The 58,620-nt window shown below is 39.2% G+C and overlaps 1 pseudogene; it reads left to right on the forward strand.

Annotated features, from left to right (window-relative positions):
- Positions 1-26,525: 26,525 nt before the first annotated feature.
- Positions 26,526-54,610, forward strand: LOC142157979 (mycocerosic acid synthase-like polyketide synthase; annotated as a pseudogene).
- Positions 54,611-58,620: the final 4,010 nt, after the last annotated feature.

Raw genomic sequence — 58,620 nt, forward strand, 5'->3', positions numbered from 1 at the left:
CAACAATGGAGTCGTGAGTTCGATTAATAACTTACGTCCTTTTATCTATGTGGAGGTTGTATATACTCTACTATGTATAGATTATGGAAGTGCACACTACGCATTTGGCAACGTGAGTGGTTTTTTTTTTAAATACACTAATTATTAAATTTATTATGCATGTTTATGCTAGCAAATTATTATGAGATGAATTTCCATCCTCATTCTCAGTTCTAAATCAAATATATTATACGATCTTTCATGTAGGTGAATAAGAAGGTGTGTTGATTTAGCTTTTGATTAACACTTTAAAGTCATTTGTCCAGGATATATAAGCATGTAATTGTTAAAATAAATAATTAGGTTACAACAGTCCTGCATAATACACTCCGATTGTGTTTTTATATTTTCAAGCAAACCCTTTGCACCTCCCACATTTGCCGTTACGTAACACCTTCTTATCTGTAAATAAAAAGCGGATCATAAGATGTGGATTTTAAGATGAATTGACTGCTTAAGTTTCGTTGCATCTTATTTTCCGTTGAGTAAATGGCTTAAGATGGGCGTGTTTCTGAACATTCTTTTGTTGTTGAATCGCGACTTCTTATCTCCCCGTTTGTTCTTAAAATACTCATCGCAAGTTCTGCACAAGTTAAGGTCAGTAATGAATCAGTCCCACAGACAATAAGACAAACAAGGGCAGGAAATAAGACACAAAAAAATCCACAAATCTCACTTTCCACACTCCTTACTACAAACTCCTTAACGTCTTTCTCCTGTACTTTCACCTGCTCGCTCTATACTCCTGAAACCCCTATCAACTCAAATAAGGAAGTAGTCTGCTTTTCTATTGTTAGTGAGATCAAAATCATTGCACTAATTTTGCATGCACAACTTACAACCAATCAGAAAAGAGTATTGGTTTCAAAATGGCGATATTACAACTAAACATGGGCGGTTTGAGAGTCTCAAAAATCTATGCAAATCACTTGAGATGGATAACAATTTCTTATTTGAGACTACAAGTTGTTTATAAATATATATTTTGACTTGGTGGCTCAAATCGAAATCAATATTCTTAGCTACTAAAAAATGTTTTGTTGTTGTTTGGCTGTGTTATTTACATTGCATATTTATATACACGAGTCTTCGGTGATTGTGCAAGGTGAGCATTCCAGTCCCACCACGACTGCATTTTCAGGTACAGGTGCCCTGGAGGTGCAGGCACCTCAGGGTCCAAACACCACAGCTTTTTGGCATCAGACCAAGGAGAGGCACCCATTCAGACGTCCTGAACCAACCGTACTAGGTCAGATAATACACTTGAGCTTAGCCAAAAGTAGGAATCGAGATTGACATTTTGATCTCAAACTGAACATGGTAACTGGCAAATATATCAGAGTTTCCTTGTTTGATTAACAAGGGCAGCATTACGGCACAGATCTAACTTACTCGTAGCATATAAGTAAAACAAGGTATTTGAGAGCTCCACTCTTGGCTACCGATGAATGCTCTGCCCATCGAGAATTAGATAGTAATAGTCTTTAAAGTTTTTAGTATGGGTGCAGGTCACCTTTGTCTATTTACTTTTATAAATGTCTAACTCTATTCATTCATACCACTGTCCATCAATGACCTCTGCTTGTTACTGTAACTTCACTGTCTATGATGGATGTCTTGTAAAGTTAATACTGTGCTGTTTTATGCTGGAAATAAAACAGCTACTGATTAATAAGCCTAGAGCAAGGAGTCTTTATTTGGTGATTTCTACAAAGTGGTGTCATTGTGGGATTTGAAAGGCCAGCCAAAAACACAGCTATCCATCCAGCCATCCAGACAACAAAGCTAAGTGTGATTTAAAAAAACAAAAACAAAAAAACAACTCTTTTGTGTGTGTGTGTTTTTTTTCCTCTGTTGTATTTGATTGCTTCTCATTGGGAGGTAAAATGTAGCAGTGGCTGCTAGTTAAGACAATACTGCTTGAGAAAATGCTGACATTTAAAAAAATGTTTTTTGTGTGTGTGTGTGTTTTTTTTCCAATTTGCTTGTCAGTGTATGCTAAGGGCGGCACATTTTAGCTATCCCGCCACATCAGAAAGCAAGATGGAGGAAATCCTCTAAGCTCTAACTAATGTGGCTGCCACACAGTAGTCTCAGCAGGACTAAATACTAGCTGTCGCCAAGGCTCAGATGGAAAGTAACAGACTATTGCGGGCGGAGCTCAGTCAGCTCAGACAAAGCGAGCATGAACCCGCAGTCTTGCAAAAGATGACCTCCTCGGAAGACGTTGAGGCATTTTTATTATTGGAAATAATAGCACTGGGGAAAATAGTTTATCGTCCAGAAACACATAAAAAAAAGTAAAAGAGATTGGTTGAATCCCACATATAAATTTGAATACATAACACAATAAAAATATACATATAAATACAAAAACAATACTAGTAATAAAATGCAAAATTTATATTAATAGCAAAAATAAATCAATAGTCCATCCACTAGATATGGCTCTTTGTGACTATCAAATATCCAAATCAATCTAGTAAGTTCATAAAATCTCTTTTATGACTTTCCAGAGGCAATTAGAGAATCACGTAAAAACCTCAAAAAATGTTGAATATGTAGAAAAACGTTTTACCACACACAATAGGGATTAAACTCCTATGAAAGATAAATTAGTATTCAAATAAAAGCTCACCCAAGCAGCACAGTATATATCCACAAATAGTTCTCGGCAGGGGGAATATGGAAACTTCTCACCAGTATAGACAATACTCTGAAGATCCTCCAGAGGGAATTATAACCAGGATCTATGGTGGTGTGAGTTTTCGCGGACTTCACCGCTATATAGTAATCCAGGTACTCACTATTATTAGCCGTGCGTTCTCCTGGTTAAACATGCATTCCAATATGTGCACCTTCTTTTTCCTGTTGTCCAGAAACTAGATAGGGTAAATAATAGTTCTTCTGCAAAAGGTTCCTAGTTTCACGAAAAGAAACAAAAGTACTGCTGTCGGGAGAAATAGCTGCTCCTGACGCGTTTCGTTCCATCAATGGGACTTTCTCAAAGCTTTTATTATTGTTTGAAAGGACAGCGACACGTCATAAGTAGCCAACAGGTGAATGGGTAGAGAGACTGGCTCCTTATTTGACGGGTGAAACCCAGCGGACCTATATGGATGTTCCCGAGGACCAGGCAGCAGACTTTTAACAATTAAAGGCTATAATTTTGGCATGGATAGGGGTGACAGGGCCCAAGCAACTATTTTATGACTGGCAGTATAGACCAGGATCTGCAACGCGTCCCCACCTGGCAGATCTGATAAAGGTAACAAAAAGTTGGTTGGAGCCTGACCGTAATATACCGGTCAGAATGTTAGAAATCCTGGCTATCGACCATTGCGAGTGAAACCTAAGTTGGGAGTTATAGAGATGGGATCTACAGACCGCCCATCAGTCATTTGAGGAGCTTGCGACAGCTATTGTTCGGTATTATGCTGTCGAAAATATGGCCTGGACAGTTGGAAAAGTTGTCAAGCCAGACATCAGCCCGAAACCAACACCAAAGGTGAGAGCAGACCGCAGGGTTATCCCCCGGACAGCCAAGAAAGTTGCCAGGCCAGACTTCATACCGAAACCAACACCAGATGTTGGGACAGACCACAAAGTGACCCCAGCAAAGTGTTTTGCGTGTGGCAAGCAGGGGCACTTCCGGAGGCATTGTCCAAATTGTCCAGAACCAATAGATTGTTCAGTGGTTCGACTAGACCACATGTTTCATGTTTGGTTCACCATATCCTTGTCCACGGGGAATCCACTGCTGTTCCTGGTGACCGTCCTGATACGGCAATAAACAGTGTTAGCGTTGGTGGACTTAGGTAGTGAAATCAATTGGCAAATGACACTGTGGTTCCAAAAGGCCAGTCGAAAGCCCTGTGCATGTACGGGGTCACCCGAGAAATATAGTCGTGTCAATCTTCCCATTACTGTGAAAGGACGAATAATGCTAGTGGTAGCAGTGATAGCTCCAAGGCTGACATATTCCCTTATTCTGGGTCAAGACTGTCCCTTGTTCTGGGAAATTATAGTCAACCAGTATTTGATCAACCAGTTATTGATCCTGTGTTTCATAACCCAAACTGGAGATAGAGGCCAGGGAAGCCGCAATATCTGGAGCCTGAATACCAAGCTTTGGCGGCAACCAGGTCAACGTTGCGTTCCAGAAGACGGGAGAGAAAAGCCCTAGCCGGAGAAAGTCAGGAGGCAACAGAAGCCATGCCAGAGGGTGAAGATTAGTCCCAATATCCAGGACTGTGTCACTCGAGGACTTTGCAAGGGACCAACTTAATGACAGTGCTTTGGAAAATGCTCATAAATATGTGGTGGAAGTGAATGGAGTATTGAAGGCTGAGACCGGCCAGCAGAGAACTTTAATTTATAATAAAAGGGGATCTGCTATATAGGGTGACGGTGGTATAGAAGAAAACAGTTCATCATCTCTTGGTGCCACAGGTACACGTTCCTTTGGTGTTAACAACAAGCCATAGACACCTTTTGGGAGGGCATCTGGGAAAGGAGAAGACTCTAAATCGAGTGCTCTTTAAGTTTTACTGGCTGGGAATCTGTATGGCAGTCAAGAGATACTGTCAAGCTTGTCCAGTGTGCCAGCGGATGCCCCCTAAACCAGACTATCGTGCTCCCCTGGTACCTCTTCCTATAATTCCAGTTCCATTCGAGTGAATTGCCATGGACTTAGTGGGTTCCTTGGAGCAGTCCGCTAAGGAATATTAAATCAAGCTCTATTGCAAAAGTGTTGCTATTAATGTACACTTGACTGGGAATCCTGAAAGAGATCCTAACGGATCAGGGAATTCCCTCATGTCAGGATTACTTAAAGAGTTATAGAAATTATTCAGGATACAGACTACATACCTTGGTTTATCACGCACAAACTGACAGGTTGGTTGAGCGGTTTAATAAGTTAAACAAATGATTAGACAAGCTGTGGCTCAGGATAAAAGAGATTGGGACACCCTGTTACCCTATCTCATGTTTGTGTTAAAGGAGTTGCCTCAGGCATCAACAGAGTTTAGTCCCTTTGAGCTTCTGTTTGGGAGACAGCTCCACGAAGTGCTGGTGGGAACAGCAGGGACCCAAGGAGCCAAATTTAGTACAATTTGTGACCCAATTATACGATGGTCTACAACAGAGCGGCCCGGCGTAAAACAACATCTGACAGAAGCACAGGTCAAAATTTTTGCCTATATATATATATATATATATATATATACTGGTTATTGGTATTATATGGTATAAATCCCACTATTCGATATAGGTGTGATTATTTTAAAATTCTATTGATCAGTGTTCACAAATATGACTTATAGAGTTAAACAAAAATATTATGGATCTGGTATTGGTTTTCAGTCTGGTAGATACTATATATATTGTACACTTTAGGTCTTCACTGCATATTGTAGGTCAATATAAATATATGCTGTTCTAGGATCATTAGCATGTATACATTTATATATTTTTTGGGTATTTCTTCAGTATATAGTATTATGACTCATGGTGGTGTGAAATTCTAATTATTATTATTATTAATATTATTATTTTTACTATGAGTTATATCCTGTTCACCCTCAAAAACCCGGGGACATTGCCGCGGCAAGCCCAGACAACTTGGGTTGAGACTCAGTGTGAATGGGTCCTCTGCTAATTCCCGGTTTTCAAATGACGCAGGAATTAGACACCTGGGTCTTTTGGAGGGTTATTCCTGGGTCCGACCTGGGTAGCCTCCAGTCTAAACAGTGAGACCCGGGTTGAAAACCTATTGTAAAGTTAAAAAAACAAACAAACAGAGGACAAAATCAAAGCTTCTCTTGTGATGTTGCCATGGAGACCCGGGCCAACCCGTGTTCAGTGTAAACACGGTCTACCCGGGTATTTGCCTGGGTGTCCTGCACTGTCACCCGGCAATATCCTGGGTTCATAAACCCGGGATATTGCCAGGGCGGCAGTGTGAAAGTGGTATTAATGATGAATGACTTCTCTTAATGTTTGGTTTTTTGTTTTTCCTTTTGTTTAGGGTCTCTTAATGGTTTGTAATATATATGTTAAAAAAAACAGAGGTGTCCTGCGGATAAGGAGTGGTTAAGCACTCCAGGTGTTAATGATCTAAATGTGTTGCTGTTAGGTAATTAATAAGGCAAAGTAAGCCTCTAGTTGTATCTCTGAGAAAATTTCCCTTGGGTGATGAAATGTGTAAGCAGCGCTGAGTAAGTTTGGAAGCATCTACCTCCATTGAAAGACTTATGATATCGTTTTGAAGCCTCTTTTTGTTGCTATGATTGCCCTGCACATTCCTATTAACTGATTGCAGCCCTGTGCAAGGAGATACAGAGGGGGAATTACCCTGAACTTCCAAGGTCTAGGGGAAGTAGGAGCAGTAACATTGCTGAAGACAACAGGTGGTGTATTCCTGTCAACAGAGACCAGTGTACATGGAGCAGTATGGATACTTTTCATCAATTCAGTTACCTTGGCATATTTTGCAAGCTCCAGAGTTTAAGTGGATCCCACTTTACCCCCATTAATACATAAATAACTCCAGCTATTAACACCAGGGTTAAATGTATCAAGGTGCGATTTTCTCGGGGTAGTTGACACTCGCAGATTTATGAACCTGAGGTTTCATGTAAAATCGCCAGAGATGTGTTTCTGTCAAAAGCGCCATTTCCAAAATCGATAGAGATCAAACTCGTGACTGTTTGCCACTCTAGCTATGCAAGTCTGAAATGCATGAAGCTGCGATTAAGCAAACTCTCCTGAGTTTGCTTTCAAACACACCAGATACAACACGCTGCATTTTAGCAGCATGTTCTGTAAACCCATCACTGTTACACTGCCCTGCTATACAGCCGGAGATACGGCAGCTGTCAAAAGTGTAAAAAATAGTTAAAAGTTAAAAAAAAGTAACAGTGTAAAGGACAGTGTAACAGTGATGTATTTACTAATCTCGCAGCTAGATAAAGACAACACAGGAGAGATAGCTAAACATGGGAGTGTTTGACATCGATTTTAACATGCGGAAAAAATCGGACCTTCATACATGTACCCCCAGGTATGTTGTTTCACTAACAACTTTAGCGATTTATACTGTGCATCTATAGCAACAACAAGTGTGACATTTGTCTTTCGAATTATTCCAAATTCAAAGCATGGCTTGCCTTTCTGGATATAGGAGAATTTAATCTTTGGTTGTAATTTCTTTTTTTCTCTCACAAAGTACTTTCCTTGCAGCATTATTTTGAATAAAGAGTCACAAGAAAAGGATAAATCTTTCGACATTATATGCCTCCTGCTTCTGGGATGGGACTGGGGGCAGAATTGTCCCAGAGCCCAGAGGGTGAAGGGTGAGGAGAGACGGGTTCTTTTTCTGAGCCGTAAACTCCTCCCAAGGGAAATTAAGTATGCTACGGTCGAACAGGAGTGTTTGGTCATTAAGTGGGCAGTGGTGGCACTCCAGTACTATCTACTGGGTAGAGCGTTCAACCTGGTCACTGATCACACTCCATTACCATGGATGCATACCAAGAAGGTGGTGAATGCCAGAGTCACACGGTGGCTCCAGGTGTTACAACCTTTTGTGGTAGAACATATTCCTGGGGCTCTGCATAATAATGTTGATGCCCTGTCATGGACCAATGCGCTTCCCAGGGTGGCCGATTCGCCTAATTCGGCGAGGCTAGAGAAGGGGAAGGTGGGAAAAGGGAAGTTTTTGACAAGAAAAGAATCCGCTTCGCCAAGTATAGCAAAGCTAAGGAGAAGGGTTTGTGACAAAGAGGATTTACTCGCCACACCTTCCCTGCATAGGGATAGGTAAAATCCCAGAGAGTTTGCAGGTACAGGCTGCAAACAGGGTTAAATTACCACTTAGTCTTTCCAAAAGCACACAGACACACAGGTGCATGACATGTGATTGCTGTGGTGTGTGTGTGTGTGTGTGTATGTGAATGTTTGTTATTATCTGTTGGATTTATGTATAACACTGTGAATATTTTATGTAACCTATCAAAGTGTTTTTTGTTAACTGTCCTGTGTCTGACCTAGGCGAGTGTCAATGGTCTTGTGAAAGTAGCCAGGCCCAGAGACAGATAAAATCTATGAGTAGTTTGTGTATGCAGAGGAGTTAGACTTAGGCAGGCCGAACGAGCAGAGGTGAAAACTCAAGTCTTGTGAAATGCCAGGTCTCAGGACAACCATAATTTACTTTGAAAGTCCTGTGTCATTTTGGGCATCCATCTAACTTAGGTGAAAATAAAATTCCTAAGGTGGGGGGTGAAGAGCCAACAAAAAAAAAGGTTTAAAAATCCCTTGTATCAGTAGAACAGTGTTCATTTTCATGAGGGAGTCTATCAAGACTGAAATGTCTCATTTTCCTCAATTAGACCAGTCATGACCAGCTGTTCAGATTTCTGTATCTGAGAAAGGTTTGGGTGTTAGTGACAGTGTATAAAAGGATTGTGGGATCTGGTGGGCTTCCAATGCTGATTAGTGGCCGGACAATAGTGAGGGATTGTAGGCTAAGCTAATTTGTCAGGACGCTGTGAAATCTTTGTTTATGCTGTGCTGTTGTATGCTGAAAATAAAACAACTACTGATTAATAATAATATTTGCTTATCTGTATTTAGTCCTTTTGACCATGTTACTGGGTCCATTTACTCCACGGTGATGAAACCACTCCTCTTCATTCCCAAACAGAAGTAAAAAGATGGGGATGCCATATAACATAGTATATTTTAAAAAACAAGTTTATTGCACATAATCATATATATTTCACACTCACACAAGATAGAAAGGTTTAAGGCTTATCTGAACTTCAGAGTAGGATACCAATAGGTGTCTCCAGTCCCTCTTTCTTGGTGGATTGATGTACAGGACCTTTTCATAAGTCGGTAATCCAAACAGAGCTCAAAACAATTTATAGGAACACAAATGTTACAGAATCTTAACTCTATTGCAACACAACGCGTTTTGACACCATGTGACTTTATCAGGAGAAGTTTTTGTAACTTTCTGTTCGACACTCATTTATAGTGAATGGCGATCATTATTTTGCGCATGCGCAATCGAGAATGTGTACAGCGCAGGCTTGAGCAGCATATATGCTGATAATTATAAATCATGTACAACATCTGTGACTAGTATATAGTAAGCGATTTCCACATTGTTTAGTTGAGGTGGTAACTATTTACCCCACAGTTAGGATGTTACAAAGAAATCTTTATTTTCCACTACGTTTACTTTCACTATGGCCATATTGGATGTGGGCACAGCTACCCATACCATATATTGAGTAACTTGTATTGTGGCCATATTGGATAAGGGATGTGATACACCTAAAGGTTATTATTACTCAATGTATAACTAAGGAAGGTGTTAGCTCTATGGGGTATTACTGTATGTTTAAAAAACAATAATAGATTAAACACACATATAAAAACTTCTAAGATCCTTGTTTGTTTGGACTTACCAGCCGGCACATTGAAGGAAGGCAGCCGCCCTTCAAGACAGCAATATTTTATGGTGTGAATGGACTTCTGTACATTGATTATTTTCCATATTGTATTGAGTGCCATTTTTATTGTGTACACATTTGTAATACATATATATATATATATATATATATATATATATATATATATATATATATATATATATATATAAAGAGCCACACAACACATCCAGTAGTAGTGGGTGCCGGGTTCAATAAATTGAACATAAATTCCTAAACCAGCACTTCGTATATGCATACTTGCCAACCTTTTAAAAGTTAATTCCAGGAGATCCAGGGCAGGGGGGGGCGTGGTTGAAGGGCGGGATGCGGACAATTGCGTCATTTCTGCCGCGCCCCGCATCAAAATGCCGGTCTGTTGCGGGGAGCAGGGCCAAAATGACGCGATTCACCACAAATCGCGTCATGTGGAGTCCGGGAGACCTACCTGAATTTCGGGAGTCTCCCGGACATTCGGGGAGGGTTGGCAAGTATGCGTTTATGGTTTGATCATTTAACTAATGATACACTAGGTATGTGGAGACTGGCCCTGTGTAGTTACACTGCAGAGGGATCTTATTTTCTCTGCTTCCTGTAGTTTGGCTGTATCTGTGTTCTCCTTCTGCCTCTGGTTGGTCGTGTGCAGGGCTGCCAAGAGGAATTCAGGGCCCCGGTACAACAAATTCATGGGGCCCCCCTCATAGTTGAGTATGGTAAAAAAAAAATCGGAGGTGTGGTCATGCATTTGGAGGCATGGCAAATGCGCCATTGGGGCGTGGCTAACACATCAAAATCACTAGGCTCTCAGTTCGCCCGAGCGTCACATATGTCCAAGTACTCCTGACTTTCAGGACATCTAGCACCAAAGTGTAGTATAGAAAAAAATGCAGTGTGTACACAAAGAGTTCAGTCTTGGCCTCCACCTTACATTGGGCACAACACTCACCAAAAATGTACATTGTTCCTACTAGAATCACAACATTTCACATACTGTCCTGCTCTCTCCTACCTGTTCTTCTCACTTTCACCACCTGTTGCTGCATGTTTCTTTAGTTGCGGCTTGTCTGGATCCTGGAATGCTGGGGGCCCTATTTGGAAAAAAATAGCTACATTTAGATAATTCCAAACAACCCTGGCGTTAAATCAATACCATCCACGATTAATAATTAGGCCTTCCTCCAGCTCCAATACCAGCTCCAATATTACAATAATGTGCCCCTTCATCATCGCCATGCCTTATGATCACACTGCGCCCTCCATGCTGCTTTTGCCCCTTCATCTGGCTCCCCTTCATCACACTATACTATGCTGCTTTTTCAATCCCACTGTGCCATGCCTCCACCCCTTTTTAACCCCACTGTGCCATGCTGCCCACCATTTTTTAACCCCACTGTGCCATGCTGACCCCTGTTTTTTAACCCCACTGTGCCATGCTGCCCCGTTTTTTAACCCCTCTGTGCCCACCCTAATTATTTAACCCCTCTGTCATGCCGCCTCCCCGTTTTTTAACCCCTCTGTGCCCCCCTCATTTTTTAACCCCTCTGTCATCCTGCTCCCCTGTTTTTTAACCCCTTTGTGCCCCACTCATTTTTTAACCCCTCTGTCATGCTACCCCCCTGTTCTTTAACCCCTTTGTGCCCCCCCTCATTTTTTAACCCCTCTGTCATGCTGCCCCCACATTTTTTAACCCCTCTGTGCCCCCCCTCATTTTTTAACCCCTCTGTGCCCCCCTCATTTTTTAACCCCTCTGTCATGCTGTCCCCCCCCCCGTTTTTTAACCTCTCTGTGCACCCCCTCATTTTTTAACCCCTCTGCCATGCTGCCCCCCCCCCGTTTTTAACCCCTCTGCGCCCCCCCTCGTTTTCCTCCCTTCATTTACCTTTTCTCCTTTCTTGGTCTTCTCTGCTGCTCTGTGCTCCATTGCTCCAGACTGACTGAATGCTGGGCATGACATGATGACATGTATTGTTTGTGTAGCTCAGTGCAGTTAGATCATGTGTTTGCTTTAGAGTTTTCACATAAGATTAGCTGCTGCTCTGACATTCACAGGAGTTGTCTGTAAACTTTTATGTTTGGCTGAACTCTGATACGAGAACCACACTGCTTCACAGGCTTTTCAGGTTTAAGAGGCTTTTTTATTCTCTGTTATATGATCTGCTATAGATAGGTATTCATTATATATGATTGATTGTGTTATACCATTTTATACACAGGCTTATATACAGTTAACTGATGTGCATATTATGTGAAAATATATAGTTTGACATGGATTACATTTTGGTACAACTATATAAGTTGGATAAATATTATTAGTGTATGATATGTGTGCAGATAGAATATATACTGTCTGTATTTCTTGCATTTCGTGTATAGAGGGTCTTATGTTACAGGATGTTCCAATTGATGCCAGATATTTTAAGTGTACATAAGACTTAGGAATGTAAAGGTCACACATGCTCTTTGAACTGGTCATATAGGATATCTTTTTGTTGAAATGTCTGTCAAAAATATTTGTTTGATTTCTTGTCATCTGTTTTATATTATTTTAAAGGATGTAATATGGATAGTGATGTATGTTAGAGGGGTGGGTTAGTCTTGTTCTATACAGAACCAAAGCTCTATGCAATGCATATTTCGGAAATAAAAGAAACTTTTGCTTTTCACACTGCTTCAAGAGTGCTCCAACAATTTTAGAAGTCAGCACCGACATAATCTATAAATAGCGATCAGCCAACACATCCAGAGACCGGAGACTTGAAATATATATTCAACTGTGACCACAAAGGTAATATTTTATCATTTTTGATTATATACTTCTGTCTCCTAATCTAGCTTTATATAGCTGTATATTTTCAAAGAATTGGTACCAGTTAGAATTTCCATTTGCTGTTTATTTATCAAAGAGACTGATTAATCTTATTAACCATAGAATGAAAGTTTGCATGTATATGTGTGTGATTGGGCTTCCTTCACGGATTCAGCGTCTGGTTAAGATTCTGAATTCAAGTACTACTTATGATTAACGCTTGAAGGAGGAATAGATAGTCCCAAGTCACATGAAAGTACTGTAAAAACATATAGCAAAAAGTATACTATAAGGCCTTAAATAGCAGTGTGTGTAACGTGTGTTTGAAACACCAGGAATATCTTATGAGATAGCGTTGTTCTCTATTGAAACCCGGGAGTTGCTGCCAATAAATGGGTAATACATTCTAATAGTGATTGTAGCCCTATTACCATCGTGGTGATACTGAATAAGTCGGACTATAAAAGAAAAGATTAAGCTGCACCATGGTACAGAATGTAGCCACGCAGGAGAAGCCTAAATGGTTGGACATCTCCCCTGTGAGTCTGGCAGCAGTATTGTTCCATAAATATGGAAAGAAATTTGTTTAGTACATGCATAAATGGTTAACCAGGTGTCCTGAATTTACTCTTAATGTTTTAGGGGAAATAGGAAAAGGTGTTTCTAAAAGCAAAGAAATACAAATTTTACAATATGGTTAAATGAGGTTACGGTCCCACCTTCTTATATTGATCAGTATATGGCAATTAAAATTCCTAGTGCACCAGGAGAGCAAGAAGTCCCAATATCTAATTTATTACTGATTGTAATAGATGCACAGAGAAGGTTATATCCGCAGTTGCCTCTCCAAATGGATCATCAGATAGATATGCAACTGGGAGACAGAATTGTGGAAGAAACAAAAAGGATGAGAAAACTCCTGTAACTTCTGATGAATCACACATTTCTCATGAGGACAGTAAGAATGTGTTAAAAGGAGCAGTGGGGGTAAAGATTATGCAAATATATCTGCAAGTAATATTACAAGTGCTCCAAAACTACATGAAAAATCCCCTGATGTTTCCCTGAATTCTTTAAGAACTATTACTACAGAACAAGGTGCACAGTGGATAGCACGTGTACCATGGACAAGAACTGAATTCAATTTAATTGTTGCTGAATGTAAAAATTATAGAACTATACATGCAGAGGTAATGATTAAATTGCAAAGATTGTACAAAACACATAGTCCCAGATTTTCAGATATCCTTCAATTGTTTCATGCTATATTAACTTCAGATGAACTTACTGCCTTAAATATTCAGTGTAAGTGGAATGAGGCTACTTTTCATGCCCCTAAAAATTATACGAGGGCTAAAGTTGATACACAATGGGAACTTGCAATGTCAAAGTTTAAAGAAATATTTCCACTTAAAGTCGATTGGTCCAAAGAATTTCAGATTAAACAGAGTGCGACTGAAGGAGTCAGAGAATACAATGCTAGATTCAGAAGAGAAGTTGTAAATTATTCAGGCATTTCTGATGTGTTTGCTAAGGATGATTTTAAAAGTATTCTAACTAACTTTTGTTGAGGTATTAAAACAAAGTTTAGAAACAAGAATTCAGATTCACAACCCGTTTATGGGCTTCAAAGGACATACAGTAGCTGCACATCATGAAGATAATATGGTAATTAAAAAAGCTCATGCACAAACAAAATTAATGTGCTTGCAAATGGAAGCTGTAAAAGCAACCATACAGGGTGTTAGACCCAAGACGAGGGGATATGTAAATCCTGACAGAAGTAACAGATTACATGTGATTTGTTATAACTGCCAGGAAAGGGGGCATTTTGCAAAATATTGCAGGAAACCTAGGAGACGGAGGGATAGAGTGAGGCCAGATCAAATAAGAACTTACCCAGATAATATTGATTGAGGGTCTCCAGCAGCTCCTGTACCCATATGTCCAATATTGAGAGCAGATGTAAAAGACCCCAAATGTAATAAATGACAATTGATAATTTTTAATAAGCACACATTTTTGATTGATACAGCAACTACAAGATCAGTATTAAAAAATGAAGTTGTATTACCAACTACTAACAAAATTGTTAATGTAGTAGGAGTAGCTTGACAAATTATTTCCTTAAAAGAAACAGAACCAGTTACAGTCACTTTAGGTCCTATTACTGATAAGAATTATTTTTTATTGGGTAGAGATTTGTTGTGTAAATTAGGATGCTCAATATTTTGTACTCCTGATGGAGAATTTCTAGATATTCCTGAGAAAAATAGTCATGAAGTGCAGCTAGCTTTTGTCATGAATGATAATACACCTTATCATGAGACAAATTAAATTCAGCCCCTATGGTGCTACCAACCAGTGCTAGACAAAATGGTAGATTACATGTTCGGACGTATACCTAGTAAATTGTGGACTACTGAAGCAAACAAAACTGGAAAAATGACGGTTAGACCAATATTAGTTAAATTAAAACCAAATGTAAGACTTCATTCACTACCTCAGTATCCTTTGAGACCAAAAGCAGAGCAAGGGATTTTCCCTGCAATAAAATCATTATTACAGCAAGAAGTTTTGCTTAAAACCCAAGTTCATGTAATTCGCCCATATATCCTATTAAAAAAAGTGGTGAGCATGGATTTAGGCTAATTAAAGATCTAAGGTCTATTAATGCAGTAGTTGAAGTCTTACATTCAGTTGTTCCCAATCCTGTAACGATTCTTATGCAAATACCACCAGAAGCCCAGATTTTCTTAGTCTTTGATTTATGTTCTGCTTATTTTTCTCTTCCTATACAGGAGGATAGTCAATATTTGTTTGATTTTACCTATCAGGGTGAGCAGTACACCTGGAATAGGGCTCCCCAGGGCTTTGTAAACAGCGGTACACTATTTAGCCAAGCCCTAGCAGCTGAACTAAAAAAATATAGTTTTTCACAGGGAAGCACACTCATCCTATACGTGGATGTTTTGTTGTTATGCTCTAATTCTTTTGAGCACCACTTTTAGATACTGGCAAGTTATTAACTCATTTGGCATATTCAGGACAGAAAGTGTCAAAGGATAAAACTCAGTTATGCAGTCCACAGGTCCTATATATAGGACACTAACTAAAGGAAAAAGACAATTATCCCCAGATCGAATACAAGCCATACATTATTTAACTTTGCCAATGAATAAAAGAAAACGTAGAGGTTTCTTTGGTATTATAGGATTCTGTTGAAATTTTATACCAAACTTTTCAAGTTTAACTGCCCCTTTGTATGGACTTACAGCTGATGCTGTTAAAGTACCTTTCATTCATTCTGATATTACCAAAAGTTGTTTTGAACGGCTTAAACATGAACTCTTGATGGCACCTGCATAAGGTATACCAAATTATGAGTTATCATTTACTTTGGTATACCATGAACATTCAGGTCATGCTGCTGATGATTTAATACAACTTCATGGGAACACCCCCCAGGCCCGTTGCATATTACAGTAAACAACTTGATCCAGTGGCTAGAGGGCTTCCTGGTTGCTTAAAAGCTGTGGCAGCCACTGCTTTGTTGGCAAATAAATGTACTGATATAGTTTTGGGGAACCCACTTATAGTACAGGTCCCACATACAGTACCTGCACTTTTAAATTGCCAGATGACTAGACATGTTACAAATGCCAGACTAACAAAATGGGAATTAACTCTTCCTATGGCCCCAAATATTACATTTGTCAGATGTTTTAAACCCTGCAACCTTGTTACCCATTGCTTCTGATATTGAACCTTGTAAAAGCATTAAATAAAGCTTGTCAATTGGCAGAGGACAAAACAGTAAATATTTACACAGATAGTAAATACGGATTTGGGGTCATCCATGATTATACCGAAATATGGCAACAGAGAAATTTTGTCACAGCTAATGGTATATCTGTTGCCCATCGTAAAATTGTACATGAATTACTACATGCTATTCAGTTACTAATACAGGTAGAGGTTATTAAATGCCAAGCCCATATGACAGTACATGATAATGTAACAAAAGGATATCATAGAGCTGACTTAGCTGCTAAGAGAACAGCACACACAGACACTGCACAGATTTTTGAAAGTGCTGAAATACTAAATGTTATAATTCCTGATCAAACTGAACTAATTAAGATGCAAAAAGGTTGTTCTTCGGAGGAAAAGGCTAGATGGGAAGTGGCAGGATGCCAAATTGATAAAGATGGACTTTGGCGTGGGAAGGGAGGTAAGCCTGGAGCTCCAAAAGCACTCTTGCCAGCATTGGCACAAATGAGTCATGGATTGACCCATGCATGTAAGACTGGAATGCAGAATATAGTTCAAATGTATTGGTATGCACCTAGATTTTCAGCCATAGCTGCCAGATGCTGTGCTTCATGTATTATCTGTCTACAGAGCAATGCAAGGAAGGCAGTAAAGACAGTACCTAATCACCTGCCACCCACTGACATCCTGTTTCAAATAATTCAAATTGATTTCATTCAACTTCCTAAGTGTAAGATGTTAAAATATGTATTGGTGTGTATTGATCAATTTTCTGGTTGGGTTAAAGGTTATGCAGTTACGAGAGCCACTGCTAATGTTACAGCTAAAAAGATTGCACAAGAATTATATGTAGTTATAACATACCACAGGCACTTTACTCTGATTGATGTACTCATTTTACTGGACTTGTTTTTAAGCAAATGTGTGAATTGTTGGGTATAAAGCAACAGTTACATATGCCGTACAGTCCACAATCTAGTGAAAAAGTTGAACGATACAATGGAATTATTAAGAATAAACTGTCTAAATTAAACTAAAGAAACAGGAATGCAATAGCCTGAGGCATTACCATTAGTTTTACATGCTATCAGATTAACCCCTTGAGGGCCTCTCAAATAATCACCATATGAAATTCTGTATGGATAAATTCCTAATTTGACTCTGAATTGCAATAGCAGCCAAAGCCAAGTTAATGATGTGACTGTTAACTGTTTAGTAAATGATAGAATGTAGTTAAGACAGATAGGCACACAATCAATTCCAATTGATGAAGCCTGTCATATCCTTCATCCTGGAGATTGGGTGATGATAAGAAATTTGTTGAGATCTAGCTCGCTGACTGATCGGTAGGAAGGTCCATATCTCAAGTTATTGACAACGCCAACTGCGATAAAAGTCAGGGAGAAAAGCACTAAAAGGAAACAGATCCTGATCAAGTAAGAAGATAATTATCACCTGTGTTACTCTACAAGTAAGGAATATTTCTGAGACCATAATAATATCTTCTGCATAAAACAATTAAATAAATATAAATTAGAATCAACAGGTGCAAGAAAAGAGATGCAGCCCTTCCTTTTCAATGTGTTACCTCCTAAACACAAACCTACAAATCACGAACTAAAAAGAGAAAAGGAAACTCATTAAATAAACATTAAAGCACATAGGGCATATTTGAAGAGAAAATACTGTTTTCAGTCTCAATTTCAGTAAAGAAAATAATGTTTTCAATTTCAATAAAGAAAAGACTAAAATGTTGATGGATCTTGGGAGTAGTTTTATCGTCTATACATTTCCGATGTTACTCACAGTACCGTGGGTATACTCTTCTTAATCCAAATCGATAAAGAGGTTCTTCCAAGAATTTAAGAATCCGTCTGAAAATAGAAAAAAATCCGCTATCTAGGTGTATATGTATACTCCTGGTGAAGCTTGTGTCCAAATGGCCCTTAGCTGCAGGTGTATAATTAGATATACTCCACCCAATATATAGGGAAAGAGAAAGAAGAAAAAACACACATAGTGTAATGCTGTAGATAAAAGTTAAAACAATGTGCATTTATTACACTCATGTTAAAAAACATATTAAAATGTACAGATAATGACTACTCCAAGCACAGGTTTACAGAGATCCTTACCAGATGTAAAAAGGTGTAAGGCATCCACAATATAAACAGCTCTCGTCCAGAAAATCGCTAAACCTGGAGCACATAAGATTCTCTGTAACTCTGATAAAGAACATATATCTACCCCATCCACGCACCAATGCATTACAACAAGTATTTTTCAAGATAGTGGGGGAAGGGGAAAGTGAAGATATTTAAAGGTATTCTCAGCCAGTCATATTGGGAATGCGAAATATCCAATATAAATATGTAAAAAATCTTCCAATGTACAGTAAAATACAAATGGGGTATAGTATAGCAAATATAAATGACATTCATGCTTTTTGCCTTAATAACAGTTATAAAACACAAGAAACATACTGCCGATATATATATATATATATATATATATATATATATATATATATATATATATATATATATATAGATGTTCTCAACCATCACTGTCAGATGATGGGGCATAAACAATACAAATGTACAGAAATCAAAAATACAAATATACAAAACACATATGCAGAATATATTTCCAGTGTAAAAATATGTATATAGTCAAAGTGAATTAAATAACCATATCGTTCATAGGTCTTGCCAATGATTAACCTATTTGATCAACTACCTCCCCGATCACATGACTGGGACTAACCGATCGTAGGGCATACTAAATAAACTGATATAATAACCCAGAGACTGGCTAAATGTAAATAATATGCCCAAACCCATTCATCATATGAATATAGAGACAAACTAAAATTTATATCATAAACAAAGAGCAAAAGAAAGGCATAAACATGATATCCTGGGCATAAACAAAGTTTACTGCCGATATTTCACCTGTTTAATAAACTGTCTTCCCGAGAGCAGCCAGTAGTGTGACCTATTAGTCAAGCTTGTAGAATAATCATTTCTTATTTGAGGTTGTGAAAATGTTCTCAGCTCATCACGTGGAAGATGCAAATATAGGAAAACATATTTCTAATATAAATGTAATTCAAACAAATGCAATTTCCTTTTCATTTATACATCTTGCCTTAATGAACACAATAATGAAGCACCTAAAACATATACTGCCAATATTTAACCTGTTCAATGGGCTGCCTTCCCGATATCATGGCATAGGCTGCTAATCACAGGGCGTACTAATCCAATTCACATAATAAACAAGTGATATACTAAATATGAATGGAATGCCTCAATCCATTCATCTAAAGTACAAAGACAGGGTTTCTCTTAGACAGAAGTTCTTAAATCCAAAGATCAAAAAGTGACCTGATGGTGTGGATCACATAAAAAACTAAAAAATATATGAAAAAATTATTATTATTATTATAAAATAATAAATAATAAATGATAAGAAAAGTAAAAAAAAGGAGAAAAACGAGGAACATGATAGTTTAGTCATCTTCCAATAACCACTTCAATTCAAAGTCAGAATTAAGGCCAGAAGGTGATAAAGTATTCAACTGGTAGATCCATTTCATTCTCTTTTTTGCCAAACATAGCAGTGTCTCAACTTTATCTGGCCCAAAATTTAATAAGTTCAGAGATGGAACTTTCATGACACAATTTGAAATGCGAGGAGACAAAATTCTTCTCAAAGCCATTCTTAATGTTGCAGATATTTTCTGCCAATCTCACTTTTAAGGGCGGCCGTGATGAATGACCCACATAGAGCATCCCGCACTTACACTCTGTAAAAGGACCTGTATTTACACCTTCGTTGCACACGCTATCCTCTTATTGTGTTCTCTGATACACTTGTTATAAAACTTGCACTTTTATGCACTTTTCCATAAACAATGTTGCCTTACTCAGTATGTTAATCACACTAAATAACACTGAAGCGTTACAGAATTATTTATCCAATAACCACTGTATCTCAACAGTACTTCACAATATATATTCAATATAAATAATCAATACTCACAACATATGTATGTATTTAAGCCAAAGTATTTTACTCTTAACACAGAAAACCCTGCATTCACAGTTCACACATATTTCACAACATTGTTCAACATAGCATAATATATCAATATAAAACTAACCCTAGGTCCACACCTTTATTCCTGACACTATCCTTGCACTATTTTCTTTACATATGTATCTTTAATAACAATTAGTATTTATAATATTGATTTAACTATCACAGATATCAAACAATAGCTACGCAGTTATAGGTATATAAATAGTTAAATCAACATGACAAACACATATAGCTTAATAGATATACATTATTATCAATGATACTTATCAAATCCTTGTATTCTGAATCCAATTCTTTGTCTGCAATGTAGTATGGAATCCTTTTCTGTAGCGTAGTGTATATGTTCTGTAGTGTAGGGTATTCCTATAGTATAGTATATTCCTACCCTTTCCTGTAGTGTAGTGTATATTTTCTGTAGTGTAGTGTATCCCTATAGTATATCCTATCATTTCTGTAGTGTGAAGGTTACCCCCTTCACAGCACCGATGACTGCGCCGCGGTTATCGGTGACGTCATCAGCTGTCGCCGGCTTCTTCAGGGATCGCCATGACTTCCAGTCGGTTTACTCAGAAGTTGCCCTGCACGCTAGTCGGGGAAGGAGCCCCTCAGTCTCTCCACAGTGGGGTAAGTAGTGTCGGGGTAGTCAGCATCAATATGCTGACTACCACCGCCTTGCAAAGTATGTGTCTAGTTTGTGGAGCAGTGCAGCAAAGTGATTTCTTTTTGTGGAGTGAGATTAATGAAATGAGATAAAGTATTGGAGAGGAAAACGACTTCTTCCTATACTTTTAATGGGATCTGTTTCAAACCTTCATTTTACACTTTGAATGCACAAAAAGACAGCTGTCACATCCTGTACACATGATTAATTTAAGCCATAGATAATGCTAAACTTAGCACTATTATAGAACAATTTATTGAAAGTGGTTGCACTAAAGGGATCATTTTATTTTAAAACTCATTATTTTATTTAGGAAGCTAGAGTAATAGAGTAATTATTTTAAATTATTAAGAATATTAATAAATATTGAAGACAGAGCATTAATAAATATTAATGAACAAAAGTCTCAAGCACTGACAGATGATTATAGAAAAAATTAGATGTATACAAAAAAGATGGAACCTGCTGCTGTAAAAAAGAGCTCTTGAAGAAAAACAGATGCAAAGAAAACAGCGCTGAAACCGATAGCCAATAACCATAGAGGAGCTCGTGAAATGGTAAAAAACAAGCAATTTATTAAAAAGCAAAACATATAGCAAATAAATACAAATATAAAATCTTTAAAACAGTAATACAGTGTCTAATACATATAAATGCTGTAGATAACTCTATAATAACCCCTAATAGAGGACATATTGAAGCAAACCACAGTAAGGCAGATCATAAATAAATCAATATTCCATATATATATATATATATATATATATATAAAAGTCAAATAAAATTCCTAGGATCATATTGATCATATTGATTGATGAATATTATTGCATGAAACAATGCCATCCACATGAAATGTTCATAGATTAATAGATCCTTCTATATTCTGTTATCACCTTTCACCTAGGTGTTGATGAATAATGAAAGATTCCACATGATCTTATTTAAATATCTCCTTTTAAACGTAATATGAATGAAGTTCCAGTGTATCTATCAATAGACCTGCTTTACTGTAAACACAGATCTCCGTAAAAGGTATACGTACATGAGTCCAATTGCTGCAGGTTATCTAGGGTTGACAAACAAACCCACTTTCTCCACTCCCACTGATCTCAAAATGGCACTGCAAACAACTAGAGTCCGGCACATAGAAATGAAACCATCTTTCTATATCGTATAAGCATCCTTCACAAAAGTGCCGATAATGGTGAATATTCCACACATTCTCATTTAAATATCTCTTGTTAAGCAAAACACAGGTGAAGGTCCCATATATCTATAAACCAATTTGGATAGGTACACAGATCTCCATAAAGGAAAAGCGTACTCCAGTAGAGCGGGGAGAGTGGGTTCGTTCATCAGCCTAAAGGTAACCCACAATACTTGGACTCTAATTGTTGAAAATATTGAATGTAAACATTTTGATTTGATGTTTGGGCTCTTATATCAGTATGGTTGAACACATAACACAATACCATGGTATTGGCATTATGATGTACTAGTAAATGCTTCCTAACTGATTTCTTATAGAGACAATGTGAAAAAATCAACTAATAGGTCACGTGTAGGTGAAGGCGAGGCGCTATGATGATCGTAGTAGCAATTAAGTGGATATGAAAGCAGGTTGTTTCATAGGGTAAGGAAATATGAGTGGAATGCTTCAGGTGTGGAAGGGAATGCTTCCACACCTGAAGATTTCCACTCATAGGTCACCAATTCACATGGTGGACAGTATGATTAGGTAGACTATTTAAATGTGGACAGTATTATTATAGGGCTATGAATATGGTTAAGGGCAGGGATAGGGACAGGTGTAGGGATAGGGACAAGTCTAGGGATAGGGACAGGTCTAGGGGTATGGACAGGGACAGGGTTAGAGTTAAGGATAATACTGTCTACATTTAAATTGTCAACCTAATAAATACTGTCTACATTGTAATTGATGTCCTAATAATAATGTAGATGTCATTATATTGTCAACTTTGTAACCTTGTCTACTCTGCTGCCCATCAATGATGTTATGTCAATCCAACATAAGGTGGGTGGGAGATCCAAAGGACAATTCCATCTTGCAACACTTTTCATTTATGCGCTGCTGTGTGGCAATGTTTCCTAAATGTGTTATGAACTGCCGTGTGTTTGTGCCATTACTAATTGACAGAGCAACCAGGCAGCTCGCTGCATTCTTAGATTTGATTGACAGCACTGTTAGCTTAGCTGCCTTAAGCCCATTGTTAACTTGTTTTGTGGGGCCCCAAACACACCAAACACTTCAACCACATCTGGCACTCCTGAAGTGCTTGGCTTGTTAAACTGTACCTGATACCCCTCCTGTGTGAGTTTGTTAAACCTTTTTAGCATAAAAATTTCCAAGGACAATTCCATCTTGCACCACTTTTCTTTTCTGAGACTGTTGTGCGGCAATGTTTCCTAGATGTGATATAAACTGCCGTCTCTTTGTGTCGTTGCCCTGTCACTTAGCATCCAGCCAACTCGCTGCAGTCTTTGGCCGAAACTGTATGAAAATAATATTGTGGCCTATGAGGTGGTCAAAATTGACTGGAAATGAATGGAAATTAGTGTTATAAAGGTTAATAGTAATGTAGGAACATAAAAATTAAGTGATTTTAGCATATTTTAACAATTTTTCAAAAAATTCAAAACCAAATCCAAATCCAAAACCAAAATAAAAACACGTGAGGGCGGTTTTGCCAACACCAAAACACGAAGTTAATACAGATCCAAAACCAAAACATGGGGGTCAGTAAACTTCTCTAGCAAAAATGGGTTTTGTGGAGGAAAGAAATATTTGGGACAGGGGAACAGGAGGAGAGAGTAGGAAGGATGATCTCCTGAGGGAACTCCGAAACCAATTCTTCTTTAACTTATGCCAAACAGGCAAATTTTAGTCCAAATTTTATATACTAACCTGCGGGATTGAAAAAGGGGAGATGTTGACTATAGCAACCAATCAGATTCTAGTTATCATTTATTTAGTACATTTTATAGAATGGCAGCTAGAATTTGATTGGTTGCTATAGGCAATATCTCTACTTTTTCAAACCCGCAGTTTAGTAAATATATCTCCTAGTAGGAGTCAGGATCAAACAGTCATAGAGAGAAAGGTGGATACAATAGTTTTTTTTATTGCAAAAGATGAACACAAAAAACTATATATACTTTAAAACAAATCCCAAGTGCTCGCCGCACACCAAATAACACCCCAAAAATATCTCATACAGTTCTAAAATTGCAAACAAGCGGTAAGTGGAATATTTCCATGTAAAGTATCACACTTCAGCTAGGCGGTAACCGAATGGAGTGGTCCTGAGGCAGTTACTTGAGTAACAGATCCTTCAGATCTCTCCAAACAATAAACTTCTGACCAAGTTTTTTTTTACGATACTGTGGCTGTAAAGGCAAAACTCCCATCCAAACAATCCTTGCAATCTCGTGGCGGTAAACACAAAACTTTTGTCAAAGCTGTAGTAAATATCCCCGCGGTTCTCCTTGAAACCTGAACGTTCCTGGTCGCTCGGTCAATGCTCCCTAATAGCGTGATAGGGATCTGAGCCCCAGTCAGCCTGCTCCAGCAGGCTCACCAGGTAAATACATCCAGATAACTCCAGATAGAGCAGAATTCCTTGGCGGCAAGATAGATGAAATAGTTGCAGAATGAGACACAGGAATCATGATGGAGCTGGTGAGAGATGACACATTCTACACCAAGCTCTGGAAATCCCTGAACAACCTCTATTTCCCCATATTTTAAAGTGTTCATAGTTCTCACAGTGGGAATCCCACCCTGCAGGGGCAGTTTCAGGTTAGCTTGGTTCAGGATTGGCCCAGGAGGGACAAATGGGTTGGTGGTGGGCAGGGATTAGAATCCTCCCCATGTGTGGCTGTTTCCTGCTGTGCTGGTGCCTTCAGGTCTACTAGAGTCCAGCGGAGAACAATATTGGTTAACACTGGATAATGAGATTCCTAATCTCTGTTGATAAGGAGCAACTCTTCATTTTAAACCCTCGCAAGCATTTGTGACATTGCAGGGACTTCAGGAGTTGCTGACTTCCTGTGGATGTGATGAGAGTGGTATGGAGACTATGAAATAGGGTATCCACCATTTTGTAATTACACTGCACTACAATAAAATCCACCTTGCCCCATTTAAGAACAGATGCGGTACCAATCTTTTTAAAATTCATTTGGATAAAATGCTCAAACACCCACAACCCCAAACAGTAATAAACATTTTTAATCCTCCATGAAACATAAGTATATCCACCTGATCCGAATAAATTGACGGAAAACAGCAGAATGGGATGTTCATTTTCGTCCGTGCTTTCACAGTGCCTATGAACCATAATATATTCATTAGTTATATTCTAGTCATCTGGATTTGCTTTTTCCAATTTTTTGCCATTTGAAATCTCGCAGCATTACAAACATGCATAATTAGTTTGTCTTGTTGGTGACTAATAGAGTTAGGTTTGTTTGCAGTTTAGGGCAGAGTTGGGTGATTTGTTTAGACTTTGATGTGAGATTTACACTATATCATAGTGCACATTTAGAGATTTTTATGCACCTAGGCACACTTCGAAAGTGGAGAACAGGCATAAACCTAGATGGGTGCTGGGTAGACCTTCTTGGTGCAGCAATGGAAAACCAACATGTTTTGCGGTACACATCAAGTTGTTACAACTCTTCCTGTGTTTTGTATCTAGCAGCAGTACCTTATACCACCAGAGGTGCTGTTCTGTTCTTAAATTCTTCAGCATAACTGAAGGAGTTAATCTTCTTGCCTGAGGCCTAATTAGAACTGCACCTGTCACACTGCTTTAAATACCTGCCTCAAGCTGTGCTCTGTGCAGTTCATCCTGTTTGTTCCTGGCTGCTGCTAACATGCTCCTGTGTTATTTGATATATACCTGCTGGACTGAACTTCTGTGTATGACCCCTGCCTGAACCTTGGACCTTGCCTGCTTGCCTGAGACCCCGAATCATTTGCCTGTACCTTGGTCCTTGCCTGCTTGCCTGAGACCCCGAATCATTTGCCTGGACCTTGGTCCTTGCCTGCTTGCCTGAGACCCCGAATCATTTGCCTGGACCTTGCCTGCTTGCTTGAGACCCCGAATCATTTGCCTGTACCTTGGACCACGCTGTTTTGCCTGTTGCCCTGACCTTCTGGCCTGACCTCTGGACCTTGATTATTTGTTTGTGTCAGTTACTTTGCCTGGACTCTTTGCTTCCTGGACAGACTTATGCATCCTGGAATTGGGTAACTCACCATTCTTATCCCTACATTCAAACTACATTAGCATTCTGTGGAACCTGTTATTTCTGTGTACCTTCCTGCCACACCTGTTCATGTTTATGTTGGGAGTTATACCTGTTTATGAAAACCTGCATGTTCATTGAACTGAACCCTTGCTTATATATTTTGCTGGAATAAAGACATTTGTAGTATTTTTCCGTGGCCGCTTCCTGAATTTACTAGGAATCGTAACACAAGTTCGCTTCATAAATCAGTTTAATTTTCCTCCAAGAATCTGAAAAGCGTATTGAAAATAGTATTTGCACAATATGGTTCTACATTACGTAAGTTACATATTTTTTCTTACAGAACTACAGTATCTGTATAATGGAAGAGCCAGATGATCACATAGCAATAGTTGGAATAGGATGCAATTTTCCTGGAGGTAAGTGGTCATATGGTGCGCAGCGTAATAAATAATACCAGCATTTTTGGCCTGGTTTTATAAAAAGCTTAGTGAAAAGACCACATGGCATAAGAGAGATTAATGGAAATGAAAGATTTCCCTTAGTTGAGGAAAGGTGCTGCTTCCATGTGTTATACAGTTGTGGCCAAAACTATTGCCACCCTTGCAGAAAAATGTTGAAATGAAAAACTATTTTGGTATCCACATATGTATTCCTTTGGTTGGCATTGGAATAAGACACAAAAGCAGAAAAATGTACTAATTTGTAGTTTATTCCACACAGAAATCCTTAAATGGGTCAGACAAAACCATTGCCACCTTTTAGAAGTAGTTTGAAATAATAAAATTTAAGCAGGTGGTTCTCCTACACTTTGGAACTGAACTTTTTGTGGACCACTAGGTTGGTCCATAAATCCAACAGCTTACTTGTAAAACCCGTTAATGTGTCACATGATATCACAAAAGAGAATTTATACTTTTGCACACTTGTAAATTAACTTTTCTTTCACTACGTGGTGTGCAAAATGCGTTCTGTGTAAAGAAAAATATGAGGGTTTCTGAATCATGTTGATTACAAAATTTCACAATCTGAATACTATGAAAGATGTGTACCAAATATTGTGTGAATTCCAAAATTGCTGATTATAGGACAAATGATCTAATTAACCAAATCTTAACATATTCACTCAGTTTTAATCATGACCATGTGGTCAGTTTTTCAAATGCTTGTTTTGTGCTCAGATTTTGCTTCCGGTAACAAGTTGTTTCTGAATATGGCCGTAATATACACTTCACTTCACAAAATACAGTTTTTGTTGACAATGGGGCTAAATTGTGTATATATATATATATATATACACAAGTTAACCCGTGCATGATACTCATGCATTCTAGTCAAATCAAGCTACTTAATTGTTAAAAAGGTTCTTGTCATGCATTTGGGCCATAGCCTAGGCCTCCTCAGGGGAAGAGCGTTACTTCCCGACGCAAGCGCCCTTTTTTAACGTGGTTTTGTCCACATGTCACCACCTCATCATTCTTCTCCATCACCTCATTCTTCATTTTCATCGCCACATCTATCCAGATGTCTATCCAGACACAGGGATCTCTCTCAGCGGTCCTGAGTATCACACTTCTCTCACTCTGTCACCCCCGGCAACCACCAACCACTCCCCACTGTCACCCCCGGCAACCACCAACCACTCCCAACTGTCACTTCTCCTTCAAGAAATATATATATATATATATTTTAAATCTTTATAAACACTTTTAACAAATTAAATTAACAAATTAAAAACATCTTAGTATACCAAATTTCAGCCCTTTCTGAATTTTTTCCCCCACTATATATATATATATATATATATATATATATATTCTACAGCTACTATAAAGCTGCTTTGCTCACATATAAGAACTCTATGATGCATCTGTCAAGCTGGTTCTGATTGTCACTTTGTGTGACCCTTTGGTTCAATACAAATGTCACAATTGTGCAATCTTTTATTCAATAAACAAACCTAAACCATGAAGAAAATAGGTTACTTTTTCAACAATACATGTATTGTACCTATCATTTACTGCTCTCATTTTCTGGTTCATTCTCGCCAGTTATTATAAATATCTCGGCCACAAAAGGTGTAAATTTAGTTCTCAGGTCATTTTAATCTGCTATTCCGCAGTTTAAGCAAATGCCATTTTTATTATCCATCTATTTAAATCTTTAAAATTTAGTTTGTAACTGCTTCCTCTTTCCAGATGTATTTTCCCCTCAGTTTTTCAGATGTATATTTTAACCTCTCATGTTGCTTCAGAAACTCACATATAATTGTTTGCTTTACAACATAGTCATATAGAATGACTGGTATTTAATATGTAACTATAAATATGAAACATTTAGGAACTCTGAAATGCAGGTCTATTTAAGAGTTTATATTGTATAGTTCTTGTATATATCACCATACATTAGAGATGTCACTCTAAACAGTGTAAAGCCTAATACCCACTAATGTTAATTTCATCTGTTTTACTAGCGGTTTTAATGCTAGTACAACAAATGTAAATGGGTGTGAAAATAGAACCCAATGTTTCTAATGTCACCATAGCTACATCATCCATCATCATCATCATTTATTTATATAGCGCCACTGATTCCGCAGCGCTGTACAGAGAACTCATTCACATCTGTCCCTGCCCCATTGGAGCTTACAGTCTAAATTCCCTAATATAGACACACACACACACACATAGAGAGGGAGGCAGACAGACAGGTAGAGCAACCAATTAACCTACTAGTATGTTTTTGGAGTGTGGGAGGAAACCGGAGCACCCGGAGGAAACCCACGCAATCACAGGGAGAACCATACAAACTCCACACAGATAAGGCCATGGTCGGGAATTGAACTCATGACCCCAGCGCTGTGAGGCAGAAGTGCTACCACTTCGCCAATGTGCTGCCCTAATGTCACCATAGCCACATACATTTTTACAAGCATTCTGGTGCATTGGTGTTGCATTTTACCCCCATGTCTAGGTGCAGTCTCTTTCCAGGTGCTACTAGGTTTCTGGGAGATTTTTACTTTCAATCTCACAAGCAAACTAAGACTTGGGGTCTGATGCTACCTCCAAGCCAAATGCGGCTTCAAAAGTCTGGACATCAGATCTTGGGGTGGCAGTCATCTTACCACTAATGCCAGAGCTCTCCCAGGAGGCAGTGCATCCTCTTGATACATTAAAATCTCTCCGATGCCACTGCTCTGCAGTCATCCAACTTGGGGCTTCATCAGGGCAGCCAATAACTGCTGGACTTTCTTGGTGCTGCTACAGCCCCATACTAAACCACCAGCCTCCATGTTATTTTATTTTATTTTTTTAAATGCAAGTTTCACATTTATTGTATATGTTATATCATATATACAATACTTTTATTCGACATGTGAAGGAATCAATAATTTCTGGAACGTTATTGTTGAGGGAAGAAACTGTACCATAGAGATACCAAAGGAAAGATTTGACACTAAACGTTGGTATGATTCAAATGACAACAATCCAGGAAAAATATGCACCAGTCGGGCAGCCCTTGTAGAGGGGTAAGTATGTTATTTTTATATTCTAGTATTGTTATTTCACTTGTCACAGACTTTAATATCATTCAATTGATCAAAACATAATTTTTTATTAAAGTAGGATACCAAGAACTAAGTGAAAATATACACATTATGAGACTTTATATATTTAAACATATATATTAATAAATGTAAGCGCATTAGTTTCACATTTACATAAACTTAGACCTGTGAAACCATCTGTTCATTATAAAGGATGTCAATCTAAATTTAAAGTATTAGATTTGGGTGGCGTTAGGAGAGACAATAAAATCTTGCTAACCTGCTCATCTGGGTTTGATATCTATAATGCACTGAGCAGGAGATCCTACATTCTGCTTGGGGAATTCTTTTTCGAAACTGCTGCGGCATTGTCAAAGCCTTTGAAAGCAGTATTTTGAGAAAACTCTGCCTCAAACAGCAGAAAGAATCTCCTGCTTAGAACATTCAAGACACTATAAGACCTGCCAGATGGAATAATTGGGCAGAGCACTTAAGTCATTTTTGAGTTTTATTGATATCACCTAACATACCTGTGAGTATATGGCAGGCGCACCCAAGGGAAGTTTACGAGTGCCTGGAAACCCCTCTCCTGCTTGAGGTATGGTATGCTTGCAGTGGCTGGCTCCTCCCCTGGGACCTGCCACTTTACAGCTTGTGGCTGTGGATTGTCTCCCCTGCTGTGTGTTCACAGCTCTTTCTACCCCTGCAGTGTGTTCACAGCTCTCTCCCCCCTACAGTGTGTCCCTGCCCCTTCTCCCACACTGCCAGCATGTGTGTGTCTCATGTGTGCTGCAGGCAGCATGAGACATGAAACAGCACCAGACGAAGAAGGTAAGTGTTGGGGAATGTGTGTGGAGGGGAACGACTTTTTCATGTAAGTGTGTCACATTGAAGGGAAGGAGCTATTAATGTAAGGTGGGGGGGGGCTTTAATATAGGAGTTAAAATAGTTTGAGTTTAAATATAGCTTGCAGCATTTGGCTCCTGTATTAACAATGGAGCCAGGCTTTGAGGGGCTTTTAGTGTAAGTGTAGGTGGAAAATGGATTTTTGTGTAAGTGCAGGGGGTGTCTCTTAATGTAATGTGTTTGTGGTGTGAAAATTTAATTTTATAGTAGGGTGAGAGTGGGGGCTAATCATTTAATGGTGGGTGGGAGCGTTTAATTTATTGGTGAGCGGATATTTATTTAATGGTGGGGACTAATTAATTTCATAGTGGGGTTGGTGTGGACTTATTAATTTAGGGTGAGATGATGGGCCAATTAATTTAATGCTGGGATGGTTTGAATGCTATTAATTGAATATGTGGCTAACATATTGGGGAGTAGGATTGCTATCTCTTAAAAGTAAATGCTAATTATTTAATGTTTGGGAGGAAATAGGTTTATTTTTTAAATGTGAATACTATTTGCCACGAACGTCCAGCCTGTCCCAGATACAGCAATCTGAACAGCTGGCCGTGACTGGCATCACCTTAGTCACTTAGCAATGAATACACCTTTTCTGCCACCACAAAGGATTTATTATGGTGTCCTTATGTTCACCAAAACCACTTATTAATGTTTCACAATTAAATCACATACACATGGAGGTTGAGCTTCCCTGGGCTTCGAAAGTTCACAAAGAATCATGGAGAATGTGCTAGGTTTAATTTATTTTAATCCGAAAAATGTTTCCAAGTCTTAATTACAAAAAGTTGATAACAAGACATACAATAAGTTGCACAAATATGTTTCAGAAAATAAAATAGGAAGTTTCTGCTTACTAGTTAAGATTTGGTGTTTGTGAGGGAACACAATTGAGAAATACGGACATATCAGTCTTAATAGACCCCCCATGAAAATGCACAATGTAATGTCTAAAGTAGATTTTAAACCCTTCTTACAGGCTCTCCACCCCACACCTTAGGAACTACATTTTCAATTAAATGAGATTAATTCCCAAAATGACACAGAGCTTTCCGAAGTAAATTATCTATCACTAAGATATATGTTTGGACACCTCAGAGAATCTCTCACCTCTGCTCTGCTTGAGTGGCTAGATGGTTCTTTGGGGCTTCAAACTCCTCTGAGATCCATTTCTATCCCGGACCTGGCTAGTTTCAAAAGATTATTGACACTTGCAGACTCATTTCAACTAGCAAAGCACACATTCAGATTACATTACAAGGTTACATACAATATACATTGTCATACCTGAATATTATTGGAAAATAACAATAATACATAATCGTCACACTATTAATTTAATGTTGGGGTTGTTTGAGGGAAATAGGTCTTTTTATTAAAGGTGAATGAAATTAATTTACAGTCAGGCTGGTTGCAAGGAGGAAGGACTAATAATGAAATGTGGGTGCTTTTGACTTAATGTCAGACTGCATATAGGGAGGGAACCCTACAGTGTTCATTCATTGCTAGGTTTTTTATATCTCATATACCTTTTTCCAAACAGGGACCAAACATTCCAAGATCCAGACAAGCACAACTGAGCTTAGGACACGAGCAGAAACAACAAGTAGTGAGATGCAAGAACAGGTAGAAGAGAGCAGGACAGTCTGCCAACTGTGCTGAATGTGGTGGGTCAGTCCTGAGTTTGAGGACTGACCCACTCAGTCAGAACTTTGCCCCGACTACAGGGAAAGTTGGGAGGTATGTCCTGCTTCATTCTGCTCTGCTCGTGAATGGGGAGCTGTAGTGCATTTGGCTGTGTATTTGAAGGGGATTGGGACAGTTGGAGAGCAGTTTAGCACTATCTAAAATGATAGTCACATCTCCTTGCATACAGATCACGCTAACTGGCAGCGTGACATGGAAGCCCCACTCCTCAAATCTTGCATTTGCCCCTGTATGGGTACTTTGATATCTTGACTGACACCAGGATTATGGTACTACAGGATTTTATTTGAGGTCAGCAGATCAGAACTATACAGCATGAGAGCCCAGATCTTAACTGACTAAAATAACTGAAAAACATAACTTATCTATAACTCCCCAACAGTTTTAAACACTGGTCTTGAAGAACATTAACCATTTTATTGCCAGTCTAGCTTGTGTCCCTAACCCTTATATTAACTATACTTTAAACTTTAAACTTTATACTAATTAAACACTAATATCCTATGCTAACTACTAACTTATCAATCAATATTATACATGCTTAAATACAGCAATCTATCTACACAGTTGTCTCAAGGTATTCCTTCACAGTAAACTACATTTTTGGCTTTGGGTGATGTTAGACTTTAATGCTTTTCTGAGATGACAGCAATTTTGATACTATTATAGACTCAGTAGACTAAGTATCTCTTGAATACACATGCATAACATTTACAAATGTGTTTCCTAGCACTCTTAATGTGAACTCTTTTTTTCTAATCTAGAATTAATGAATTTGACAACAAACTCTTCAGTATCCATAATTCAGAAACTGAGAATATGGACCCACAGCACAAACTACTACTTGAATGTACATATAGGGCTCTAGAAAATGCAGGCTATCCAACAGAGAGAATCAGTGGAAGCAAAACTGGAGTGTTTATAGGTAAGACATTTAATATACCAAACTATTTTCAATATTAGATATATACTAGATGCAACCCAAGTCTGGATACCTACAATGCATCTATGGTATGGCATTAAAGGAAAAACTAACTATAAAAATAATTGTTTTTGTCCTATTTCTTATGCCAAATTACCCCTGCAATTCCTCTCCTATTTTTCTAGACTTCAGCAATAGACCTTTGTAGGATACAACAGTATCTGTGCTGTAGTTGCAACCATCTTTAGCAGCATAGCTATGTGAGGAAGTGGACTCTACAACAATGCTGTAGGACAGGGGTGTCCAACCTTTTAGCTTCCCTGGGCCACATTGGAAGACGACGAGTTGGTTTGGGCCGCACATAAGATACACTAACAATAACGATAGCTGATCATCCAAAAAACCATAGAAAACATAGTTAATATATATATATATATATATATATATATATATATATATATATATATATATATACATATATATATATATATATATATATATATATATATATATATATATATATGAGAAAAAAAGTGATTATATATATATATATATATATCACTTTTTTTTCCAATCCCCCAATACTTGCCTTTCAATCGCCCTGTTCAAAAAATCCTCTCTAGTTATTATACTATAATCACTTTTTGTATTGTTTCTATGCAATATCAATAAAGTGCATTTATGCCAGGCATTGTATATCAGGGTGCCCTGACCAGGCCTGCGGTACCTGACATATACATCACTGTGACCCCAAATTGTGACCTGTTTTGCTAATTACACCACTATATTAGTTAAGGGATAACAACTTATAATGGGCCAAAGAGAATAATATATAATGCCCCATTAGTATTACAAGTAGAAGTATGTAGCAGGGAGATAAGGTCCATGATGCTCCAGGACCAGGTGACTTTTATTCACTGGTCAGCGTCCCTTGAAATAATAAAAAAAAAATCCCCCTTAACTTACCTTTTAATCGGCTTGTTCTCATGTCCTCTTCTCTTCTTTTCTCCAATTCTGTGCTGCTGATTGTTCTTCTCGCGCGGGTAACTCCTCTGTGCTGCGCTCCGCAATGGATGTTGGGCGTGATGACATCACGCCCGACATTCACTGTGAGCACCGCACGGAGGAGGAGACAAGGGAGGGAGCCAGAGTACCAGCTGATGTGACCGCAAGGTAAGTATTTTATTTTCTTTTTTTTTGCAGGATTTTTGTTTTCCATTAATAGTGCTGCCCCCTTGCCACAACCAAAACTCCTTGTGGGCCACATTTACAGGCATGTTGGACAACCCTGCTGTAGGACCTTTCTGACATGATATTGCATACTTTTATGTGCCAAACTGTTATCAAGACTAGATTCACAAAAGTTCTAACAACTCCTCTCTAATTCAGAAGACATAAGCGGATGTGCATTTTTACACTATCAACCTTGCAAGCACTAGACTCAAGTAGAGATAAGAAAAAGTTTTAAAAGTTACTAAACTGCAAAATATTTGCCTCATTCCACATTTGGGTGAGGAATTTTGCATGTTTGCAGAATGTGACCTTAAGTGTTCCATTTGGAATTTCCCAACCAGTTTTGTTCGGCCCAGAATTCCCAGTTTTATCCAGTGATGCAACGGGGCTGAATGAATTGAACATTGTCATCTCCGCTTTATTGGTAGACTATAATTTCAAATATATGCAATCCAAAATGTCACTGCAGCTTTGCTAGTTGCAATGCTATATAATTGATTTTGAGTATAACTGAATGATACTCAATATCATTTTTTTGGAATGAAAATATAGTAAGAAAGTAATTAAGTAAATAGTTTTTATATTTTAATTGTATTTTTATTGTAATCGGTCCCATGCATATTGACCAATGAGATATGCATTATTTGGGTATATACAATATGAATAATGTGTATCCAAGTAATGACAGGGAAAAAGCACTTGGAGCGCAGGTGAACTGTACAGAATACTTCCAGCTTCTGATTTCCAGGTTAAAATTCAACGCAAACTTCAAGCTCTGTAAAGCTTTCCTAATTGTGTACTGGCTATTGCTAATTGCTATAATAAATATTAGTTGATTCCCAGTTTCCTCATTCTCTTGTCTGTTATTCTTGGATTATATACATTACTGATGGTGGAGGTCCAATATATTAAAGAAGACAAAACAGACATTTGAGCTCACTTGGTCAGCCCAGTAGTGTGCTGCATTTCCACCATTTACTTCTTCTAACTAAAGACCCTCACAGTGGTGAGAAAAGGGGATTTTTTAAATAAAAATCTGTTAGTATGATTGCAATAAGTTGAATGAGTTACATATTATAATATTGCTATTATTATTATTATTATTATTATTTTTTACTTAAAATGTGTGAAAAGGTCCGCAGCTCTGTAAATTAAATTTACAGTAGTATACAACATGCATACAGCAACGATCCATACTACATTACATAATACATTATTAAACTAAACATAATTATGCAAATACAAGGCATCCACTAATTAAGATATTTCACACCTATAACTTGGTAATGGAGATGACGTTATTTATGGCGTCTTATATATCTTGTAATCTAGCCTGTATATAGGTAAGTAGAGGCACACGTGTTGAGTCTTTGAATAATGTAATACCTGTGTGTCCTTTGTTGGAGAGGCTTCAGAATCTTCTAATTCTGTAAAGCGGTGAAATATATGTGTTTTTTCTACCTTCAGGGTTTCTACAGCCTGTTAGATTTGGATGGGTAAAACTGTAAAATGTGCCTTTAATGGCAATTATTTCTGGGCGGTAAATGTATCAACTGCCGATTTATTCCAACTAGCTGCTATTTGACGAGTTTGCAGTGAAAATTTAAAGCGACAATGGCTTTAAAGGCATTGTTTTGCCTTTAAAGCCATTGCCGCTTTAAATTTTCACTGCAAACTCGCCGAATAGCGGCGAGTTAAAAAAATCGGCAGTTGTTACATTTACCCCCTGGTATTGCATTATATCAGTCCATGTAGTCAGTCCATCAGGGGACAGGCTGCCTTCTCTATCTAAATCCTCCATATTTGACCGAGTTTCTCCAGAAACATCAAATCAACTGTTTGTTTCCGCCATCTGTAGCTTTCCTGCCATAGGCACTCCTTTGTCTTTCTTCGTGGGATAAGTTTTAATGTGCTGTGCTGAAGGTTTATGGCACCAATCAACTCTGGGTCCAAACCATGCAACCCACATTTTTTATTATAATAATTATTCTAATGGTACAAGTGGTTGAAGTTTTATTTGTTTACAGTATTCTCTCCATCATTAGTACTCCTCTTCAGAAGAATTTACTCTGCCTCCTTCTGTGTACTCAACATGCCATGGGTTGCTATGCAGGAGTTTGTTCTGCAACCCAATAGAGGTTTTAGACTGCTACAGTGCACATTGAACAGTAGCAGTATGAAATAAATTAAGTCAGAATGCAGGAATGGCCTCATGCATAGAGCATCCAGGAGTTCCTCTTCCAATTTGTGATGGCTGCTACTCATGCTCCTATATGGCAACCTCCAGGTTGTAGGCACCATGACAGAGTGAGACACAAAACAGACAACTGAGAAACTTTTGAAGAGATCCACTAAGGGTGCTCAGAATAACTTTTTTTAAAAAATCCTTTACCTACATATGCAAAATAAAACTGTTTGGATGTGCATTAGTGAACATGTGTAGACCCCCAGAATGCTCTAATTTAGAAAATACACCTTCTTTTTGCAGGTCTCATGAACAGAGATGCAGACAGTATTTATAAAAATTCCGCTAACAACATCAATCATTTTAATGGAACCGGGACTTCAGCCTGCATAGCAGCCAACAGGATATCATATTGCTTCAACTTGACTGGACCTTCCCTTTCAATTGACACTGCCTGCTCCTCTTCCCTTGTTGCTTTACACTATGCCTGCCAAGCCATCAGACAAGGTATATAATACAAGGTTTACAAGAGTGTGTGTGTGTGTATATATATATATATATATATATATATATATATATATATATATTATATTATATAATTAGCAACTCAGTGAAAATGTATGTTTTGGAAGGTATTCTGTTAGACTGATTGAGTCCCTGATGTAGTGTGGATGTTAAGTGTTCATTTCAGATTTCATCTCATTTACCTTCAACCAAAAAACAATTTTTTTCGGGGTGGGGGTGGGGAGTTGCCCTTTAAATTTACACATGGCAGATCAAGATGCTCAACTCAAGTGTGAAAGGTCAGATCCCGTGGGGCACAATTACTGCACTCATAGGATGACCACACACATGTACAGGACATTGACGCTGTCTTTTTTCTAGAAATTATATCACCATGCCTAAAATATACTATATATATATATATATATATATATATATATATATATATATATATATATATATATAATACTATACATATAAAATGGCATGTCTTCCCCATACCATCAGTGTCATTCCTCTTTTTATTGCATTGCTTAGGAATGCTCCTCACAAGAAAAGGAAACTCTCTGTGATCACGCCAGTTTATATGACCTTATTACCAAAAGCAGCAATTCCTCGCTTTTTTGTTCTGGCTTTCAGAAGCTATGGATAATGGGTATTTCACACCCCTATACTCAGAAGTACGCTAGAGTAATTTACATTTTTGACTGAATTAATAGGATTGTACTAGTTGTAAAGGTAACTTGACGAGAATGTCACCAAAGGGTTTTGTTCTTTTTTTTTTTTTGCATTATACCTTGTATATTGCAGCTACAATACATATACATACATACATGCATACATGCAAACATACATACATACATACATACATACATACTAGCAGGCATGCACACTTACAACTAAGATAATAATAGATATATAATTTTTGTTTAAACAGGAGACTGTGAGATGGCGATATGCGGTGGTGTCAGCTGTATCATTGAACCTCGTGTCTATGTTGCTCTTAGTAAGGCAAAAATGCTTTCTCTGGAAGGAACAAGTAAACCTTTTTCAAATAAAGCAGATGGATATGGAAGAGGGGAAGGATGTGATATTGTTCTTCTAAAACCCCTAAAAAAGGTAATTTATGTTCAACACATTGTTTGAAGCATTTTTTTTTTCTGAGACATGCATTAAAATGTCGCATTTTGATTTGTAAAGGATAATAGGGTGTATTAAATACATTATTATGCGCACGCGATTTTTGTACATTGTTCCTAGATTGCCTTGTTAATTAATCACACGAGTTTAACAATTTTCCTTATAAGTAGAGATGCTTAGGCTCGGTTCCTCGGAAACCGAGCACACCTGAACTTAGGGGATCGGAGTACAGAGCCGAGTCAGCTCTGTACTTTCGCGCTTGTTCGGATTCGAAAGTAAGGCAAAACATCAGCGTGACATCGTCGGATCTTGGGTATCGCAAGTTTTGGAATCTATAAATACTGCCCTCCACATCCATCTAGCGCCATTTGAGAGAGGGACACAGAAGAGGTAGCATAGAGTGTAGAGCAGTTGGGCAGGCAAAGTTAGAGAATTGAAAGAGGAGGGTGGTAGCAGTGTTAAAGAAAGTAATCAGTAACATTCAGGAGAGCTCCATAGCTCCAGTGTTAAATCTCATTGCTGAAAAATACAAATACTAGTGCTTTCAGGGTTGATGTAATGCAGTCCAATTCTACTGAGTTATATAGATAACACAAAATGGAGAGCTCCATTGCTCCATGCATGGCTTTTCTTCTGAATTTGTACCAAAAAGTGTACGGTGTTATATACACCCAAAGACAAGAGCTCCATTGCTCCATTGCTAATTGTCATTGCTGAAATACAAATAGTAGTCCTTGCAGACTTTTCTTATGAATTTGCAGTCAAAGTGTACGGTGTTACACAGAAGAGCAGGAGTACCAAGCAGTTGCTTCCACAAGTCATGATGATAGTAATCCCTGTACGTCATCTGGTAAAGCCTATGTAAAAGTACATAGTGTTTTTAAGTCAGGGAAACAAAAATATAAAAAAACACCTTTTACCTTGGTCAAGAAAAAACGTCCTGTAATCCAGGCAAAGTTATTTGCAGATAAAAACAAAATTGCCAACATGCCATTCTACACACGCAGTGACAAAGAAACAACGAGGCCTTCGACTTTCTCTATTAGTGCGAGTTCTGCAACTGTTACTGAGGTATCTTCTTGTAAGGTCAGTCGTGACAAAGCAAGACCTTGTCATTCGGACTCCAAAAGTGGTGGCCAAATACTTTTACGAGTAAAAGTCGAGCTGGAAGAAAACAGTAAGGCATTAGAGGAAAATGTGTGTTCAGATTCAGAAATGACACAAATCCCTGAGGAGTGTCCATCCACGATTGCTATGTGTAATTGTGACCATTCTGATATTGTACCCATAAAGAAGGCCCCTTTCAGCATTTCTGCAGATGTGTGTCTGAACAGCCCAAGTGTAGCCGGTGATACACCAATTGAGGATGCCACTTTGGAATTGGACTTCTGTAATGGTGGATTCCAGCAGTGATGAATTAATAATGTGTGAGGATGATGTACACTCTGATGAGGGTGAGGATGAGGCTGAGAATGATGACGACAACATCTTGCCACAGTAGAGTTCATTAACAGCACTGTTACCTTAGGTGCCTTAAACCCATTGTTAGCTTGTTTTGTGGAGGGCCAAACAAACCAAGCAACTCAGCCACAAGAAGTTGCACTTTTGTGGCTGATGTGCTTGGTTTGTTAAAGTGTGCATGTCCTTTTTAAGATCCAACATTAGGGTGGGTGGGAGGGCCCAAGGACAGTGGGTGGGAGGGCCCAAGGACAATTCCATCTTGCACAACTTTTTTCTTTTCTGCCACTGCTGTGTGCCAATGTGTCCTAGATGTGGTAGGAACTGCTGTGTGTTTGAGTCATTGCTCTGTCGCTTAGCATCCAGCCATGTCACTGCAGTATTTATCCGAAAGTGTATGAAAATAATAATGTGACCTGTGAGGTGGTCAAAATTGACTGCAAATGACTTGAAATTAGTATTACTGAGGTTAATAATAATGTAGGATCAAAAAAGGAGCAAATTTATGTGATTTTAGCATTTTTTCTAAAAAATACAGATCCAAAGCCAAAACCAAAACACATGAGGGCGATTTTGCTAAAACCAAAACCAAAACATGAAGCTAATCCAGATCCAAAACCAAAACCACTTCACGGGGGTCAGTGAACATCTCTGCTTATAAGCCATGGCTACTTCAATCCTTCCCACCACATTAAATAACATGCTGCTATCACAATAGTTACTGTATTAAGGCGGTATAAAACCCACAATCATAAAGCAGATATATCACAAACTACATTGTCCTCCATAAAATACACTGTCCCTAGCATTATCCCACATGTTTACAATATTTCACACTGCTGTTCCAGTAAATCACATCACCGTGCTACAAATAATGTATATATCACATCAGTCTCATCATAACAATCTTACACATCTACTAATATCAATAATTCTCTCAGCACAGCAATCTACAATATACATTACAATTTCATATCAAGATAACATTCCCACATGTCTCTATATCAATATCTGCAACATTAGCTTATGCTCAACCTTCCTTAATCATATGCATATTTTCTATTACTACTTGTGTTGATCTGTGTAGCAGGGCCGTCTCTCCCATTGGGCACAATGGGCAGGTGCCTGGGGGCCCTGCGGGCCAGGGGTCCCGTCAGAGGCAGCGCTTAAAAAAATCCTGCAAAAAGAAAAAAGAAAATACTTACCTTGCGGTCAGCTGGCGATCCGGCTCCCTCCCTGGTCTCCTCCTCCGTGCGGCACTCGCAGTGCATGTCGGGCGTGAAGTCATCATGCCCGCCCAACATCCATTGCGGAGCGCAGCACAGAGGAGTCCCCCGCGCGAAAGCAACTTTAATCAGCAGGCAGCTGCACTGACTCGGGAGAAAAGTGGAGAGGATCGCATCGGAGAATAAGCCGATTAAAAGGTAAGTTAAGGTTTTTTTAAAAAAATGATTTCAAGGGACGCTGACTGCTGACCAGTGCATAAAAAAGTGATTATATATATATATATATATATATATATATATATATACACACATATATGGGCCCCAGTGCACTGCTTTGCCCGGGGGCCCATAATGTTGTTAAGAGGGCCCTGCTGTGAAGTGGTGTGGGGGAGGCGGTGAGAGAGGGGAGAGAGATTCAATTTGAAAAATCCATGTAAAAAAAAGCTGAAATCGCGCTTCAGGTTTTCCATTTCTTTATCTTAATATGTGTGTGATGTGAATAGCGGAGCTTTTCATATATCCTTTGTTATAGCGATATTAGAATTCATGACATAATCAGGGTTTTGTTAAGGTCTCATTGCTGGAATTTGACGGGACCTTTCATTTCCAGGGGCTTGGACAGTTGCCTCTGAAGCTGGGAAACAATTCTAAAAATAGCTATGTCCCTCCTATCGCACCTATAAAGCATATAATAATGTATATGTATATGTAGATTTATTGAATTTGAAAATGGTTGAAAGCACTTGAAATATGATTGTCAATTGTACACTTCCAAACTTCTTCAATAAAATTGTTGTAAAAAAAAAAAAAGAAGCTGAAAGAGATTAATCTGGCTTTTGTTAAGGTGTCTCAGTGGGCTGAATCTCTGCACTGGAAATAGTGACCTTTTTTTATATGTAAATTATGACGTGTGTGTGTCCAGACAGGAGTCTGACTAAAAAAATGGAAGATTCCTTAATAGTGATGTCATGAACCTGCCTTTTTCTACAGCGAAGTGCATGTAATTACAGGCTAAGATAGTGTCATCTATAGTGGTGCAAGCTGTAGCATCTTCAGATTGGATGAGTGGGGTAGAGCTAGATGCTCCTTTACAAAAGTGTGTTAGGCCCACCTGTGTGACATGCAAAAAGTCTATTTATTTTGTGCATATTGGCCCACTCTCCCGGGAATGTCCGGGAGACTCCCGAACTTCAGGGATTTCCCAGATCTCGGCCAGTTTGGAAAGGTAAATTGAGGGGGCAGGGCTTAATGACTCAATTTATGCATCATCGTGGCCCCACCCTGTGCTGGTATAGGGAGAACTGATGATGACCGCATTGGGGGCATGGTTTAGTGATGAGATTCTCCTAACCCTGCCCCCACACGCCCACCTGCCCCTGGACCTCCCGGAAGACAAATTAAAAAAGTAGGTAAGTATTATTTTGTGGGTTGCACGAGCCGCGGCGGTACTCACAGCCGCCGCGGCTCGCTTCTGGTGCCCTCTGACGTCCCGGCCGTCACCTTGACGACCGGGACATCATTTCCGCCGGGGTACTGACCGTCAGACGCTTCTCAGTATAGCGTTGCGTCCCGGCAACAGGGGACAGCAGGGCGCGTGCGCAAAGTGTCTTAATAGCCTGGAGGCTATTAAGCTTTAATTTATTAGTTAGACAGGCCCTGGGTGTAATTGCAGAGCTAGGCTCTGATTGGTCCAACCATGTATTTAAGGCAGTGAGGTCTGCAGCCTCACTGCCGGTTATAGCTTCTGTTACCAGTCTGCTGACCTGCTCTGCTCCTTGCTCCTGTCCCTTGGATATTGTGTTGGATTGCCCGTGTATGACCCCTTGGCTGGATTTGGACCCTGCCTGTGTTTCTTGTGACCCCGACCTCTGGCGTATTTACCGTCCTTCCTGTTTGCTCGTGACCCTTGACCTCGGCTTGTGTATTGGATTCCCTGTCTGCTGCCGGCCCTCGACCCTTGCCTGGACTTCACTCCGCTCTCCTGGGTTCTCCCTAGTCAGTACGCACTTCACGACCCTCTGCTAGTCTGCGGCCAAGTCTGTCCCCACCACTAGGGGCTCCAGTGAACACCTGACTGGCAGAGCAGACTCCGGGTTGTGCTGTACCGGCTAGAGGGGTTCCTAACAGTGGGACAAGGTATTTAAAAAAGATTGCAGTAACAGGGATGGCCCCTTGTTAGCAGGGAGACTCGGATCTCTTTTCACCCTGCAAAAGGATTTGATTTTTACACATCACTGGAGGGACCAGAGATAAAACTTAAGCCTATACATAGAAAGGAATGCTTTTGGCACCTTCCAAACTTGCTTTATATGGAAAAGCATATCTTTAGTTGCCCTTTTACCAATATAATATGAAAGGAAAATTAATATGTATAATGGCAACATATGAAATTAAGCAACAATATCTCCTCACTCATTTATTTAGACATAAACCAGGATAGATTGAGCAGTGTTTTCAGAGAAAAATGGAAACAGTGAAATGAATGAATTTAGTGCTTCTAAAGTAGTTGTAGTGACAGCTGTATTCTTTATAGCTGCATATGCAAACATGTAAAAGCAGGGGCAAATTGATTTTTGGAGGCAGTACCCAAAAGTGGAATGTGAAATTGCACCTAGGTATGAACAATAAATGTAATAAACAGAGAATAGACATATAGGGCCTGATTCATTAGGAAATGTAAGACCACTTACATGTTTTGCACATCAGCGAAATTGAAACATACGCAAAAGAACGCAATTCATGTTCACATGTAAATGACACTTCTGACTGCCTATATTTAAAAAAAGTTAAATACCTTTTTTTAAATATATGACCCTTTACGTGTCAGCGTCAATGCAGTTGTACACCCCAAAAAAATGCTATATATTCTCATCTTTTCTATTTGTCAATACTTGTCAATTTTGAAAGGGTCATTCAGTGACATCCATATTAAAAAGGGTGTTTGCGTGTGAGGGGTTTTTCTAGGCATTTTCAACATTCAGCGAATGCTGGTAGAACATTGCAGCGGCTGCAAAAAAAAAATGTCATCTGCCATGCCACCAACTGAAGCAAGCCCATTAGATAAATTAAACAGCAACAAAAAATTTAAGGTGCAACAGATAAAAATATTGAAATGCTTTGCACACACTAAATTTGGAATGTTAGACAGCATGCATCCTGGAAGAGGCAGTAATGATTAGATAGACAGAGGCATAAGTAAATAATTGTAAAGCACAACATAATTTGCAGTCGCTATATAAGTAAATGTTGAGCATAAGTTGGCCTGCACCCTTACTAAAAAAATGTCAAACACTGCGCACACAAATACATTGCCAGAGCACTCATTGGGAGTCAAGACCAGGGCTTTCCTTACCTTACCGCTATATAAATAAATCATGGTGCTAGGAGATGGTGACCTGCACCCAAACTAAAAGCCTGCAAAGACTGCGCACACAATACATTGCCAGAGCATTTATTGGTAGTCAAGAGCTTTCCTAACCTTGCTTTACTTATATGCTCTGTGCCATAATACTGCCCTTCTGAATCAAACCAGGGTACTCGTGTGTGTGTGTCTATTTATTTATGAGAGAGAGGGCTGAAAAACCATTCCCCTGGGAGAAGCTTTATCCAAACCCAGGGTAAAGGGGACTGGCTGAGACTTGCAGCAGAGCTCATCCTCAGGAACCATCATCATCATCAACATTTATTTATATAGCGCCAGCAAATTCCGTAGCGCTTTACAATTGGGAACAAACATTAATAAGACAGTACTGGGTAATACATACAGACTGAGAGGTAAGAGAACCCTGCTCGCAAGCTTACAATCTATAGAAACAGCCAGCCCTTTGCCTCTGGAAAGACTACGTCCCCTAGCAACGCAGAGGATGTTATCTATCTCTTGCCAACCTGATCTTGTGGGGGTGCCTGGTGATGCTCCTGTCCCTAGCAGTATGCCAGCTCTGGCGGTGATTATAGCTGACCACAGTGACCTCCCTTTAACTGACCCCACTTTGACTGACCCTAGTCACCCCAACATAGACCCCCCTGCAGCAAATCCTGACTTAGATGATAGTGAGGGCCGCAGGGAAGAGTTCAGGGCAGTGTAGCTCTCTGATCCCTCACTGGAAGGCATGAGGCGCCAGGCTGGCAGCAGCCTTCCAGCAATGGAGGTAGGGAGTGGGACCTGGCGTAAAGGGTGGTTGTACTGTGTAGCTAGGAAGGTAGTTGGGGATAGACCAGTCCAGGAACAAGTTCAACTGGTGGTACCACAGGGCTTTCATGCGCAACTAATGTCAGTTGCCCATGAAATTCCTATGGCGGGACACCAGGGCAGAGACCGAACACTGAAGCGCCTGACACAGAACTTCTTCTGACCTGGAATGTCGGATGACGTGCGGGCCTACTGTAAGTCCTGTGATGTGTGTCAGCGTCTTGGGCACCCCAGTGCTCGTGCTCCCCTCAGGTCCTTGCCAATAATTGGGGAACCTTTTCAGCGAGTGGCTGTGGACATAGTAGGTCCCCTGCCTGTGCCCAGTAGATCGGGGAAGAGATACATCCTCAACATGGTGGACTACGCTACCCCGTATCCAGAGGTTGTAGCTCTGTACTCCATAACTACGGAAAAGGTAGCAGATGCGTTGCTAGGAGTATTTAGCAAAGTAGGGTTCCCTAGTGAGAGCATAATTGATCAAGGGACACACTTCTTTTTGCTTATCGGGAGGTGCCACAGAAGTCTGCCGGTTTCTCCCCCTTTGAACTACTATATGGCCGCAGAGTCCGTGGGCCTCTTGACCTTTTCCGGAGTCTTGGGAAGGGGAGCTACCCACCCAGGATGTTTCTGTGGTGGAGTATGTGTTGAAGCTCAGAGATCGGTTAGAGAATCTCATGGGGCTAGCGCCGGCTAACCTAGCGGAAGCACAGGCGAAACAGATGACTTAGTATGATCAGGGTATGCGCGCAAGAGTGTTTGAAGTAGGGCAGAAGGTCCTTGTTCTGATGCCCACGCGCCAGAACAAGCTCCAGGCTGACTGTACACGGTCATTTGAAAGCAACGGTAGGCGGCAGCGGACCTACCACATAAATATGTTGATGGCATACCACGAGCCTGTGGAGTTGGTAGCATCGGTTTGCTGCTTACCAACTGAGGAACCAGGAAGTGACCCACTACCAGATCTCCTCGCGGATGCCAGAGAGGAAGGTGGTGTAGAGGAAGTAGGCGGAGATTAGCAGTTGAGTGACCACAAGAGGGAGCAGCTTGAAGCAGTGCTGTGGCCTTTTGCGACTCTGTTCAGTAGGAAGCCCAGTCGGACTTCCTTGGTGATGCACCATGCGGACACTGGTGAGCATTGACCAGAGGCCAAGGAAAGTATATACAAGGAGGTACAAGAAATGCTTGCGCTAGAGGTGATCCAGCCATCGAATAGTCCATGGGCGTCCTCTGTTGTATTGGTTCCCAAAAAGGACAAAACAACGCGGTTTTGCATAGACTACCGCCGGTTGAATGAGGTGACCGTGTCTGATGCCTACCCCCTGCCCTGAATTGACGCACTGTTAGACGAGTTAGCTGGAGCAAAGTATATTTCCACCTTTGACTTGAGCAAGTGGCAGATACCGCTGACCCTCGAGGCTCAGGAATGGTCGGCATTCATCACCCTATTTGGCCTGTTTGAGACCAGGGGAAGAAATTTGTCTCTTGTCTAATCTTGCTATAGGATATGCCTATTTCTGATGTATATATCTGATACAATGAGCCTGTGTTTACCAAGTCTTTGGTGTATTGTGATTTGGGGAAGTGGCTTGTTGTGGGTCCTTTTGTTGTTCTGTGGAAATGTGTATTCAGCGACTGTCTGAAGTATTCATGCCAGTCAGACCTTTTGACTTGCTAGTGAGTCTCCTGTCTCTGAAATAAGATTCAGGAAATCACAGCAAGGTTTTTAAGAATTTCATAGCTAAGTATAAATATTAGTGGCTTTGCAATGTATGTAAATCAATGTTTTGGTAAACGGGGTTACATCCTGTTTCTAAAAATAGCCAATGTCAGAACTGTATAAAAGATGAGCTGTGTGAGCATGTAATGTATCATTCTGATGTTCCATCTGACCTGACCACTGATACCCTAAATCAGTGGGGCTGTCCTTGTCAGGACACTTGAGCAATAAAACATCACTCTGCTTCAAAGACCTGCTTGACAACTTCTTCAATATCGCTGTAATCCTGTGACCTGCCGATTAGACCCTAAAATCGAATCCGTTCTCTGGCTGATTCTGAGGTTTGGACCAAAGCTTTTCCAGTACCACTGCTCTGCCTGCTACCTGCAGCTCTGGTCAGTGTGATAGGCCAGGGAGGATCCATCCACAGCAACCTGGATCCATAGTAAGAGGTCCGGAGTTACCAGCCCAAGTACAGGAGTACACTAGCAGTGACAGTTACACAGAAGGAACGTGGTTCTGAGCACCGTAAAGGAGTTCAATGGTGGTAGCAGGCCTCTCCCACTGCGGCAGGAGGGGCATATTCGAAATAACGAAAGGGAACGGTGGCAAAGTAAGCCCAGCCGGTTCCCAGCAACAACAGACAGGGTGGCATAGGCGGTCCATCCTGTCACAGATGTATATAAGTATGGAATGTATATAAATAATATTTATATGTTCTATTAGTAAAGTGTAAGAAATATGCAAAACAGACAGTTCAGATAGGCCAATAGTTGTCCTTCCTACACTGTGTGTATAACTGACATTTATGCAGATTTGGTTGCCAAAATTATCTGTCTTGACAAGACAATGCAATTGAAAGTCCACATTCTGAGAAATTAAGAGAACAGAATTTAGCACTGGCAAAGAATACATGTAAGATGGAGATATGGTGGTTGATGATTTATGCTATGTGATGGAGTTAATTATCCAAAAAGAGAATCAGTCCCCCAGGGGAAGTTTCGTCCAAACCCAGGGTAAAGAGGACTGCCCAAGTCTTACAGCAGAGGCAGCCCCAAGTGGGGTGTAGTCATTTTGATGCCAGATGTTGCACCTGCCAATCGTATGTCACGAGCCGCGATGGCTTGAGTGTATCCAGATTGCGGGCGCTTCATGGCCGCTGCCCTGGCAGCCGGGATGCCTCTCACACTGCTGCACGTCCTGTCTAGTAACAGACAGCCGGGACATGCGGCTGTAATTAAATTTACAGGCAGAAGTCATTGGATGGACACTGGTATTAATGAATAGAGTTAGACATTTATGAAAGTAAATAGACGAAGGTGGTGTGCACCCATACTACAAAATTCAAAAACTAAGCACACAATACATTTTTCGATGGGCAGAGCATTCATCGGTAACCAAGAGCAGAGCTTTCATACCTTGTGTTACTTGGATGCTCAATTATGTGTCATAATGCTGCCCTCCCCATATATATATATATATATATATATATATATATATATATATATATATATATATATATGGGGAGTGCTTAAGAATCATTCCCCTGGGGGAAGCTTTGTCAAACTCCAGGGTACACGGGACTCGCTGCAGACCAGGGGAATGCTAGCAAAATTTATCCTGGGGAAGGGGCAAGACTTGACTCAGAAGCCTATTGGGAACATTTTAAAGAAAAAAATGCAGGTGACCCAGCCCAAGGGACTAACCCGGGGGGCAGATGCTCCCCTGCCCCTCAGCCCCTCCCCGGCTGCAGGCTTTGGCCAAAATTGGTGACACTTGGGATAGTTGTGAAGGGATCATTAGAAAATAGACTGGATATGACTGGAAAATAATGTTAATACTATAAATAACAATGTAGGTGCAAAAACATCTCCAAATGACACTATTTTACCTATTTTCACAATTTTTAATTACATCTAAAGCTAAAACCAAAACATTTCTCGAACTATTGGCAAAACCTGTCACAAAACCAAAATGTTTTAGAACCAAAACCACATTCAAAACTAAAACACGGGGGACAGAGCACATCTCTAATACATATATACATTTAATCTCATTGCGATTAGAAATTACTGTTATTTGGAATTAATCAATTCACTCTTGTCTCGCTGACATTTATGATAAATTTCAAATTTTAAATATATTGTGAATATAATTAACAAATACAATTTCATTTTCATAGGCCAAAGAAGATTACTGCAACATCTGGGGTGTAATATTTGCAACTGCAGTTAACCAAGATGGAAGGACAGTTACACCAATCACCAGACCATCTCAGCACCAACAAGAAGAATTATTACAAAGCATATACGTAACTATAGACCCATGTTCTGTGCAGTATGTTGAGGCTCATGGCACTGGAACACCTGTTGGGGACCCAATAGAAGCCTCCAGTTTAGGAAACATAATTGGAAAAAAGCATAGAATGAAGCATCTAAAAATTGGATCAGTTAAAGGAAATATTGGTCACACTGAATCAGCTGCTGGGGTGGCTGGTTTGATCAAAGTTCTGCTCATGATGCACCATGAAGTAATTCCTCCATCTTTACATTCCACTAAAGAATTTGGTATCAGAAACATTGAAGAATCAAATTTAATTATTCCAACAAGTCCAGAAAAATGGCAGGAGGATGTTAAATTTGGAAGAATGGCAGGGATTAATTGCTTTGGATTTGGAGGAACTAATACCCATGTTGTTGTCAAGCAATATAAACAAAAATACCCCCAATGTCATTCAAAAAGAAATGTTGAATTATATATTTTATCTGCAGCCTCCAGAAAATCACTTCAACTCTCTATTGAAGATACAAATTGTGAGTTAAATAAGACAACATCTTTGTCTCTGGAAAACCTGGTCTACACAGCAGCTTGCAGAAGAAGTCATCTTAATAATAAATACAGAGCAGCTCTTCAGACCTCTTCATTGACCCATTTAGAACAACAACTTCAGTCTGTGAATACAGAGACACCACCGGCCACAGGGAGTCCTCAGATTGTGTTTGTATTCTGTGGAAATGGAGTCCTTTATAAAGGGATGTGCAAGATGTTACTGAAACATGAGCCAGTGTTCAGAAACAAATGTTTAGAGATAGATGAGATGATACAAGTCTACACATCTCTTTCTGTGGTGGAATTGTTAGAGAATGAGTGTGAGGATTTCTCAAGACCAGATGTGGCACAGTTGCTGCTCTTTACACTCCAGGTGTCTTTGGTGGCACTTTTGAGATATTGGGGGGTCAAGCCAGACTGCATTGTGGGACATTCGGTTGGAGAAGTTGCGGCAGCACATTGTTCTGGACTTCTTTCACTTCAAGATGCTGTTAAAGTTATTTATTACAGGAGCACACTACAATGTAAAGTCACAGGTGGCAAAATGTTGGTACTTGGAAATGTACCAGTGACTGAAATATTAGAAGTTATTGAGTCTTACAACGGAAAAGTATGTATTGCTGCTTATAACAGTCCTACCTCATGTACAATCTCTGGGGATGGAGAGTCTATAGAACGTCTTAATGATCAACTGATCAAACATTACAGTAAAAGGAACATATTTCTCCTTGCACTAGATGTCCCTGCTGCATATCACAGCCAATTAATGGATCCTATATTAAATGAGATAAAAGAAACACTGAACGATTTACAAACAGAAAAGATAGAAACTGAACTAATTTCAACAGTGACTGGAAAACCAGCATCAAAAGGAGATTTCACAACTGGTGAGTACGGGCTAATAATATTCGCAAACCAGTTGCTTGTGAACAAGCTGTAATAGCTTCCGCACAGGATAAGGAACACCCTTTATTTATTGAAATAGGACCCAGAAGTGCATTGCACCGATATATACTGGAAAATTTAGGATCAAATACAATAATTTTACCAGCTGTGCGACCCAAAAAAGAGTATGAGACAATGTTTTCGATGTTGAGTATACTTTTTATGGAAGGATACAATCCAGACTGGTGCAATGTCTACAACTTATATAAATCTTTCCCATCTGAAATTCCAAGATACCAGTTTGATCACATGAAGCAAAATATCAATTATGAAAAAATCAGGCAAGGAAATCTGAGAGTGACAATTTCCAACCATCCACTGCTCCACAGTGTAAGTGAAAATTTCACTGAGTTCAAATGTACAATATCCAAAGCAAACACCCCATATGTCTATGAACACAAGAGCCTAGGCTCTGTCCTACTTCCTGGTGCATTTTATGTAGAACTTGGATTGGCAGCTGCAGTTACCAGTTTAAAACCCAAAGTTTCTTTAAGTTCTCTGGAAATCAGTGTTGCATTTTCTAATCCGTGTGTTCTTCTACAGGAATCTTTAGATTTAGATATCAAGCTACATCAAGAAGACCAAATAACTCATTTTGATGTTCTGACATCACATGTTTATGCCACGGGAAAAATAAAAAAAAATAGCAGCAAAATAGACATAAACAAACAAATCTCTATTCAACATATTTTCAAAAGATGCCAATTAATTTTCAAAAAGGAAAATATTTATGAGCTGCTATCTAAATTTGGATTTGAGTACGGCAAGGCTTTCACACAGCTTTGTGATGATATTCATTGTGGAGATGTTCTTAAAGAAGGGATTACCAGAATAAGAGTGAGTGAAGAAGTCAGAGAAACAATGTATGAGTACCACATACACCCAGTCATTTTAGACGGTTTTCTTCAAATGGCTGTTTGTGTGGGAGGGGTAGCCAATAAATCAGCAGCAATCTTCCCAGCATCCATAGGTAGCCTGACTGTTTATCAACCTTTCCAAGAAGAAATGGTCATATACATACAAATGATAAAAACAACAGAGAACTTCATTGAACTGTGCGGATGTTTTTTAGATAACAATGGTGTGATGTTAGTGGAACTCAAAAATGTGAAGATGGCATTTGTGAAACACACAGTGGCCAAACAAGAGAACACCTTTTTCCAACTCACATGGATAGAGTCTCCCCAACCCATGAACATACCAGAACAAGAGCCGAACATATTGATTTATGCAGACAAATATGGAGTAAGCCAACAATTACCCAAATACATAAACAATGGTCTGAGTTATATTCTCTTTAAAAGCTGGGATTCTGATATTCAAGTGCATAAAATACTCAATAGTGAATGTAAAGATGTTGTGTTCATGTGGGGAATTAACACACTTAGCGAGGATATTTCAAACAATCTCACAAAGTATCTAGCAAAGTGCTGTGAGATATATCGACAGGTGATTTTAGCAGTAAGACAACAGACCCATAAGGCTTCTATCAGGACAGTCACATTCAGGACAACGAAAAATACCCTGGATCACATCAATCTCGGTTGTTGTTTGATTGGTATGACAAGATCTTGTATCATTGAAATGTCTGATATTACATTTCAACTGATTGATATCAGCTCTTCAAATCCCCAAGATGTGGAAGCCCTAGCCCAAGTTCTTCTTAATTATCAACCAAATGACTATCCAGAGATTTGGATCAATGAGGGTTCTATTTATACCAGTGAAATAACACCCACTAACATTGAAAATCCCAGACAGCAAACAGCACCTTTAGAAAGGTCAGACTATTTCACCTTGTACACTTCAGAACCTTACACTATTACAGAACTTTCAGCTGAACTAACTAACTCCAAACATAGTCAGCTCCCAAACAAATGGATTGAGATTACTATTGATCAAATATGCACCCACACTGAAGATTATTTTCCTGTTAGTCTTTCAAGCTGGAAGCATGGAAGCACTTTGTATTGGAGTGACTTGTCTAGTGATAAACATGCACTAGTTGCTCTGGACTTTGCTGGTACTGTAACATCAGTTGGAAGAAATGTTCCAAAAATACAAGTTGGTGATCGAGTCTCTTCATGTTATCCGACTGTTGCAATGTCTAAAGTGAGGCTTCCTGAGAGTGTTTGCTATTTAGTCAAGAAAATTCCAATATTAAGAAATGCTCCCTGCGTATCACTATATGTATTAGCCTGGGAAGTTTTTTGTCATCAACTACCACATGCAAAGAATAAACCAAAGATAGCTATAATAACTACTGAAGTAAAGTCAGTTTTCTGCACAATTTTATCCAAGACAGCGAAACAAGTAGGCTGGGAAACAGTGATATCTCCAGGAAGTACAGTGGACCTCAAAGAGTGCAGTGCCATTATTATTCTTCCTCCATCGGAAGTTGTCTCAACTGAAGATCTTTCTGAGCTGCCACTCCTTAAACATTACATGGTTATATGTGACCAGAAAAACCATAAAAGTTTTCAGAACCTGGAACCATACTGCAGAGAAGACATCCATGTCCACCTGCTTTATCTTGATGCCATTTTTCAAAAGGCATATTTACAGAAATTTGCAAAAGCCATATATAAATGGTTAAAGTCAGTAGCTGCAGACATCAACCTTGTTCTTCCAAAGAACATGATTCAACCATCATGTAGTACAACTAACTTAATGGACAAAATGTCCAGCTACTTTACAGCTCAATCCATACCTCTTATTGAGCTTCAAAACAGCATGATCTCAAAAATTCCATTGTCTTCGCCTAATCCAATGCTTTTCAGGCACAACGCTGTTTACATTGTCACAGGCGGTCTGACTGGTCTTGGGTTTGAAACAGTGAAATTTATTGTACGGAACGGAGGTGGCCACATTGTGATTCTGTCCAGAAGAAACCCAAACACAGAAATGGAACAACAAATATCTGAGGTCCAGAATGAAATAGAAAATACTAGGATAATCACATTACAATGTGACATAATACATTACCCTGAAGTGAGAAATGCCATAGGTTCAATACAAAAAATGTTTCCAAATTTTCCAATCAGAGGTGTCTTTCACAGTGCTGTCGTTTTCCATGATGTAATTCTGCAGAATCTAAACTTGTCACTGTTTGAGAAAGTTCTTAGCCCGAAAGTGGATGGAGCAGTGAATCTTCATCGTGCTACATTAAACCAAAAACTTGATTACTTTGTATGCTATTCATCTGTTACTTCATTTATTGGAAATACAGGACAAGCAAATTATGCTGCTGCCAACTCCTTTCTGGATATGTTCTGTCAATACAGAAGAAACATTGGTCTTTCTGGACAATCAATAAATTGGGGGGCGCTCAATCTTGGAGTATTACTTAATCAGCACCAAATTCATACATTTTTACAGGCAAAAGGAATACTTCTATTGAATTCAGAGGAAATTCATGAGTATCTGAAAATATGTCTTATGCTAAATAATACAAATCAGGCATTAGTCAAATTTGATTTTAAAACCATGTACGAGAACCTGATTTCATATATCCCAACACTGAAGAAGCGATTTTACAATTTTATGGTGGAGGAAATGAAAAGTTTGGAGGACACTGCAAAAATGAAACAATCCTCTAAAGATGATAATCAAGAGTCAGAGGATTACATTTTGTTATTGGTTAGTGAGCTCACCAGTGTCAGCTCACGTGACATCACTGTGAACAGTCTTCTGAGTTCTCTGGGGATTGGCTCAATGTTGGCCATGACTTTACAAAATCGCATCTTTACTGAGAAGAATGTAAATATTCCTCTTGTAACACTTCTGAATCCCAACACTTCTATCTCAATGCTGATGTCAGAGGTTAAAAAGAACACTTCTAATGAAGAAGAACCTGTGGAAAGTGTGATAGAGTAATGAAAGCTGTCATAAGAAAATGTCAATTATATGAAAAAGAATCTCCAAAATATGAAAATGGACTTGACAAAAGAAAAAGATCAAGATTATTTTAATAAGCCAAGTTAATGTCTAATTTCATTAAGGTAAAAGTGATAAGTGAGCTTTTTAAAGGGACTATGTTTTATCTGTGTCACGATCTGCCTCTGGCTGTAATCCTGCATCTCCTCCTAGATGTAGCTGTGCCTTCCCTTGATCTTGCCTGTAAGGGATTATGTGTCTCATTATATGTATCCAGTCTGCAGTACCGCTGTACCACCAAGAGTGCTGCTGGGGCATCTGGACTATTCTACTTCCTAAAGGAGTTTAGCTCATTACCCTTGGATCCCTTGCTCCCGTGGCTGGCTTTGATAAGACTAACTCTCCCTGCAAACTGGGCCAGTTCATCTGTTGTCTTCACTGCTGCTGGTCCTGTGTACTCCTGTGTTTGGATGCTGATGGCCTTCCTGATATTGACCTCTGCATGTTCCTCTGTTTTGCACCTCAGCCTATGACCCAGACCTGGCTTTGTTGTGACTTTGCTCCTGCTTTCTCCCTGGTATCGTGGTGGACCATCTGGCTTTCGACCCCTGGCTTGTTTACCTTCCTGTTTTACTGTGCCTGCAGTGTATTGCACCTCTAGCAATCCAGCACTTGCAGACTTTTGCACCTCCATCAAGCAAGCTCCTGTGCCTGCAGTCTGTTGTACATCCAGCTCCGGTGCCTGCAGTCTGTTTCACCCCTAGCAAACCAGCTCCTGTGCATGCAGACTGTTATACCACCTGGTACCCTGTTTCAAGCTTCTCAACTTACCTGGACCTCCTTGTACTGCTGTCTGCAGACCATTACACCTCCTCTGATCCAGTCTCCTGTCAGCCTAACTGGACCTTTCTGTATTCCTTCCTGTAGGCTTACACCTTCTCTGTTCCAGCCATCCAGCTCCATGCTTAACCTGAACATCCAGTCTCTCTCTGCCTGATCATCATTCTGCATATATCCTGCTGACTTGTACTTGGGACCTTACCACTTATTGCATCTGAAACATGTGTACCTGTGTTTTAAATAAAACTACTCTGTTTCACTCTCTCAGTGGTCTTCATATTGGGAATCCTGACAATCTGGCTGATGTTGCCATTATGATGAATGCGGCCGTACTTTGCAGTATATATAAGTAAATTGGACATGTTCTACTCATCTTTGACAGGATGGACCTCCTATGCCACCCTGTCTGTTGCTGCGGGGGGGCCAGTTGGCTTTCCACCGTCCACCTTTCTTTATCACAAATGCGCCCTCCAACCGCAGTTGGAGGGGTCTTGGCTGCTGCCACGACTAGGCTCCTTATCGGCACCTAGAACTGCATCCTTCTGGGTTACTTTTGCTGCTAGTGTACTCCCTTGCTGGTTCACTTGGGCTGGTACCCCTGACATTTTGCTTTCAGATCAGGGTTCCTTTGTAATGTATCCCCCTGGCCTATCACATTCGCCAAAGTTGCAGGGTAGCGGGCAGAGCGTTAGTACTGGAATGCTGGATAATGGATTAGATTAGGTCTAATCTGTAGGTCACAGGAATTACAGCAGGTAAGTAGGTGACAAAGCAGATTCCTTAAGTGGAAATGGTGCTAACAACTGAAAAAAACAAAAACAAAAAATCAAAATAGGAATAAGCATAACAAAGATAAGTAAATCTTGATTAATGTATAAACACAAGTCCCGGAAAAAATATTGCCAAATAGAGTTCAAATAAAGTCTATTGTTCCAGGGTAAAAGTGAACTCCAAACGTCTCTTCCACAGTTTGTCCACATATGAAAAGAAAAAAAGAATCACATCATAGCTTAACCTCTTCTATAATCACTGATATCATATAGACACCTTAGTACCATTAATTGAAAAAATCTTTAGAATATTATCACCACGTGATTCAAGAAATCCATCCCCTTTGAATTTACGAAAATCAAGTGTAAAAACAGCCTGTCACAGAAGCATTGGAAAAATCTCATCCTAGTTGTTCAGATCAGAAGCCATGTGTGTATGTGTGCATTAAATCGTTTTTATTTGGGATAATACATTATGCTCAGCCTTTGTTTTTTCCGGTAACTACTGCAAGAAGTTTGGCTACTGATCTGCACAACTAGGAGGAGATTTTTCCAATGCTTCTGTGACAGGCTGGTTTTACACTTGATCACTTTTACTCTGGAACAATAGACTTTATTTGAACTCTATTTGGCAATATTTTTTCGGGACTTGTGTTTATACACTTATCAAGATTTACTTATCCTTGTTATGTTTATTCCTATTTTGATATTTTTTTTAGTTTTTTGTTTTCGTTTTTTTCAGTTGTTAGCGCCATTTCCACTTATCATCTTTTTTGATTATATTTGTTTCCTATTACACACCTAGTGGATTATGTGTAGGTAAGTGGAAGGCTGCTTTAACTCGTCAGTCCATTTTTCTGTTTAATCCTTAAGCAGTGATGTTTATTAGCTCAGGAAGTCCTAAAAAGAACAGTTACACACTCATTAGTTTGAGGTGACATCCAGAAAGTACAGATGGAATAATAGTGAAACATGAACAAACAGTGCACTTTTAATACAGATTTGCACAAATACCCTGGCAGGAGGTAATCCTCCTGCCCCTCTAACCAATCCAGGTGCTTTAGGCAGCCTGCACATGACTCAGACTGGAGGGGTTTAACACCTTTTTACATTGCTGCTAGCGGCACCGCTACATCTGAGGTTTTCTATTGAATGGTTTCCATCACGATATATCATTTCTCTAATCTTGTTTTGAATGCAATTTAACTTGCAAAAACTCAAATTCATATGTGATCACTTGCATAGGGAGTCTACCAGCAAGTATAATTACCTCATCCTGTCTTTTAGGCTCAACAGATGTTTTGGTCACTCAGTGATGAAAAGGTCTAATTAACATGAGATTACCTGTCTCCAGACAGTTGCAAAACCCAAACATGACACACTGTCTCAGAAGTCAATACATTTCCTCACATACTAATATAAAAAGATAAGTACATTTGCAATGATATACAGAGGTGCAATGCACTCATAATTAAAAAAAATATCTACAATAAGTTATTTCTAAGTGATCCAGCTACAAATAAGTTATATGTGATCCAGTCAGATCATCTATTTTTTAAAATTTGTGCTTTCTAAACAAATAAAAGCATACATTTCTACAAACGGTATTTGTCTATTTATTAGAAATGACCGGTCCAGTTTCAGAGAAATCCAACAGATTCGAATCTTGGGGTACTGAGTCATGACTCAGTTTCTTGCGCCAAATTTGGATCTGAATTTGAGGCAAAAATGTATTTCCGGTAAAATGTTGGATCTCACAGGTTTTTATTTAATATCTTCTATATATAGCCCTTCACCCTGTACTCAGTTACCATTTTAGAAGTGAAAGCATGTGGATAGCTGCAATTCTGTGGACAGGAAATCGCTTGTAGAGGGTGTGGAAGTCAAATAATTTGATGAAGTCAGCTAAATTGGTTAATATTTGTTTACCTTGCGATTGCAATTAGTATGCCACGTGTAATGACGCAATTGCACGGATTAATAGCACACACATTTACATTCACACTTACACTTATAACTAATATAAATAAATAATAATAATATATATTTATTAAGGTTCCAATGCAAATTTATTTATTAGTAAAATGTATTAAAGATTATTTATACATAGATAATACTAAAGTAAGGGTACTAATGGTTCAGAAATGTGTGGAGATTGGTCTCATATTAATCTATATTTTACTAGCTGAAATCCGGTGTTAATAGGGAAGTTATTAATGGTATTAGATTTATGCTCAAAAGTACTTGGTTTATGGATCAGTTTAAACTGGTTATTTGGCAGGAAGAAACATAGACAACAGTTGGGGTAAGTTGCCCCCACGTTTGAGAAGAGATCAAATGAACTGACCTATGACCAGCAGTCTACTGGAACATCGTTAACCCTGGACCAATGAAGGCCTCTCTTAGTGTTATCTGTGTATATTCGTGACATCATCACTATTTATGTTAATTCAAACTGCATA

Source organism: Mixophyes fleayi, chromosome 5 (assembly GCF_038048845.1).
Source record: "Mixophyes fleayi isolate aMixFle1 chromosome 5, aMixFle1.hap1, whole genome shotgun sequence".
Taxonomy (NCBI): Eukaryota; Metazoa; Chordata; class Amphibia; order Anura; family Limnodynastidae; genus Mixophyes; species Mixophyes fleayi.